The 71,515-nt window shown below is 38.8% G+C and overlaps 4 protein-coding genes and 2 non-coding genes across 7 annotated transcripts in view; 3 read left to right on the forward strand and 3 right to left on the reverse strand.

Annotated features, from left to right (window-relative positions):
- The first annotated feature begins 17,888 nt into the window (after window positions 1-17,888).
- On the forward strand, window positions 17,889-18,040 carry LOC142172293 (U4 spliceosomal RNA). Its single transcript, XR_012701663.1, has one exon. It is a non-coding gene; the product is annotated as a U4 spliceosomal RNA (small nuclear RNA).
- A 1,241-nt stretch (window positions 18,041-19,281) lies between these two features.
- On the reverse strand, window positions 19,282-22,608 carry LOC107770222 (GPI mannosyltransferase 1). The gene is made up of 4 exons (XM_016589500.2): window positions 22,225-22,608; window positions 21,465-21,647; window positions 20,141-20,688; window positions 19,282-20,045 (listed from the first exon to the last, which is right to left on the reverse strand). The coding sequence occupies exons 1-4, from the start codon at window positions 22,493-22,495 to the stop codon at window positions 19,731-19,733; spliced, it is 1,317 nt and encodes a 438-aa protein (XP_016444986.1). The 5' UTR covers window positions 22,496-22,608; the 3' UTR covers window positions 19,282-19,730.
- A 920-nt stretch (window positions 22,609-23,528) lies between these two features.
- On the reverse strand, window positions 23,529-27,681 carry LOC107794467 (thiol-disulfide oxidoreductase LTO1). The gene is made up of 7 exons (XM_075235189.1): window positions 27,378-27,681; window positions 27,013-27,298; window positions 25,935-26,191; window positions 25,736-25,848; window positions 24,834-24,981; window positions 23,972-24,109; window positions 23,529-23,830 (listed from the first exon to the last, which is right to left on the reverse strand). Exons 1-7 carry the CDS (start codon window positions 27,477-27,479, stop codon window positions 23,750-23,752), a joined length of 1,125 nt encoding a protein of 374 aa, XP_075091290.1. The 5' UTR covers window positions 27,480-27,681; the 3' UTR covers window positions 23,529-23,749.
- A 1,027-nt stretch (window positions 27,682-28,708) lies between these two features.
- LOC142172261 (U2 spliceosomal RNA) lies at window positions 28,709-28,904 on the forward strand. The gene has a single exon (XR_012701635.1). It is a non-coding gene; the product is annotated as a U2 spliceosomal RNA (small nuclear RNA).
- A 1,370-nt stretch (window positions 28,905-30,274) lies between these two features.
- LOC107794468 (thiosulfate sulfurtransferase 16, chloroplastic) lies at window positions 30,275-32,173 on the forward strand. Its single transcript, XM_016616954.2, has 6 exons — window positions 30,275-30,560; window positions 30,649-30,759; window positions 30,865-30,938; window positions 31,085-31,155; window positions 31,266-31,319; window positions 31,843-32,173. Exons 1-6 carry the CDS (start codon window positions 30,388-30,390, stop codon window positions 31,915-31,917), a joined length of 558 nt encoding a protein of 185 aa, XP_016472440.1. The 5' UTR covers window positions 30,275-30,387; the 3' UTR covers window positions 31,918-32,173.
- Window positions 32,174-60,345: 28,172 nt separating this feature from the next.
- LOC107794469 (serine/threonine-protein kinase STY46) overlaps window positions 60,346-71,515 on the reverse strand; it is an 18,347-nt gene continuing 7,177 nt past the window's right edge. Inside the window, exons 6-16 of one of the 2 annotated variants that reach the window (XM_075235190.1) lie at window positions 67,637-67,747; window positions 66,866-66,916; window positions 64,226-64,389; window positions 64,042-64,149; window positions 63,432-63,505; window positions 62,987-63,162; window positions 62,125-62,220; window positions 61,170-61,250; window positions 61,003-61,056; window positions 60,780-60,914; window positions 60,346-60,695 (exon numbers count right to left, since the gene is read on the reverse strand). In XM_075235190.1, the coding sequence (XP_075091291.1) occupies window positions 60,615-60,695; window positions 60,780-60,914; window positions 61,003-61,056; window positions 61,170-61,250; window positions 62,125-62,220; window positions 62,987-63,162; window positions 63,432-63,505; window positions 64,042-64,149; window positions 64,226-64,389; window positions 66,866-66,916; window positions 67,637-67,747 (1,131 nt within the window). In that variant the 3' untranslated portion in view covers window positions 60,346-60,614. The remainder of the gene's footprint in view (window positions 60,696-60,779; window positions 60,915-61,002; window positions 61,057-61,169; window positions 61,251-62,124; window positions 62,221-62,986; window positions 63,163-63,431; window positions 63,506-64,041; window positions 64,150-64,225; window positions 64,390-66,865; window positions 66,917-67,636; window positions 67,748-71,515) is intronic. The other variant, XM_075235191.1, reaches the window with a different exon arrangement.

Genomic DNA, 71,515 nt, shown 5'->3' on the forward strand with positions numbered 1-71,515 from the left:
TTGAGCTTGATCTTGAATTTGAATTTAATTTATCCGTCGCGAACATTTTGATTGTTGCCTCGAATTTTATCACAAACAAGTAGCTTTGATTTTGAACGCCTTGTATTTGATTTGACTTCGTTCTTGATCTTGAATACTTGAAATTTGTGTTGAAGTGCATGAATGCTTGAACACTTGCAGTTTACAGAGAATTGTGGTCTTTGATCCACGAGCTCCCTTGTGTCTTCTTGTTATAATTTCTAATGTCTTTTCTAGGTTATGAAGACCCCTATTTATAGTTGTGGGAGGAAAGAGTTATGATAAGAACAAACTCTTTCCGACCAATCAAATTGAAGTGTGACAATGCCCATTTGATTGGCCAGGATATGTTACTTGTACATGTGCGCGATTCACTGGGCTTTTAATTTGACTTGGCATGCCTTGTCATTTTGACACGTGGCACGATCCTATTGGCTCTTCCGTTTGACTTGGCACGCCACGTCATTTGATACGTGACACCAAATTGGGCCTCTAGGGAGATGACATCTTGGGCTTAATAAAGTGGGCTCATCATTTGTAGCACAATAAATTTGGACTTATTTATTTAACCCATACGTATTGGAACTATATAATTAATTCAATTATATTAGCCCATAATATTTTAGTTGGACTAGAATATCTTGAATTTAAAATACAGTCCAAAATATTTTATGGATTTAAATTCAATAAATTTTGCATACCTACAAATGCCCTATACTTCAAAACTTGTCAGAGTGTAAACTTTAAAGACTAGACTTGAAGTATTGGTAAAAAAAATAATTCATAATTTTGTCATTTCCAAATACTCTCATAGATTTACTCATGCGTGTATCTTCCAAATGTAGCTTAAGGTAACTCATTCTGTCCAATTAAGAAAAGAACTTATGAATGGACCATAAGTAATTGCTATAACTTTAGAAGTAGCACCTTGAATAAAATAATTTAATTGCCATGATACTTTTTGCTGTTGAATCTAATGACCAAACGTAACCGCCTTCTCTGCTCTTGAAATTGTCACGTATTAATTCCTTTGAAGAATCACACGTAAGCATTATGCTCTAGCCAATTTGTACAGACTTTATCACATAGATTGATATTGATTTTTTTTCAATTCCCACTCGGCATCAAATTGGTTCAGTTGGCTTCTATTTGGATACGGTAAAGTCAAGCTACCAAGTCCATATTGGAAACAGATAGAAGTTGCCGCCTTTAACCTGATCCCACACTGAGAATCTGTTCTCAACAACTGTCTCGGAGAATCTATATAAGCCTCACGCTTACATATTTGTTAAGTATCAATCTGCAATTCCCACGCTTGCTTGAATCCATATTTGTCAGGTAAAGCCTTTCTTCCTCCTTCTTCTGCGTCATTACTACTTTTTTTGTAGTCTTTCTTTTGTAGGCAACGTAAGCGACTTCTCCAGGATACCAAGAAATGAAGAACACCTTTAAAATATCTAGCGAAGACCCTTAAAAGTTCGCGGCAAAGACCCTTAAAAGCTTGCAGTCTTTAAAAGTTCACAGTGACGACCTTTAAAAGTTTATGGTGAAGACCTTTAAAATTTATGGCGAAAACTCATAAAAGTTCGCGCAAATACCCTTAAAACTTGTGGTCAAAATCTTTAAAAGTTCACAGTGACGACCTTTAAAAGTTCGCAGTAAAGACCTTTAAAATTTATGGCGAAAACCCATAAAAGTTCGCATAAAGATCCTTAAATGCTCGTGGTAGGAATCTTTAAAAGTTGCTAGTGAGAACCTTTAAAAGTTTTCCACGAACACCTTTAAAAGTTCAAGACATACACCTTTTAAAGGTTCGGAACAAAAACCTTAAAAATCGGATGCCTTTAAAATTTAGAGACAAACACCTTTAAAAGTTCGCAACGAAAACCTTTTTTAAAAGGTCTGACACGAACATACTTTTTTTTTATATCTTTTGAACTCATGCGACTGAACTTAGAATAAAACTCTAAGCTGCCTACGTACCTCGGTGAAGAGGATCAAGTCATACCGTAGTTCATAATGAGTGATTTTTTTTAATTGTCCTAACTTTTGCCTAGGCCGCCTCTTTCGAGGTTTTCAACCCAGGGGACCTTTTTTCTTGTGGGCCATACATAGTTTGTACTCTTGTAGGCCAGGAGTATAGGAACATACAATTTAGGCTCGTGCGTCAAAGAGCGTAGCGACTTACAATTTAAGCTCGTGTTTTGAGGAGCTTTGCAACTTGAAGATTTTGCTCGAATTTGAAGAGCTTTATAACTTGAAGATCTAGCTCAAAATTGAAGAGCTTTGCAACTTGAACACTTTGCTCGAATTTGAAGAGCTTTACAACTTGAAGACTTTTTCGAATTTGACGAGTTTTACGTCTTGAGGTTTGGCTCGAATTTGAAAAACTTTGCGATTTGAAGTCCTTGCTCGACTTTGAAGAGCTTTCGACTTGAGTCTTTTGCTTGTATTTGAAGAGCTTTGCAACTTGAAAACTTTGCCTAAATTTGAATAGCTTTACAACTTGAAGACTTTGCTCGAATTCGAAAAGTTTTACGCCTTAAAGATTTAGTTTAAAATTGGGGAGTTTCATGACATACAATATATACTCATGTACCAAGAAGCATTATAACTTGCAGTTTAGGCTCGTGTGTTGAGGAGCATTATAATATGCATGGACTCTTCAGTTTATCTTCGGATGAATACTTTCCCCCATTCTCAGCATCTTCTACTTCTATTTCATCATGAGACTCAAAGCTAGGAAGCCTTTGATCTCCACTTGTAGCCATACTCAATTCCATATCATGTGCACGAGTTGCTAGTTTTTCAAATGTTTGGGGGTTTATGCCTTGTAAAATATAGCGAAGACTCCAATACATGCCTTGAATGCACATTTCGATGCCAGAAGTTTTGCTAAGGCGATCTTTGCAGTTGAGACATAAGCTCCTCCAGCGGTTGATGAAATCAATAACTGGCTCATCCTTTCCTTGTTGAGTGTTTGTATGTTCGATCATGCTTACGATGCGTCTTGTGCTATAGAAACGATTGAAAAACTCTTGCTCCAACTGCTCCCAACTATTGATAGAACCAGGTTCGAGATATGTGTACCAATCGAATGCATTACCTTTGAGAGAACGAACAAATTACCTTTTCCATCAAATTGTTGAAGCTTTGGAGGTTGATATCCAGTAGGCATCTTCAAGTTATCAATCTGTTGTGTGTATGACTTTGCGTATGTGAGAGAAGATTTAATCGGATGATCAATTTTATCTTCAATTGTCCCCGTGATGAAGTCCTTCAATTGATCAGCATGAATTAGACCTTCTAAAGAAACTTGGATCTCTCTGACCACGATCGTTCACCTCGCAGAGGATTCTCCCTCTTCTTTATCTTCAAAAAGCTCCATAGGTGCTTGAATTGATTTTGCTTCTGCTAAGCTCTCGATCTCACTTGCTAACTTTTCGAGGCGAGTATCTCGATCCTCCATATACTTGGTCAACTTCTCAAGTGCTTTGGTCAAATTTGCAAGTTGTTCTTACATGGTCGAATTGTTAGATCTTGTTCTTGAACTTGGAAAAAAAATGAGAGGTAGAGATGGTCCCACTGGGCGTGCCAGAATTTGTAGACAATAAATTTACGTCGAAAAAATAAAATCAAGACCGAAAGATATTGCGACAATCGTAGTATTTTATTTCAAATATTTGAGTGTTACAATCTCTATGGTTCCTCTAATTCTACTTTTCCAATATAAATTTAAGGGCCTTTTTAGCTTGATCTTGAATTTAAATTTAATTTATCCATCGCGAACAATTTAATTATTGCCATGAATTTTATCACAAACAAGTAGCTTTGATTTTGAACTCCTTGTATTTGATTTGACTTCGTTCTTGATCTTGAATACTTGAAATTTGTGTTGAAGTGCCTGAATGCTTGAACACTTGCAGTTTACTGAGAATTGTGGCCTTTGATCCACGAGCTCCCTTGTGTCTTCTTGTTATAACTTTTGATGTCTTTTGTAGGTTATGAAGACCCCTATTTATAGTTGTGGGAGGGAGAGTTATGATAAGAACAAACTCTTTCCGACCAATCAAATTGAAGTGTGACAATGCCCATTTGATTGGCCAGGATATGTCACTTGTACATGTGGCGCGATTTCACTGGCCTTTTATAACAACCTTGCCGGTCGTTTTTAGCATTATAACCCTATTCCCCCATTTACTGCTTAATTTATACTTTACAATTATTCTATGACTTACCGAGTTAGTTGGTTCGGGTCCGAAAGGAATTCGGAGTGAAACGAGACACTTAGTTTCATAATTAAAAATTTAAGTTAGAAAAGTTGACCGGATGTAAACTTATGTGTAAACAACCTTGAAATTGAATTTTGATAATTTCAATAGCTCTGTATGGTGATTTTGGACTTAGGAGCGTATCCAAAAAATTATTTGGAGGTCGGTAAAGGAATTAAGTTTGAAATGGCGAAAGTTGAATTTTCGGAAAGTTTGACCAGGGAGTTGACTTTTTGATATCGGGGTCGGAATCTGATTCTAACAATTGGAATATCTCCGTTATATCATTTATGACTTATGTGCAAAATTTAAGGTCAATCAAACGTGATTTGATAGGTTCCGGCGTTGTTTTTATAAATTGGAAGTTTCAAAGTTCATTAGACTTGAATATATGCGGGATTTTGTGTTTTTAGTGTTGTTGGATGTGATTTGAAGACTCGACTAAGTTCATATGATGTTTTAGAACTTGTTGCTATATTTGGTTGAGCCCCGGAGGCCTCGGGCGAGTTTCAGATGGTTAACAGATCAAATTCGGACTTAAAACCACTACTGGAATTTTTTGCTTCTGGTATTTTCGCACCTGCGGAGGTTCGATCGCAGGTGCGAAGCCGCATGTGCGCACAGCCATCGCAGAAGAGAGCTTTCCGCAGAAGCGGCTCCAGTGGAGGCTTAGCGAAATCGCAGAAGCGGTTGAATTCTCGCACCTGCGAGACTGCAAAAGGGGCTAAGTGAGTCGCATGTGCGGAACCCCTGGACAGTAAACATTTCGAAGGGGTTCTGAGTTTTGCCATTTTTGGACCTTCAAGCACGGTTTTTGGGGCGATTTTGAGAGAGAATTCGAGGAAAACTTGAGGTAAGTCCCTTGTGATCATTTCTACTCCATAATATTGAATTATCATCGAATAATCCGACTAGATTATATGTTTTTGAGGTGTAAATCGGGGGTTTGAACTTAGGGATTTGGAAATAAGATTTGATGATTTGGAGGTCGAGTTGATGTCGGATTTTGGTAAAATTAGTATGGTTAGACTCGTGGATAAATGAGCTTTCAGATTTTGTAACTTTTGTCGGGTTCCCAGATGTGGGACCCACGACGATTTTTGAGCTAAATTTCGAATTTTTATGGAAAACTTGCATTTTCTTATGGAAGTAATTCCAATAAATTTTATTGACTGAATCGAATTATTTGTGACTAGATTCGAGGCGTTTGGAGGCCAATTCGCGAGGCAAAGGCTTAGAAGAATAAGAATTTCACGGTTTAAGGTAAGTAACAGTTATAAATCTGGTCCTGAGGGTATGAAACCCCGGGTTTTGTGTCATGTGATTATTTTGGAGGTAACGCACATACTACGTGACAGGCGTGCGGGCATGCACCGAGGGGATTGTAACTTGGTCCGTCCCGTGAAACTGTAAAGTTGAATAACTTGTTATTAGCTATATGCCCTCTATGCGTTGAAGAAATTTGACTGTAAATCATGTTATAAATCATGATTAGGCTATGTGATAGTACTGTTGGGACCCGCAGAGGTCTCGTACTTGTTGAATTATTTGCTAATTATTGTCTTGTACTCAGTCATGATTTTACTTGCGTATCATACCTTAGTCTTTCTTGATTTTGTTGATACACTATGTTATCTTTTTTGGGGATGATCTTTGTAATTTTCGAGAGCCGAGAGACTAGAGAGGTTGATGACTTATTAAGGCCGAGGGTCTGTCGGTGAGGTATGGATATTATAGCACGTGAGTTGTCCGTGCAGGATATTATAGCACGTGAGTTGTCCGTGCGGATTATAGCGCTTGGGCTGTAGGAACCCCTCTGGAGTCTGTACACCCCCAGTGAGTGCGGGTACCCATTAAGTGTGAGTTCGGAGGGCTGAGAGCCGAGTGGTTGAGTTGTTGTGACGAGTGGAGTGACTGTTGCCCTAAAAGGTTGTACTTGCTTTTCATTTATTGTTGCACTTAGTTGCTATTTGTCATTGTTGTGAAATTCTGTGAAAGATTTTATATTCGGATTACATGAACTTGAAATGTATAAATTGATTTGACTTGAACTGCTGGATTTGAAAGCATGTTTACTCTCTGTTGAAATTACTCAAAATGAACTATAACTGTATAGCTCGCCACTATCTTCAGTTCCTTATTTATTATTATTACTTACTGAGTTGGTTGTACTCATACTACACCCTGTACTTCGTGTGCAGATCCAGGTATTCCCGGACATAGCGGGTGTTGATTCTTTCGCGCAGTTGATTTTTCGGAGATTCTGAGGCAGCTATCGTTTTCGCAGACCTTGCCTCTCTTCCCTATCTTCTTATTTACTGCATTTGGTCTCAAACTATTATGGACCATTTTTTCCAGACTTATATTCATATTAGATGCTCATGTACTCAATGACACCGGATTTTGGAAGTGTTTATATATGTATTTGTGAATTTTCTTCTGCTGAATTTATTCATTATGTTTTTAAACTTAAAAGATATGGGAGTTTTATTGAGATTGTCGGCTTGCCTAGTATTGAGATAGGCGCCATCACGACATGTGAGATTTTCGGGTCATAATAAGTGAGCAAGGATACATGGAACACTGGATGAATACCTAATAGACTAGGTGGCAAAGTAAGTTTATAAGCCACCTCTCCAATTTTCTTAAGTATCTCAAAAGGCCCAATATACCGAGGGCTCAACTTGCCTTTCTTCCCGAACCTTAACACGCCCTTCATGGGTGAAATCTTGAGTAGATCCTTCTCCCCAACCATGTAAACGACATTACGAACCTTCATGTCGGCATAACTCTTCTGTCTAGACTGTGCCGTGCGAAGCCGTTCCTGAATCACTTTGACCTTCTCTAAAGCATCCTGAACCAAGTCAGTACCCAATAGCCTAGCCTCACTCGGCTCAAACCAACCCACCGGAGACCGGCACCGTCTCCTATACAAAGCCTCATACGGAGCCATCTGAATGCTTGACTGGTAACTATTATTATAAGCAAACTCCGCGAGTGGCAGAAATTGGTCTTAAGAACCCCCAAAATCGATGTCATAAGCGCACATCATATCCTCTAATATCTGAATAGTACGCTCGGACTGTCCGTCCGTCTGAGGGTGAAATGTTGTACTCAACTAAACATGTGTGCCCAATTCTCGCTGCACTGCTCTCCAAAACTGTGATGTAAACTGCGTGCCCCGGTCTGAAATGATGGACACTGGCACACCGTGTAGGCAAACAATCTCGTGAATATAAATCCCAGCCAACCGCTCCGAAGAATAATTAGTACCAACTAGAATAAAATGCGCAGATTTGGTCAACCGATCTACAATCACCCAAACATCATCAAACTTCCTCAAGGTTCGTGGAAGCCCAACTACGAAATCCATGATAATACGGTCCCATTTCCACTCCGGAATTTCAAGTCTCTGAAACAATCCTCCCGGCCTCTGATGTTCATACTTCACCTGTTGACAATTTAAACACTGAGTACAAACCCAATTATATCTTTCTTCATTCGCCTCCACCAATAGTGCTGCCTCAAATCCTGACACATCTTCGCGGCACCTGGATGAATAGAGTACCGCGAACTGTGAGCTTCCTGGAGAATCAACTCACGTAAACCATCTACATTGGGCACACATAGCCTGCCCTGTATCCGTAATACACCGTCATCTCCAATAGTAACTTCCTTGGCATCATCGTGATGAACCGTGTCCTTAAGGATAAGCAGATGTGGATCATTATACTGGCGCTCTCTGATGCGATCATATAAAGAAGACCGAGAAACCATACAAGCCAAAACTCGATTTGGCTCGAAAACATCCAATCTAACAAACTGGTTGGCCAAGGCCTGAACATCTAAGGCTAAAGGACCCTCCGTTACCGGTAAGTATGCTAAGCTGCCCAAACTTTCCGCCTTACGACTCAAGGCATCGGCCACTACATTGGCCTTTCCGAGATGATAGAGAATGGTGATATCATAATCCTTAAGCAACTCTAACCACCTCCGCTACCGCAAATTAAGATCTTTCTGTTTGAACAGATGTTGTAGACTACGATGATCGGTATATACCTCACACTGGACACTGTACAAGTAATGCCGCCAAATTTTCAAAGCATGAACAATAGCAGCTAACTCAAGGTCGTGGACCAGATAATTCTTCTCATGTACCTTTAATTGTCTGGATGCATAGGCAATCACCCTACCGTCTTGCATAAGCACTGCGCCGAGACCAATACGCGACGCGTCATAATACACAGTATAAAACTCTGAACCTGTAGGCAACACCAATACTGGAGCTGTAGTCAAAGCTGTCTTGAGCTTCTGAAAGCTCTCTTCACACTCATTCGACCGCCTGAACGGAGCACCTTTCTAGGTCAATTTAGTCATAGGCGATGCAATAGACGAGAATCCCTCCACAAAGCGACGATAATAACCGGCCAAGCCGAGAAAACTCCGAATCTCAGTAACTGAAGATGGCCCGGGCCAACTCTGAACTTCCTCTATTTTCTTCGGATCCACTTTAATCCTTCACTGGACACTATATGTCCCAAGAATGCCACTGAATTAAGCCAGAACTCACACTTAGAGAATTTGGCATAAAGTCTCTCATCTCTCAGCCTCTGTAATACAATACCCAAGTGTTGTGCATGCTCCTCCTGGCTACGTGAGTACACCAGAATATCATCAATAAATACCACTACAAATAAATCAAGATATGGCTGGAATATACTATTCATCAAATGCATAAATGCTGCTGGGGCATTGGTTAGCCCAAAAGACATCACAAGAAATTCATATTGGCCATAACGAGTTCCGAATTTCGTCTTTAGAATATCCGAATCCCGAATTTTTAACTGGTGATACCCAGATCTCAAATCAATTTTGGAGAACACCCTCGCTCCCTGAAGTTGGTCAAATAAGTCATCAATACACGTCAAGGGATATTTATTCTTGATTGTAACGTTGTTCAACTGCCTATAATCGATGCATATACGCATAGTACCATATTTCCTTTTCACAAACAGAACTGGTGTACTACAAGATGACACACTAGGCCTAATAAACCCCTTTTCAAGGAGTTACTGAAGTTGCTCTTTCAATTCTTTTAACTCAACTAGTGCCATACGATACAGAGGAATAGAAATGGGTTGAGTGCCCTGCACCAAGTCAATACCAAAATCAATATTCCTGTCGGGTAGCATACCCGGCAGGTCTGCAGAAAATATATCCGAAAAATCTCGCACGACCGGTACTGAATCAATAATAGGAGTATCTATATCAATATCTCTCACAAAGGCCAAATATGACAAACACCCCTTTCCAACCATATGTTGGGCTTTCAAATAAGAAATTACTCTGCTTGGAACAAAATCTAGAGAACCTCTCCATTCAACCTTTGGCAACCCCGGCATCGTCAACGTCACGATTTTCGCGTGACACTCCAGAATAGCATGACATGGGGACAACCAATCCATACCAGTATTACATCGAAATCAACCATACCGAGTAATAAGAGATCAACTCTACTCTCCAGTTTCCCAATAGTTACCACACACGATCGATACACACGGTCCACAGTAATAATATCGCCCACCGGTGTAGACACACAAACAGGTAAAAATAAGGACTCACGGGGCATATCCAGATAATGAGCAAAATACGATAATACATATGAATAAATGGAACCAGGGTCAAATAATATAGAAGCCTCCCTGTGGCACACTGAAACAATACCTGTGATCACTGCATCTGAAGCAACAACATCTGGCCTGGCAGGAAAAGCATAGAATCGGGCCTGACTGCCATCTGACCGGCCTTCCCCTCTTGTGAGACCCCTAGCTGCCTGACCCCCACCCCGAGCTGGGTGAGCAGGTTTAATAGAGTCCTGCGGATCGGTACGGAAATGTCTGTACTTATCTTCGAGAGTCTGTAGAACCCTTAGGAAAATTTCACTTTCTTGTATTCTGTCGTGCGAAATTGTTGATTCCGGAAACTAAATTTTTGTTATTCTATTCTCTCACAAATGGTGAGAACACGTACTACCGGATCGGACGGTCAGCAACCAGTGCCACCAGTTAGGGCCGCGAGAGGCCGGGGTCGTGGTAGAGGCCGGTGCTGAGGTTGAGGTGTAGCTCGTACCACAGTTGGACCAGCACCTGTAGTACCACCAGTTGCTCCAGCTCAGGAGCAGATTCCAGATATAGCTGAGCCGATAGGACCAGCTCAGGCACCAGCTGTGCCCATTGAGATTCCAGGCCTTCAGTAGACTTTGGCCCAGATATTGAAAGTTTGCACTGGTCTTGCTCAGGTGGTTTCGGCTCATGTCACACCGGCCACTTCTCAGGCCGATGAGGTACTCATACCCCTGTTGCCCGTACTTCAGACCAGGTAGTGCAGGGACTTCATATACCGGGGGAAATACCAGCCCAGCCAGTTGTAGCTGCTTAGGCCCCGGTAGTTCCTGTTGTGGAAGACGATGAGCTGAGGAGACTTGAGAGATTTGAGAGGCTTATACCTCCACCATTCAGCGGTACTGAGTTAGAGGATGCTCAGGGTTTTTTGGATAAGTGCCAACGGATGCTTCTGACAACGGGTATTCTAGAGACCAGTGGGGTCTCATTCACTACTTTTTAGTTTTCTGGGGCTTTTCAGATGGTGGGAGGCTTACGAGAGGTGTAGGCCGGTCGGCGCAACACCCCTTACCTGGCAGTAGTTCTCCGATCTATTCCTGGAGAAGTTCGTGCCTCAGTCCCGCAGAGAGGAGCTGTGCAGGCAGTTCGAGTAACTTCGTTAGGGTGATATGTCTGTGACGCAGTATGAGATGAGATTTTCAGAGTTGGCCCGCCATGCTATCTCGTTGATTCCCACAGACAGGGAGAGGATCAGGAGGTTTATAGATGGCCTCACTTTTCAGCTGCAATTACTCATGACTAAAGAGAGAGTGTCTGGTGCTACTTTCGACGAGGTTGTCGACATTGCTCGTCAGATTGAGATGGTTCGTAGTCAGGAACGGGTTGAGAGAGAGGCTACGAGGCCTCGTGGTTCAGGTGATTTCAGCGGTGTTCCTTCAAGTGGTCAGTTTTATCGCGGTAGGGGTCGTTCTGAGTGAAGGTACAGTGGAGAGGCTAGCCAGTTGGATAAGCTACTTGGGAGATTGAGCAGGAGATGCGGTACAAATATCCATACCTATTTGAGACTCCATGTATGATTCTAAACTCGTTCGAGGACGAACGTTTGTTTAAGATGGGGAGAATGTACGACCATGCCGGTTGTTTTTAGTATTATAACCCCGTTCCCTCATTTACTGCTCAATTTATATTTTATAGTTGTTATATGACTTATCGGGTTAGTTGGTTCGGGTCCAGAAGGAATTCGGAGTGAAACGAGTCACTTAGTCTCATAATTAAAAATTTAAGTTAGAAAAGTTGATCGGATGTAGACTTATGTGTAAACGACCTCACAATTGAATTTTGATGATTTCAATAGCTCCGTATAGTGATTTTGGACTTAGGAGCATGTCCGAAAAATTATTTAGAGGTCGGTAGAGGAATTAGGCTTGAAATGACGAAAGTTGAATTTTCGGGAAGTTTGACCAGGGGGTTGACTTTTTGATATCGGGGTCGGAATCCGATTCTAAAAATTGAATACCTCTATTATTTCATTTATGACTTATGTGCAAAGTTTGAGGCCAATCACATGTGATTTGATAGGTTTCGGCATCGTTTGTAGAAATTGGATGTTTCAAAGTTCATTAGGCTTGAATATATGTGGGATTCGTGTTTTTAGTATTGTTGGATGTGATTTGAAGACTCGAATAAGTTCGTATGATGTTTTAGGACTTGTTGGTATATTTGGTTGAGATCCCGGGGGCCTCAGGTGAGTTTCAGATGGTTAACAGATCAATTTCGGACTTAAAACCACAGCTGGAATTTTTGCTTTTGGTATTTTCGCACCTGCGGAGGTTTGATCGCAGGTGCGAAGCCGCATGTGTGCACCAGTCATCGCAGAAGCGAGCTTTCCGCAAAAGCGGAGCTAGCCTCGCAAATGCGAGCCCGCAGAAGCGGTTCCAGTTAAGGCTTGGCAAAATCGGAGAAGCGGTTGAATTCTCGCATCTACGAGACTGCAGAAGTGGCTAAGTGAGTCGCAGGTTCGGAACCCCTGGACAATATACATTTCGAATGGGTTCCGAGTTTTGCCCTTTTTGGACCTTCAAACACGGATTTTGGGGCGATTTTTGGGAGAGAATTCGAGGAAAACTTGAGGTAAGTCCCTTGTGATCGTTTCTACTCCATAATATTGAATTATCATCGAATAATCCGACTAGATTACATATTTTTTAGGTGTAAATCGGGGGTTTGAACTTAGGGATTTGAAAATAAGATTTGATGATTTGGAGGTCGAGTTGATGTCGGATTTTGGTAAAATTAGTATGGTTAGACTCGTGATAGAATGGGCTTTCGTATTTTATAACTTTTGTCGGGTTCCGATACGTGGGCCCCACAGACGATTTTTGAGCTAAATTTCGAATTTTTATGGAAAACTTGCATTTTCTTATGGAATTAATTTTAATAAATTTTATTGACTGAATCGAATTATTTATGACTAGATTCGAGGTGTTTGGAGGCCAATTCGCGAGGCAAAGGCTTAGCGGAATAAGAATTTCACTGTTTGAGGTAAGTAACAGTTATAAATCTGGTCTTGAGAGTATAAAACCCCGGATTTTGTGTCATGTGACTATTTTGGAGGTGACGCACATGCTAGGCGACAGGCGTATGGGCGTGCACCGAGGGGATTGTGACTTGGTCCATCCCGTGAAACTATAAAGTTGAATAACTTGTTGTTAGCTATATACTCTCTATGTGTTTAAGAAATTTGACGGTAAATCGTGTTAGAAATCATGTTTAGGCTATGTGATAGTATTGTTGGGACCCGCAGAGATCTCGCACTTATTGAATTATTTGCTAATTGCTGTCTTGAACTCAGTCATGATTTTACTTATGTATCATACGTCAGTCTTTCTTGATTTTGTTGATACACTATGTTATCTTTGTTTGGGATGATCTTTGTTATTTTCGAGAACCGAGAGACTAGAGAGGTTGATGACCGATTAAGGCCGAGGGCCTGTCGGTGAGGTATGGATATTACAGCACGTGAGTTATTCGTGCAAGATATTATAGCATGTGAGTTGTCCGTGCAGCACGTGAATTGTCCGTGCAGATTATAACGCTTGAGCTATAGGAGCCCCTCCAGAGTCTGTACACCCCTAGTGAGTGCGGGTACCCATTGAGTGTGAGTGGTGAGGGCTGAGAGCCGAGTGGTTGAGTTGTTGTGACGAGTGGAGTGACTGTTGCCCTAAGAGGCCGTACTTGCTTTTCATTTACTATTTGTCATTGTTGTGAAATTATCTGAAAGATTTTATATTCGGATTACATGAACTTGAACTGTATAAATTGGTTTGACTTAAATTGCTGGATTTGAAAGCATGTTTACTCTCTGTTAAAATTAATGAAAATGAAATATAATTGTGTAGCTCATCACTATCTTCAGTTCCTTATTTATTATTGTTACTTACTGAGTTGGTTGTACTCATACTATACTCTGCACTTCGTGTGCAGATCCAGGTATTCCCGGACGTAGCGGGTGTTGATTCTTTCACGCAATTGATTTTTTGGAGATTCTGAGGTAGCTGCCGTGTTTTCAGACCTTGCCTCTCCTTCCCTATCTTTTTATTTATTGCATTTGGTCTCAGACTATTATGGACCATATTTTTCAGACTTGTATTCATATTAGATGCTCATGGACTTAGTGACACCGGATTTTGGGAGTGTTTATATATGTATTTGTGATTTTTCTTCCGCTGAATTTAATCATTATGTTTTTAAACTTAAGAGATATGAGAGTTTTATTGAGATTGTCGGCTTGCCTAGTATTGAGATAGGCGCCATCACGACGGGTGGAATTTTTGGGTCGTGACACCTTTTAATTTGACTTGGCATGCCTTGTCATTTTGACACGTGGCACGATCCTATTGGCTCTTCCGTTTAATTTGGCATGCCACGTTATTTGACACGTGAGACCAAACTGGACCTCTAGGAAGATGACATCTTGAACTTAATGAAGTGAGCTCATCATTTGTAGCCCAACTAAATGGGCTAGCACAATAAATTTGGACTTATTTATTTAACCCATACATAATGGAACTATATAATTAATTCAATTATATTAGCCCATAATATTTTATTTGGACTAGAATATCTTGAATTTAAAATAAGGTCTAAATTATTTTATGGATTTAAATCCAATAAATTTTGCATGCCTACAGAGCTACTCCCTCCGGTCCACTTAAATGTTTTGGCTCTTTTCACATATATTAAGGAATTCACCTTTTATCATAATTAATAATGAAATTGATCATATTAACCTTAATTTGCTCAGTGTAAATATAACAAACAACTCCTAGGCTTTTTACTCCAAGGGCAACTTTAGAAAGAAGACGTTAATTTCTTCTTGATATTTGAAAAAATCAAATATTTTGGGTCATAAAAAAAAAGCCAAAAAGTCACTTAAAATGGACTGGAGAGAGTGTTTTTTTAAAAGCCAATCCAAACACTATCTAAGTCTGGTTCAATTTATTTCGTAAATCGTTGGAATAAAATCCAGACGATTAACTAGGTTGAGTAATTATTTACATCTCCTAGTATGTATGCATATCTTTTCGAGTATGTTTATGATTTATTAATATTAACAAATGACAGTAACCCACATTATGCTAATCTTATAAATGACTGCAGGTCAATGCTCTAGTTGTTGGGTGATAGGCACACATCATACTTACAAGGAGACAAATATGGTGGCAGATAGGCTCGAGGTTTTAATTCTCATATTAGGGGTGTCAAACGGTCGGGTCGGGTTGAATATGGGAGGTCGAAAATGAATAATGTAAAAACAGATAAAGTATCTAACGCGACCCATATTTAATACGAATAAAAAATGGGTTAATCGATGGATAATATGGTTAATCATATTATCCATGACTTTTTGAATATGATCATTTTTGGGAGAATTTTTAGCCTCCCACGCTTGAGGAACCCCCATTTGAGTATTTACAAATATAAAAGTTAAACCTATTAGTTATCTATTGGTTATCCATTTTCTAAGTGTATAATATGGTTCTTATCCATATTTGACCCGTTTTTAAAAAATTCATTGTCCAACCCATTTTTAGTAAATAATATAGATAGATAAATATTTATTTTATCCATTTTGCCACCACTAATTGCCACTACTAGTGTTATATGCATCGGGCCTTTGTAACCTTTGCTACTTAGTAGTAATATACTACTAACTACATAGTCTTTGATGACCAAAAAAAAAATGACAACATTTGATTTCTATTATTGATGGCTTATATACATTTTCTTTTAAAAGGAGATAAGTTTATTACGTTTTGTTATTTTACATTTGTATTTTGTCAAATGCATTTTCACATACAATATGTTCGTTTCTTTCGGGGGCAGCTTAATACATCGAGGCCTAAAGCCAAACATTATTCAGAGGCCTTATATCTTTCTTATATTTAAGAATAATTTTTTTTATAAAGTTTATTTTCTTAACTTGTTTGAGATGCAAAGTGGTTAATAATTTTATTATAATCAATTTTTTCTAATATATTTTTATCAATTGACAATACAATCAATCTATTTAGTCTTTTTGAAACATTGTTTAAAGAGCTCTATTTTGAGGTTGCATTAACTTTTTTCATCAATCTTTCTCTTTTTGTTAATTGTGTGATCAAGTAATCTCATTGATATTTTTTAGTTGAAAAAGTTAAATCCTAAAGAAATATATATAATATAAAAATAATATCTATATTAGGTAAAAATAACAAATGTCAAATTAAAAGAAAAAGACAATAGACAATGAAAATAATAAAGCATGATTCTAGAAGCTGAATTACTTGATATTAAAATAAAATTTCATTGCTCTAACGCTTAAAAACTTGAGAAAGAATAAAAAAATATGTGCAATTTAGTCTATTCAATGTTCTTTGTGCTAATTTTGAGAGAATAGGTAGATCAATATGAAAAAGAAAAGAATACACAAAGACAAAGTATAAATTTTAATATGAGGCTGGAGAAAAAATAAAAGTATATTGATGGTAAAATATAAATTACTAAATAATCACTTTTTACATAAAGATCTTATATTTTTTATTTTAAAACATTCATTATTTTTTAAAAAAAATTAATAATAAAGTTCATTTTTAAAAAAGGAGCCTCACTGATTTCGGGGCCTAAGGCCATGCCTTAGTGGCTTAGGCCTTGAGCCGGCCCTGGGTTTCTTTGTAGCATAAGTTCATAACAGTGGCATATCTAATTATTATTATTATTATTAATTTTTTTTTTTGTGGAAAAATTTCATGTCATGTGTCCAAGTTTTATCGAGCTCGAGTTGATATCTTTGCCTATGTAACATAGAAAGAGATTTACTACAGTCAAATCTCTCTATAACATCATTGTATGCTCCAATATTTTTAGTTTTTTATAGTGAATGTCTATTATACACCTATAACAACATTTGCTGTTTAAATATTTTTTGGTTATTATAGATAAAAATTATCAAAAAATAATAATTTTTTTCCTTTTGTAATATTTCATATTAAATTATAAGAAATTATTCAAATTTAAAATGTCAAAAGATATGCATATTTTATTAATTAAATATTAAAGATAACTAATACATTATTAATAAATTCATAACTAAATGTACAGAGATTTAAACTCTAGGACACACATTTTAAAGCAACTAGAAAAAAAATTCTTTCAAAATTGATGAAAGAACTCTTAAAAAGATATGTGCGAATCTTCAAATCTTAAACATTTTACAAGATGGAAACTTTGTCCAATAATAAAAAAGATTGAATGTGCATGCAGATGTTCAAATATTGGACATTATGTATGATAAAACCTTTTGTGCATTGGACTAAAAATATACAAACCTATCTTTTAATCGAATTAAATGATATCTTTAATTATAAAAGTATGTACTAACATATTATTTTTTATTATAAATGGTGCATTATCGTATTACAAAATTTGATCAAATTAAAATCTTTAGGCTTATTATTGATAGTCTTAGAAATTCTATATGCCTGTTATAAATGAGTAATTTTATAAAGAGTGTAGTGCTAAAGACGGATGTTATTGTTACAGGTAAAAAATAATCATAAAGAAGTAAAATATAACATATAAAATTGATTCCGAAAAAAATATGATTTTTATAGCGAAAGACTGTATATAAGGATGTATGACTTGTATTGCTAACTTTAGAGTTTCAGAAATAAATTCGGTTATTGGGATATAGTAATTGATTATCCTTTTTTTTTTTTACTTCAGATTTACCATCAAGATAAAATAACTTACCGTTTAGTTTCAGCTTTGCATTACAAAAAGGATCATTTTACTGCAATAGTCATGAGTTACTAGACCTTTTCTATTAACTTTGGTACGCACAAGTCGGTTATTTTACTTCTTTCCCACATCGAAGATATGAAGATAACATTCCAGGAAAGAGGTGTATAAAAAGGGAAGGCATATGTAAGTAGAAGGCATCTTTGCGCTTGGGGCAATGACGCAGCTAGTGAGGTTCTAACCGAGGCGCGTCTATTGCTGGTTGAAAACTATTTCCAAACCCCCTCTTCGGCCTGGGTTCTGCCTTGGCCGTTGAGAATTTTTGAAAGGGCTTCCCTTCTGGGTAAAGCCCTACAATTCTCAGTCTTAATGCTTTTCTTTTTTAAGGCTAGACAAATAAATGAATCTCTTCTCGTTTAAGGCTGTTTGGCTCTTTATCTCTAGTTTCAGTTTTTATCTCTTCTCGTCTACGGAACATGTGGTATACATACAAAGAGAATGAAAGGAGTTAAAAAGTTATACATACAAAGAGAATGAAAGGAGTTAAAAAGTTTTACTATTAGACAATTGTAATGTATATATGCTTTTGTGGTGAACATTAATAATTTGTCAAAATGAGCTAAGGAACTGGAAAATTAAGAGGAAATAAAATAATTGGTAAATCAGACGAGCGAAAGAGATGTCTTCATTCATAACTGATACTCCTATAATATAGGAAAGCCACGCGGATGAAAATAATACGACGTCGTCACTCCTCAGCTGGCTAACCAACTGTAGCAAGGGTGGGAAATAGAAATCAAACTAAGTGGACCATTTCAACCATAGGGCAAATATCAAGGACACCAATATCAGAAGAATAGCTAATGCTACCACTGCCAACCACCATTGTAGTAGGTACCCAAGTAACAGTAATCATTATAGCTATTCACTAACTTGCTTGAACAAGGACAGTTGAGAGTATTGGAAACAAGCACAAAGGTATTATCGTTTGTCAAGGGCATTGACTTTCAGTATCAACATCCTCTTCACTACACCATTTTTTTTGTGTCCCAACTAAACAAATTTACTCTTTGAAAGGCTCACTGGTAGGAACTAGAGAGCATAACAAAGAGAAATCTCGTGGCATATACAATTGCCTAGCTCTGTCCCTCTAGACATGTCTTGACAATTTCACTCGTTTGTAATGTAATACCAGAATGGAATTCACCTTTTATAGCTTGCCATTTAACAGTATTTTCTTCTTTGAGGATGTTTTCCTTCTCAAGAGTAATACATTCTAAGGGGTAGCAGTGCACCTATATGCCACAGTTACTGCTTTTTCCACCTTTGCCCAACCAATATCCAAAATTTAAAAGGTAAAACATCTATTTGCTCATACCTGAAATATTCAAAATGATGTTGTAAATTTATATAGCATGAATAATCCAGTGAAAAAATGCTGACACAAGCCATTTATCGACTCATCCAGTGGCATTGCACTTCAACAACCTAAGGATCTTCATTTCTTATCACATGGAAATTCAATAATTCAATGAGCTACAAGGAAATACAGTAGAAAACGAGGCAACAAGAACTGAAAGAACAATGACACGGAACAACAAAAAGAGATATCTTTATTCATACCAATCATATTGGTTTTACAAAGATATACAGGCAAGCAACGCACATGAAAAGGATGTGACGTCACTCCTCTAGCTGCCTAACGAACTCTAGCAAGGGTGGGAAATGAATATCAAACTAAATGAGAAGTAAACTGTAATCAAGAAAACTCCAACCATCCCGCGTACAAAAAAATTGCAGTAGACAATTGTATATTGCTTTTGTGGTGAAGTATCCACTAAAGCAAAATGGACAAGAGGCCAAGAATAAAGTCATTACAATCTCTTGGTACATCTTCAGTGCTGGCATTTTTGTGTTAGCTATGAAAATGTCAAGTGCTTTGCTTGATGATGAAAAGCTCGACAAGTCCTGAACATGGCTAAATACTCTTTTAGCTCTAAAATGTTCCCCCATTGAGTTAGGAGGTATCTGATATGATTCCTCATCCCTGTTTGACACGTTTCTTTGAAGCGGCAGGAGATGACTGTTGGAAGACTGGACTGTATGTGTGTTGCTGGATAATATTGATAAGAACGAAAGTATTTGCAGCCAAAAATAGCAAACCTGCCACCCAGAGTTGAAGAAAGACATTCTTTCCTTTAAATTCAAGCAAATATCCCCACATCAACCAATGACCCTGAGCTGCAATCCACAACAAGATGCAGACCAATCCTTTTCCTTTGAGTTTCATGTTGGTCCATGGCAGGATTAGCGGCAAGAGACAGAAGAACCAAACAAAGTATTGAGCTGTCATAACCTGCAGAGGAAAAGAACATTATATTTGCTAAAGGAAAGTCAAGCTATTATTAGCTGATTCTCAACCCAAAAAGAAGTCAAGGATTGCTGACAAACCTTGTTAAATGCTACAAATGCCACAGTCTGCACAAAGAAACAAAATGGAAAATCCTGTGCAAAACGGAAAACAAGAACCAGCTGCACCATAATCTGAGGCAGAAATGAGACGAGCTTTTCCAAGCTTGAAAACTCATGTTCATAGTGCAGATATATGTGGTAGAAATAGATTGAAAAATTGTGCCTTGGGTCAGTACGTGTAAGATGATAGAGAAGTGCTTCATGCAAGAACTCCCATCCATATAAATAGAAGAAAAAACCAGTAAGGAGAAAGAACATAGCTCCAGAAATAAGCCCAAACGTTATCCTTCTCCAGGTTAAAAGGCTTGTCAAAAAGTTCCATATACAATAAGGATCCATAAGCTTTTTACAGCTGGAAGTCTGATGTGACTTGCTTTTTCTAGAACTCCAATTCACAAGAGCAGGTTTTGTACCATACTGGAAGAACAGAGGATCAAGAACTAAAATGATTGGAAGAGCATAAATTATTGGATAGATTCTCATGTGGACGACAAGCCCATACCAAAATGCAGCTTGTACTAAACGACCTGATCAGGGAAAACCACCAAAGTCAAGAGAGCGTGATGACTTTCACTTACAAAGAAAAATATGAAGCTACAGTTTCAGTGGCACTAACCCAAGTGAGAATACAGTTATCTGACCCAAAATATCGGAGGATTCCTAAAAAGACTCTCAATTAAAATAGTTTTCTGTTTAATCCTAAAAATTTCCAGAGTTAACATTCTTGGTTTCTACTTTTCTTTTAAACTAGAGGCTCACTATAGTTTCAAATCGTATAAGAGCTATGAAAAGAAACAGTGGCAGATTCAGGACAAGTCTTGTTTCATCTCTTTATCAGATATACCCAAGTTCTAACGGTAAAAAAATAAGTATTCAGGACAAGTCTTGTTGCTCGCTAAAACCTCATTCAGTGGCTGATAATATTAGGTTGGGCATTATACACCTAACGCTAGGGTGGAGTGGGAGAAGAGAAAGACTCAATCTTGACCGGTATTTGATGACAATACCTTCTTTTCTACCAGTGTCATCACTTAAAGAATGATGATCATAGTCTAAATATTTCCCCTCCCGTATGTCCCCTCCTTACTGTCATTTACATTGCCCCATGATAATTAAAGCAGGTTAAGAAGGAGACAAAGACCATTATGAAAGACAATAACTGAGAAAGCAACAGTAGAGGAGTAAACTAACAATGAAAAATAAAAATACGAGAGCTAATTCTCAACATAATCATATTAGAAGTAAGCAAAAGGTACTGGAAATTTACTTACTTCACCAAAAAAATAGGTACAACAAATTTTACCTTTCATTAGACATATAATAATCCAAAGGATTATGGCGCAGATGATAGGCTCACAGTTCCCGCGGGTTCCAATGGTAAAGGTAAATGGATTCAAAAGCCATACCATCACCGAATAGGTGCACAATTTTTCAGGCACCCCTCTTAGCTTTAGAATGGTGTTGATAAGAAATCCCACGAGAAGATCTGCCGCACGAACTCAATTGTAAGTTTCAGTAAGCACATCTGTTTTGGAAACATAATTAAGGTAACGTTTCTAAGAATCCAATTATGCATTGTTTGCAATAAGAAGAAACAATCAACTCAGATACAAAGGTGCAAGGGCAAGTGATTATCACATTTAACAATTCACCCATTCTTAGTTATATAACCACAACAATGTCAAAGATTGCCAATGACACCTAAGCTTATAAACATAAACAATGAGAATTGAAATCTCTTGATCTCCACATGCAAGAAGCACTTGTATGAGGCAAAACAAGAATACCAAATGAGAAAATAAAAATGGAAACTTCGCACTGTCCTGAAATCAGAACCCTTTTTACAGAAAATTCAATAAGAGCTAAATTCAAAAATTGACTAAAAGAATAAACCACAAATCTTAAATCATCAAAAGATTATAGCTTTCATGCATCTGGCATTTCCAACAAATAATAAACAGAAAACTTAACTCAACCATGAATAATTAATCATATTAAAATTGTAAAGCTCAGACCTTTTAAGTATATGAAGGCAGTAAAAAGAACCCCAAAACGGCATATACCTGAAGCGGAGAAGATGAATTTTCCCCAAGAAGGATGAATGAAAGAATTGGGTACAAGAATAAAGGCAATTAAGGGTGAGTAGCGATACGTAGATCTTTGATAAGGGGATTTTCCAGCAGCGACTAAAGCAGCTGCATCTGAGAAAACAAGATAGTCTACATCTGTGTATCTAACTTCCATATGCCTATCTTGCCATTCTCCGTAAACTATCAAAAATACCCTAAGGAATGCTGAGAATATGAGCAGGGACTTGAGATTTACTGCCACCATTGTTATGTCCGTTACAGGAAGTGATCGCTCGAGAGGAAGAGACTGAAAATGGTTACCCCCTGAGGATTGCCAAAACAAGAGAGGAACTAGTTATAAGCGATACTCAGCTTTTGATTTTTTTTCCTTCTTAAAAAGCAAAAAATATGACTTTCCACAATATTTGACCTCAATTTTTGCACAGTAATTTTTATTAATTACCAAGAATTAAAATTCAATAAAATATTAAAAATTTACACTTTGGTATAACGTTCTTTCTATCAAGCAATATATTATTATGTTACTCTTATCACTACAAAATATTCAAGTCAAATAAGCATATTAAACTCAATACTCAGTCGATAATGAGTAAAATGGAAGTGAAATTCTAATGGTCAGCTCTCTTTTTTTAGTAATTATTAAGCAAGGTCAGATGTTAAATTGGAAATAGAGTTAGTTCTCTAAATACAAAGAGCAATGACATATAAAACTAAACATAGCTAGTTCCGCAATGTTTACATTTTCCAAATTAATTTTTATTATGTTTTGTGACTAGATTCTTAATTCGACACAGAGTTTTATTAAACTTATTGACTTGGGTTTTAAACTCAAACATTCAATTGTGTACAAGTTGCTGGTAAAACATAAGTACTATCTTTCCGTCCAAACTTAAGTGTCCTATTTGGTTTTGACACGATTATTGAGATTTTAAAATATTCCGGTATAATGGACAAGTAAAAGTAATCCAAAAAGGAAAACAAAATTGACTTGTTGATGGATTTGAACATTACTTAGAATAAAAGTAGGTCCCTGTTGGCGTTCTTGATAACAAAATAATGAATATTATTGATAAGTTTAGAGAAAAGATTTCCAAATTAGGAAAGTCTTTTACTCCTATAATATATAGTAATAGAATTTTAAGTTATATACACTGTTCAATTTATAAGATAAAGAATGTGCTAAATAATTTTCAAAAGTTTCTGTCACAAAAAGATATTCAGAAGTAACCACTTAACTAGATAACTAAATTTCAGGGGTAAGTTGGACAGGTACAACATTAGCAGAAAACAGGACCACAAAATTCAAATATTTGCGGGTAATAGAGTTTGATATACATACTCAGAAGAAAATCCACTCGGATTCATTTATGACGCTATCTATTCAGTTTACAATATACTAAGATAATTACAGTATGAAACAAAATAAATACCATCGGGCAATAATAAAGTCATAAACTTTGATACCCTAAGAATATGTGGTTGTGTTGGTCAAGAAAGCTCATTTAGCCTCAGTGATTTCTTTCATAGTGAAACCAGACAGTTCAGCCAGCTCCGAAAGCTTCTTCTCTCCGCTCAGCACCTGCCACAATATATAGTTTTAACTATCAAGGTCCCGCAATGTACAGAAAAGACTCGAACAGCATCCAGCGTGCGAATGATTGATGCCTTTATATATATAGGGTATACAAGATTTTCCAGCAGAAAGAAGGTTCTTGCTCACCTCCCCATTGATAACCCATGTAGGGAACCCTTCAAGTTTTGCTTCTTGACATGCATTGGCCATATAAATTCCTTTCTTGACTCCATCAGGAAAGCATTCCACGTAGTCTAGTAGCTTTGATGCTTCTCGTCCAAACATCTTGTTGCAGTGACACCAGAAATAAACTAATTTAGTACAAACATCTCTTATACATGCTGTTAAGTGCATGATGCAAATCAGAGTATCTAGTGCAACAGCAAGGTTGAAAAGGAAGCTTTTGATGAGAAGAGTAAAGAAGCAAAGACACTGAATTATTTTGTCAACAATACTTTGTTTCCATATTTCAGTGGGATCTTTAAGGCACTTTTTAACATTTTTAAAGATTAAATGCAATACACAAAAATAGTTTTGGTCACAACTCTGAGAATCTGCTTCTGAGCTCTAGAGATAAATACATTGAAGCTCTTAGCCCAAATTCCAGCACCAGCAAATAGACATAACATATATGAAAGAAATAAAGATAAGGCTCCCTCTTTTTCCCCCTTTAGTCACGCTATTATTACAAATTTATGGGAGACGTTAACTTTCCATCCAAGTAATTTGATGGGCATTCTTCGTATTCTTCCCTACCCATATCATGTTTTCTTTTGACTCTTAACCAGAGTCTTATCCATGTTTTCTTCTGGTCACAACTCTGAGAATCATGCTCTTTTTTTGCCTAATGAAAAAATGTCACTGTGCCATTGAGGCAACCAAAATGGGAATAATTCATCAATTAGAAAAACAATCATTTTCATATTCTACATAAATACAAGCAGAGGATGATATGGTTTCTATACCCATTGCAATTTTAAGAAAGCACAACTGCAAAAAGAAGGAGAACCTCTTTTTGTTCCTGGCAGTGAGAACACCAGAAAGCCCCATACATTTTTGCTCCAATTGAACGCAGGTGCTTCGCTAGGGAAATAGCAAAAGGTGTCGACGGTGATGTTATCTCAGTTGTGAAATATTCCAGCTCAGTCATAGCAGAACTGCAAAAGATGGGAAAAGGAATTTGAGTAATTGTTCTCTTGAATGATGTGCAGGATCTTTTCACCAACTCATAGATTTCAGACGATCTAGAGTATTAAGTGTGACTATACATCAAAAGCTTTTCTATATTAAAATGACCAAGATATCTTGCTATTGATAAAGCTACAAACTGAACAAGCTTCTCTACTTGCTTAAGATTATAGCTTAAATAATGCATGAAAGTGATTACATAAGTTATGTGATTATCGGTGTAATCTATGCCAAGCAAAAATCGACTTTTTAATTCTAAGCAATTTCAACCCAATAAGCTCATTGAATTCAGCCCGAGAAGAAAGGTCCATAATGTTGCAAACCTACTTCATTGAAAATCAGAAGGAACCATGATAAGGTATTGCGATTGCCTACTTACCCGAAAGAAATAGTTGAGAAATGTATGTTGAGCCTAATTCAACCTAAAGCTAACTCAAGTGATGAGAATCATCTACAATCATATAAGGAGATTACAGCGTCTGTACTTAACCTAGGAGAATCTAACTCCTCATGAAGAGGTTAGAGTTGAATTTATAGCTCCGAGCAATCCAACACCTACTCTGGGAAGAATAGACAAGGAAATATAAAACAGAAGAGCTCCTGTTTTCTTTTCCTTAAACCTTCCTTATATAATGCAAGAAAAGGGTGCCTATTGTCCTTTAAATCCAAAGACACTTTGACTAATATTAACCTACAAGGTGTAAAGGCGTACGGATTTTTTACCTGGTAGTTGTCGGCTGAGAGGCACTGTATGAATTGTTTAGGGTGGAAACCACCAAGAGAACTATAAGTAACTGTAAACCCACCTCTTTTTGCACCTCTTGAGACCCCAAACCCTGTAAACGAAAGCCACACCTTTGTCATTAGCACTGCATATAGCCATAGAAGCTAAACAAACAATATTATCTGTGGTGGAGATAACCTTTATACTGCTGATGAACAAACCAAACGACAATAAGGCAGAAGCTAAACAGTACAGGCAAAATTCTCCAGAGAATTGTGTGCTTAGGATGTATAAGAAGTATGCACTGGCAGCTGCCATGGAAGTACTTGTTCCAAGTAAAAGCAAACGCCCATTAGCTTCACCAATTCCAAGAGGCATCCTTTTCTGGCCCAATTGTATCCCAAGTACTGCAACTACTCCATAAGCAATCACACCAATCAATGGAAGAGGAACACCTGGCAAATGCAAAAGGGTGAAAACTGAATCTCTTTCCAACACATATTACCTGCAGTTTAAGTGACATACTGCTTTCAATTTGATGATTGTTCAATCTATGTCATTCAGATCAAAATAGAACAAAGTCATTTTATGACGAATGCTAACAATATGAAAAATTTACCATCTCCATCTGTAAATGGAAGTTTCACCTTTCACTTCTTAGTCTGTCTATTTTATTACGTTTTCAGAGATATAATACCACATAAATAGTTGTATTCCTCCTTTTATTCTCTCAAAAACAATTTTATCTCCAAATGGTAAAGGGATCCTATTGCACTACATGGTCTTCAATAAATACTAAAAAGTGTTCCTTCTACTCTTTAGTCAAAATAAGACATTTTCAATTGGGGAAATAGAGAGCAAATATTCTTAATTCTGGTACATTTAATAACTCATATAGAGAATCAAACAAGAGGCTAATCATCAAAGAGAAGCGCGAAGTTTTTTACATTCTGGTGCCGACCCCAACTTGTTTGTGACTGAGGCCTAGTTGTTGTTTGTCCGGTGAAAAAAATAAATGTATCCAACCACCTTTTCAGGTTCCCACCAATTTTGCTTGTCCAAAAGTGTTAATATTCCCACTAAAATTTGTTTATTTTAACAAAACTTTAAGACATTTATAGATTACTTTAAAAGTTTGTTTCTTTTAACAAAACTTTAAGACATTTATAGATTACTTTAAAAGTTTGTTTCTTTTAACAAAACTGTAGATGTTTATACAAGGTTACAAAGATACTTCTAAAGCAGAAAGTTTCTGAAAATAGCAAAAGGATATTACCAAACACAGCTGAGTAGCTGCTATTGAGGATGTTGCTGCAGCTGCTACCATCACCAACAGGACAAAATGCTTCAGAGTTAGTGAGTTTGAGGTACGTCAAGTAAGAAGTTTCCAGAAACCCAACCCCGCCAAGTGCTGCACACCAATTGTATGCTGAAATGCTTGTGTCAGCAGAAGTATTTGACACCACCACCTTAGATTCCGACTCTGACTCTGTCTCTGCATCTTCGACCTTTCTCGATGAGCAGCTCACTCGAAGAAACAATAATCGCCGTACTGAATCTCTCTTTAGGAAATGAAGCAATAAAAATGTTAATATTGGCAAGAAAAAAAATGAATCTTGAAGAGATGAAGAGTAAGTGTACCTTGAGTTGAAGGAGGGAAGATATAGAAGTAGAGCGAGATGGGACGAGATGAGAGGTTTGGGTGGGAAAAGGGGAAGATGATACGCCGATGAGACTGGCCATCAGCTCACAATTGGGTGCCACCCGCCGTGGTAGTGGTGGTTTGACTAGTTTGTCCGGTGGCGGTGGTTGGTCCGTTAATTGAGTGTGCAGAAAATATGCCCGTTAATGAAATTGGGCCACTTCAGCTTTTGGACCAACACTTCGGCTCTGGCTCGCTTGCTCAATATTAGCAAGGCTTTGGACAATATTTGAGTTGAAGTTAACAAAAGAATTGAGGAACTAATGTGCTAAAGCTAGTTAAAAAAGAAGTGAGGAGTACTTTACTTCCAAAATGTTATAATGTTGAGGATTCTTCTAAACAACTATCTTTGTGGATGGTTATTTTTTTTAATTATTACTATATTTCATTTCTCTAATTCAATTCAATAAATTACTTTTCTTTATATATTATTAGTGAAAACGTAAAGATAAAAGGAAATAAGTAGCAATACAAATGTATGCGTAAGGAGAAGGGAGCGGGTTTGGATGTTTTCTTTAGTAAGAAGTTCTACACCAACACGAGTTTTTTAATTAATTTTTTACCTCCATATTTCTAGCTAATTTAGAAGAAAATCTATGAGTGGATCAATATATATATATATATATATATATATATATATATATATATATATATATATATATATATATATATATATATATATATTCATAAAAGTGGTATTTGATCGATATACATAATATAACTTTTTGGTTAAAGATGTTCGACTATCACCCTTGCTCCTACATAACTCCGCTATTGATTACATTGTCTAATTATCCAAGTATATAAACGTGACTATTCTAATTCATGTCACTCACACCAAGCATATTCTTAAATCTTGTCAATTAACTTTAAATGCAACTTTTAAATTTTTGTAGCTTTGATATAAAGGAGCACTATAATGAAAATAGCCTAAGAGGGATATTAGGATAGAATGCAGATGACCCATTTCCTGCTCAACTTGGAGGAATTCAATATTAAGTGCTAGTACAATTATTTAGTCAATACTCATGTCTTAATATATATTAATTTCCATTTTAAAGTTTTTTGTACATTTATTTTACACGTTAATCTTTTCATCAAGTGCATCTCATATATTTCTTTACAACGGTCATGGTACAAAAGCAGAAGCTTAAGTTTCTATTCTTCTTGGAGTTCAGTCTGTCCACACTGCTCTCCCACATCGCTGGCCAAAGTAGGACTTCAATGCAAGTGCTTGTAATAAAAGCCAGCTGCTTGGAATGGATCAAGCATACCTTTCTCGGCCTTTTGGCTAAGATCAAGTGTAGTATCTGTTCTTATCAGTTTAATATCTGATATGTGGGCTATTGGCTCACACGATATTAACTTAATTTTTTAAGGGGAAGAGTCCATTAAAGTAGTTTGCTACTTGGGCTCTTGCGTGTCGCCCATGTGTTGCACTACTGCACGGGCTTGGCGCACCCTACCAAGTCCAGCCCAAATTATTTTTTGTGTTCTATCTTTATCTATGAGTACATGGTTATTTTTTGTGTTCTATCTTTATCTATGAGTACATGGTTCTTATAAATGTTGTGTGCTAGTGATGGTCTAGATAGATAAGTGTAAGAGATGCGTTTAATATATGACAAAAATTAATTGAATTTGAATTGTATGAAAATTGAGTTAAATGTCAATGGAGTTCCTGTAACCTATAAAATGTGGGATTGAGTAGGCATCCAATTTGCTAGTATTAATACCATAGTAAGTTGTGGAGAGTCAACACCAACATACTGGGGTGGGTGACATTACTTTTCAAGCCCAAAACTTATAACCTTGAGCCAAGAATTACACCACTTTATGGAATAATATTTCCCTAATATTTAACAAAACTATTTATTCATGAAATTGACTCAGGCACTGGATATTCATTTACCCGACCATCAGTTTTTTATTATTATTCGTAGAAAAGGAAAAAGTTCCATCTCTCAAGAAACGAGTCCCCATTAAATAAAGAAAAAATTTACGTAATCTCATGAAAACGTTTTATATTTTCATCAAATATTGCGACATATAACACAGTAAAAACTAAAAAAAATTTGTCAATTCTTTTACTTCTTTGAAGCTCATTGATAAGTATCATTTAATAACTTAAAACTGCAACAGAAATTAATTTGTTAGGAACTTTTATCTTCATGTTCGATTAATTTGTTATAAGCTTTTATCTTCGTGTTTGTTTTCTGAATTACAATACAGATATGTAAGCATGTACTACTTACATGTCGTTACCATGAAAGTAATTAAATGCATGAGATTTTTCATTCTTAATTAGAAATCTCAAGTTCGATTTTAACTTATAATAAAAAATCTTCTTCTAATTGAGTTGTCTGACATATAAAACAAGGAGAGGGGAAAAGATGGGTGGGGTTTTGTTCTGGGGGGCCGCCGAAAGTAGTTCCATCTTTTCGGGTCTTATTTCAAATCTTGCATATCTAGCTAAGTATATACCTGCCTCCACAGGTTGACATCCGATCCAACCTATACGAATCAGAATTAATAAAAACCTCGAACTTCAACTATTAATTATCGGAAAAATAAAAATCTCCATAGTCATATGTAGGATAATGAAAACTTGTAACGGGGTGAGAGGGCATTGAAAAGTGTGCGAGTGGATAAAAGAAGGGTAAGGCCATTTGGAACTTATCCAACCACAGGTTATCCAAATTCCAAGTCACTGTCTAATAATTCCCAATCCAGTCCATGCTATATTTCCTTTACGTGTCTATCTATTCAAAGACTTAACACCCATGTGGCCATGCTGCTTACACTAGTCTACTCCATCCCTTGGCTTCTTCCTTAAATATCCCTCTCCATTTCAATTCTTACCATTAACACAATTCAACAAAGAGCTGATCATCTTTTCAAAATCTCACTCATTCTATTGAATTTCAATCACAAATTAGAATTGCAATCATGAGAATTCTTTCCCTTCCCTCCACCTTATTTTCACTTGTTGACTGCCAAGTTCCCAAGAATTTGACGTATGGGAATGTATCATCAGTGACATTGATTCCAATGGCGAGGTCTCAATTTCAGCCTCAAAAGAGACGTAACTTTGGCACTAGCAATACAACTCCGGGCTTTAGGTGGGTTCGAATTGACTACTTTAATTCTCTGTTTTATTTATACCAAGCTAAGATATATTTTTGACTTCAAAATGACTGAATTCTGCAGTTGGATGGCAACAGTGGGAGAGAAAGTGCAGGTCTCAACCGTTCCTACTTCAGTTCCAGTTCGTGTGGCACTTGAATTACTCCAAGCTGGTCATCGTTATTTAGATGTCAGGTACGTACTGTGCCAATTTATGCACTTTACTTCAATGAGTTTGCCAAACAGATTGAGCTATTTTAGTATGAAAAATTCAATGTTTAACCTTATAATTTTGCGCAGAACTGCTGAAGAATTTAGTGATGGGCATGCTCCTGGGGCCATAAACATTCCGTACATGTTTAGAATTGGCTCAGGTTCGGTTACATATATATTCAACACTCCCCATTTTTGAGTACCAGAAATATGAACTAATTTTAATTGCACTCATCCCTTGGAAATATTTCATTATATCAAGAATATATGTCCAATCAGTTTAATTACTTCTTTATACTTGGTGCAGGTATGACAAAGAACCCCAACTTCTTGGAAGAAGTGTTAGAACGTTTCGGGAAGGATGATGAAATTATAGTTGTAAGTCCACAAAGCTATATGATGTTAATAAGCTTTAATTTCACGACTTAATGATTTGTCAATTTGCTTTTGCTTATTTAATATCTTTGGTTTGACTTTGCATTGTATAGGGGTGCCAGTTGGGGAAGAGATCATTTATGGCTACGAGTGATCTTCTTGCTGCTGTAAGTCCCTTTTACATACTGCGTCATAAGTAAAGAAAAATATTTGTAAAAGAGAATTTTGGATGAACATATAGAGAAAATTAGCAATACTAGTAATCTGTTTGTCTATGCAGTGGCCCAGACACTTAGCCATAAAAAATATTCACAAATATAAATGATCCTGCTTTAAAATAATCCAAAATAAATACTGTTGAACTTATTTTTTTTTTAATCTGTGCCAAAAAGAATAATCACTTTTCATATTTAAAAATAATTTACCTTTATACAATGATTTATAACCACACGAAATATATGTACCTCATTCTATACCATAAGTTCAAAAGTTTTCTTTTAAACTTCGAGTTCAATAAAAATTGGAAGTGATTATTAATTTGCGACAAGAAGTAAAATCTTAGAGCCTCTGCACCTCCACACCTAAATCAACATACAAATTAAGATCCATACACAAAATTGAGTTGTAATAATATGTCTGACATAAAATTCTATGTACCCTAATTGATTATGTGCACCAATTATTTTGTAGGGGTTTACTGGGGTGACTGACATTGCTGGAGGATATGCTGCTTGGACAGAGAATGGTCTTCCTACTGACTCTTGATGTACAACATTAATAAGCACAATAACACCATCTTAATTACTATGAACAGTAGTCAAAACGAAGTCAATTCCCTTAAGCACATCAAAATGCGGACAAGTGTGGTGGAAGTTATAAAGAAGCAACTTGAAAATACTTGTACAGTAATTTTTAGGCGATATCCTATATATGTGGTGAATCTGATAAGATTACTGAATTTTATTTACCATATGTGTAAATGTTCTCCTCATTCTGATGAAATAAATATTATTGCCTGAAAGTGCTCTCATCTGCTGACTTGCCCTCCCTCAAAATGGTTGTCATGTTTTGCTTTCAGAATGTTAGTGTTAGACTAGAATTTTTAAATACAATTTTTCTCATTTTGATATGTAGTAAGAAATTGCAACTTGTACTACTCTTTCTTATCGTTATTGAATATCTAATTTGAAAGATGAATTAGTCAAATTAATATTCAAAAGAAGCAAAAAGTGATTAAATTTTTTTGGAACAGAGGTACTGATATAATATATGCACTTGTACAATTGTATGTGTTCGACCAAAAAAATATAAATTTTGGTTCGAATAATTAAATTTATATAAATAATGGTTAATTTTAGCTAACAATAATATCCCTAGATAGAGTTCTTGAAGAAACAAAAAATACTATGTAAATATAGTCGGACAGTGGTGGTATCATACATTAACTATTCTAGAAATCAGAGGCAATAATGTAGCATTCAATATCAATGAATAAGTCACCCAAGAAATGATGGAATAAATGAATGTTTTTTCTCACAATGATGAAAGATAGACAATCCCTTGAATTTTTGAGTTACTCTCGGATCTAGTGGAAAAATATAGACAAGAATCTCAGTGAAAATGTGATGTTTGTATCTTAGCAATGAGATCCGATTCCCTTTCAAGTCAAAGTGTGTTTTTATAAATGAATCTCATATGTCCCCTATCATAGTGTCTTTTTCTATTTATAGGGAACATGCTCCCAAAAAATCCTAATAGTACAAGTGCACAGAATATCTACTAGAATATTCTCTATAATATTTTATCTTGAAACTAGCAGTTATAACTCCGTCAAAAGTACTCGACCTTGGCCTCGACCCTTGTTGACTCTTTGACTTCGTCCCTTGTTGACTCTTCGACCACTGACTTTGCCGCTTTTTGGGCCATTTCGACAAACGACGACTTGAGAACTCTTCCCCTAGTACTATCAACCTTTGGACTTGCTTTTTGGTGGTTAAGAGTTCTGGTATCCCCTCGATAGCTTTGATTTGGTCTGGGTTGACCTCGATCCCTCACTGCGACATCAGGAAACCCAAGAACTTTCCCGAGGCTACGCCAAACGCGCATTTCTCCGGGTTCATTCCGTATCATTTGAGTATGTCTAAAGTTTTTTTCAAATGATCGATGTGATCCTCTGCCCTTTTGGACTTGACCAACATATCATTTATATATACCTCTATGGTCTTACCGAGCTGGTTTTTGAACATCTTGGTTACCAAACTTTGATAAGTAGCCCCCACATTTTTTAGTCCGAACGACATGACCCTATAGCAATACGTTCCTGGGTGGGCGATGAACGTGGTCTTCTCCTAGTCTTCTTCCTCCATGAGAATTTGATTATAGCCTAAGCGTCCAAGATACTCAATAGTTCGTGCCCGGTTGTTGCGTCGATGAGCTGGTCGATGTGGGGTAACGGGAACGAGTCCTTCAGACATGCTTTGTTCAAGTCTTAAAATCCACGCACATTCGCCATTTTTCATTTTTCTTTTTGACCATCACTAAGTTGGCAATCCACTTGGGGTACTTCGACTCCCTGATGGAGTTGTTTTCTAATAGTTTTTTCACCTCCTCGCGGACTGCATCGTTGATAGCGACATTGAATTTACGTCTGACTTGACTTACTGGGGGGTGGAATGGGTCGATGTTTAACTTGTGTGTGGCGATTTCCTTTGGGATGCCCGACATATATGCATGGATGAAAGCAAAGAAATTTGCATTAGCTATTAAGAATTGACAGAATTTAATTGGTTCCTAGAGTTTGTAGCCGATATAGGCCTTCTTGCTATGATCTTTGAGGTCTAATTGAATGGGATCGGGGTCTTATATAGTCGAACTTGCAGCCTCGACCATGTCGGGATCCATGATGACATCCCTGGTTTCTTCTTGCTTCCACCTCGACCTTGTTGATTGCTATGCCTCTTTTTCTTTATCTCTTTTATGTTGGATGATCCTTCTGTCCAAGGAAATGCGGTAGCATTCCCGGGACGTGCGTTGTTCTCCGCGAATGCTGAATATCCCCCACGTTGTGGGGAACTTAATTACTTGGTATAGGATGGATGGGATAGCTCTCATGGGGTGTATCCATGGCGGTCCCACTATGGCGTTGTTCGTAGTGGCCTGGTCCATGATGTGGAATGTCATCTCCAGAGTCACGCTGCCGGCCAAGACGGGGAGTAATTTCCTCGAATGTTCGCTCAAATGCATTATTAAAACATGTTAGCGTGATGCAGCGCGACACTATCTTATCCTCGAGCGTCATTTGGGTTAGGACTCGGGGATGGATAATGCATGCACCACTTCCATCGTCCACCATTATGCGTTTGACATCGGTATCTAAAATGCGTAAAGTAATAACGAGGGCATCATTATGAGGGAAAGTCAAACCGTCGGCATCCGACTCGTCTAAGATGATACTTTCTTCGAGTCCGTCATACCGTTTGCGGGTGATAGACTGCTTGAGTTTGTGAGTGGTGGTGAACATCTTGTTGTTGATAGAGTCGTCGTCGCTGCAGCCGATGATCATGTTAATGGAACGAGCTAGCGATGGCGGCTTCGGCGGGCCTTGATGTTCACGTCCTTTGGCGAAGTTGGTCCTCCCCTTATTGCTTAACAACTCTTTGAGGTGCCCTTGTCGTAACATGTTTACGACTTCCTGTCTGAGGACGATGCAATCTTCTGTTTTGTGCCCGCGTTCCTGGTGGAACTCACAGAGGGCGTCAGACTTTCTAGTGTTCGGATCTGATCTCATCTTCGGCGGTCACTTCACTTTTGTTCCGAGTTTCTCAAGAGCGTAGACTATTTCTGTAGGCGACATACAAAAATTGTGAGTAGATAATAAAAGAGGCATAACCTCTTTCGTTCTGACGAGTCCCAGTCCTTGGTCAGGACGAGCCTTTTTCATAGCGGAAGGAGGGTGCGGCGACCTCCCTGACATATGGTTGGTGCCGTTCCTTGTGAGGCCGCAGAATCGGATGATCTCTTCTGGTACTGCCTCTTCGTTCCTTTCTGGATTCGGCTTATATCAAGGTTAGCTGGTGAGTTGGTCCATTGAGATCGTCCTTGTCTGCTCGGACCTCGGCACAATAAGCATTGTGGATTTCGTCCCAAGGGGTTGGAGGACACTTCATCAATCGGCTCAACAGTTTTCTACTTGCTATTGAACCCTCTCTATTCAGCCCGTTCTGAAAAGTTGTGACTGCATCACTTAGTCCCTCTCCCAGGGATTGCTTAATAGCAAATATGTCGTTTAATCTCGCCTCGGCCTTCTTGGCTCTGGCATGGGCGGTTACGAACTTATCGGCCATTTCTTCGAAAGTTTCTATGGAGCGTGTTGGTAGCTACGAATACCATGTTAATGCCCCTCCCGTAAGGGTCTCTCCAAACTTCTTCAGCAAAATGGAGGACATTTGTTCTTGACGAGATGGTTGCCTTTCACGGCGGTGACATAGTGAGTCATATAATCTTCAGGATCAGTCATTCCGTCGTATTTTTCGAGGAAGGGCAACATTTTGAAGGTATTTGGTGTGGCTTACGGGGCTGAATCATCACTGTACGACTGCTCTACGAACCTGCCGACGTTTCTTTTCGGCAGCAACTTAAGAGCACCCGGTATCTTGTCAACTCGTTCTTGGTGTTCTTTCATATGATCTCGGAGTGCCTTGTTTTTATTCTCCATTTCTTCCATCCTCTTTAGAATGGTAGCGAGGGCGTTGTCACCTGCGCTATCAGTAACATTGTTAGTCATACCTGTCGTTAGAGGGAGGGGTCGGGTGCACTGCTCATCTATTTGTTGTATCTTGCAAGCCCTTGTGGTTTCTACAGCCAGGCCTGGGGCGGGTTTGTTAAGGACGCTTGATAGCGTGTCGGTCAACCATGCCTCGAGGGCTTTTTTCACAGCTGGTGACATCCCTTTCTCTATAGACGCGGGGACCTATTTTCCGTTGGGTTTCTTTATGCTGCAGTGTGGGGGTGGCAACCTCTCTCGCCTAGGGACGCGTTGGGCATCGTGTCCTCACCTACTGTTTCACAGCTTTCGTTGATGACATTCATGAGGTTGGTTGGGCAGTCACATGTTATTTTTGTCCTTTCTCCTTGGTTACCTACCATGTAGGGTTTTGTATACACAAAGAAAGGAGATCTCGAGATTTTTGACGTTAGTGACTTGCGTTAATTGTAGATCTAGAGGAAACTAAAAATTTAACCAAAACATCCCCACAGACGGCGTCAAATTGTTCGACCAAAAAATATAAATCTTGGTTCAAATAATTAAATTTATATAAATAATGATAAATTAATACTGTAGTAACTACTATGTTTCAAGAGTCAATCAATGTTAAGGATGAATTTTAATACTTACGTATCAAAGTAGCTGGAAAAATGTCTATAAAGGCACTCAAAGAATTAAGAAACATTGTTCTAAACTAACATCGTAAGAAGATCGATTTAAGTTGGGACAAATAAAAGACAATAAACAACTAGTAACTACAATTTAAGATGCGTAAAACTTTTAGCTATAACTATTTTAACCGAATGATTTAAAAATTCTACCAATAGCACATAATTATTAAATATCATATAGATTTAATACCCTAAAATCCCCCTAAACTATCATGTTTTTGTAAGTTTCTACTTAAACTATTCGGTGTCCCCAAAACCCTCCTGAAATATATTGCCCTTCATATTAAAAATCCCTCATTGCATTCTTAGAGGTGCGTTTCTAATTATTTAAAAAACGTGTCACATAGCACTACATGTGGCTATTTAACTCAGCCTAAAATCCGCCTAAACTATCATTTTTTGTCAGTTACCTACTTAAATTATCTGGTATCCTCAAAGCCCCCCGAACTATATTCCCCTATATATTAAAATCTCATGTTGGACTTTTAAAGGTACGTCTGTCTAACTATATTAACTTATGGTTTGTAAATTTATTTTTTACATAGTTTACTCATGATGTATTACTCTCGAATGATTGATTAATTTTAGGAGTTTTGGCCAAAATAATATTTAATGTACTGTATTAATTTTAGGTATAATTGTGATTGTATTTTATGCTAAACTCTAATTGAATAAGTCCTTATTTATATTCACTTTGTAGCACATTAAAAATATAAATAAAGGCATATAGTATTGCATTTTCTAAAAATTATCTTATATTACATTAAAAAGATTGCACAAAATAAAATTTCGCCAATAAAAAATTAATTGGCCAACAATTATATTCTCTAATTTCAAATGACATAAAGAAGGTTCAAGATATTCAACTTTATTCTCTACAAGGTGTTGTATTTAATAAGAAGATTTAAATTGGTATTCTTTCAACAATATGCGTAAGACATGAAAGAAGACTAAAACAAGAAAGAGAATAAATCATTTCAAAGGAAACAAGAGAGGGAGAAATTTTTCGAGAGAAAACCCATATGGAGAACTGAAGAATAAAGGTTAAAAAATGAAAGAGAAGGTGAAAAAAAAGGAGAAAAGTAAAAAATAAAGAAGAACGGTGAAAAAAATGAGGAAGAAATGTGGATATAACTGAAATAAGGAGAATATTTATTAAAAAAAATGTGAAAGAGGGTTAGGCTAATTAGCCATTATTTTCTATCATATGAGCCATTTTGATGGCTTTTTCGTTGACACGCACTCCCAAGCGAATATTTACACACGTTATGCCAGGTCAGCAACGAGGGAGTTTTAATATGAAGGGCAATATAGTTGAGGGGAGGGAATTTTGGGGACACCGAATAGTTTAAGTAGGAAACTGACAAAAATATAATAGTTTAAGTGGGTTTTAGGGTATTAACTCTATTATATATACTTATTATTTACAGATTTTGGGGCCCTAAGTATTTTGGGGGCCTAAGGCCATTGCCTTAGTGGCCTTAGGCTCCGGCCGGCCCTGCTCACATATCTCCTATCATAATGTCTTTTTCTATTTATAAGAAATATGCTTCCAAAAAATCCTAATAGTATAAGTGTAGAGAATATTTACTAGAATATTCTCTGTAATATCCTATTTTGAAACTAGCCGTTATAACTCTGTCAAAAGTACTCGACCTCGGCCCCGACCCTTGTTGACTCTTCGACTTCGTCCCTTGTTGACTCTTCGACCACCGACTTCACCGCTTCTTGGGCCATTTCGACAAATGACGATTTGTGAACTCTTTCCATAGTACTATCGTGGATTAAATATTCTAAAGATAGGTATGTCCTTCGGATTATAAACAAGGGAAACTGACAAGCAGCTTTAGTTTACAACTTTGCGCTGCTTGAAAGCAAAGATATATAATAAGATGGTAGGTACAAATAGGTTGGGCGATATAATACAAAGGAAACTCAATAATCTCATTCTTAAATTAAACGAATCATAACGGAAAACAACGTGAGGGTAATATTATAAAAATACTTTAGGAGAGCAATGCATAGGTCGATATAGAAAAACACATAAAAATTGACCAGCCAACTTCTAGGGAATAGCGTTGGTTTGAATGTAAAGGATGGTACGCATTGGCAGAAGCAGAACAAGCGGCTGGACCCAAACCGGTACTATACAAGTTGAATCTTTTTAAATTGATTTAAGTTGAATGTACTAAAGGTACGAAAAATATTCACACAGCTTATTTATAAAATAATTACAGGAAAAGGATATGGTAAATGTATTAATTAGTAACTTAATAAAAGTAATAATTAACCACCACTATTGCATGCATGTTAAATTATATAAATAAGGTAAATCATATGGCGTATATAACTTAAATCTATTTAATTTTAAAATTTCTTTCTTTTGACTTTAATCTATTATGGGTTGGTATTCCACTACTTCAAAAGTCCCCAGGCCGGCCATGTCCTAACATCAGTGGTCCCTGGTGCTGGAATGGTCTTTTGAAATACTTAAAAGTTACTACTACACAAAATCAATTTCATCTTGCCACGTTCTAAGTATACCCATTGCCCCATTCTCTTATTTCCTAACAAACATGTTGCCCACGTACGCTTCCTTATTTTCCCTGAATGAATAACACACATAAAAATCTATCCATTCATAAGCTCTACCAAAATTGAAACTAACCAAAACTAGAAGCTAACATTTATCAAACATGAGGATGTCCAAGAAGAATTGGTTTGGCAGTGTCCGTAAGAAACTATTCAGGTCATCTCCTCCACATAAAACAATCATTGTTCTACATAACAACACCATTACAACTAGAACAAGCAGTGCAAATGGGCAATCTACAAAGCACAATGGCCGCACCTATTTTCTGTCTAAAGAGGATATGGCTGCTATTACTATCCAATCTCACTTTAGGGGTCATCTTGTAAGTTTTACTTAACCATCTTCTTAATTTTCCTTTTGACGTTAAGTAATATTTGCTATGTATATATACATGTTCTTGATTCTGGCAATGAAAATTATATATAGGCGAGACGGGCGTTTAAGGCATTGAAAAGCCTTGTGAGGCTTCAAGCAGTGGTACGTGGGGCATGTGTGAGAAGACAAGCTAGAATAGCTCTCCATTGCATGCACGCCCATGCACGCCTGCAAGTAACTGTCCGAGCTCGCCAACTCCTCAGCAAATGCGATAATTCTCGATAATTCATATACTATCTTCTTCAGTATCTCCCTCCATCTAGTGACGTACACAGGATTTTGCGCTTATTATAACAATTCGGGTAGTATACGGATTTGAGTCCGGAATTGTGGGGAGTTTTACCTTAATTAGTACTCCCTCCATCTAAAGGGCACTACGTTTTTTTGCTTCTCTATAAAGAAAAATATATGCAGATTACAGTTTTCTTATAAATATACTTTTCAAGATTTCAGGATATGAAAGTTTGAGACTTTGTGGTCTATTATTATAAGTGGTAACTAGTTTCAAAATGTTTGAAAGTTGTTTTGGAGGACGAATTAATTTTTCGTTGATGTCAAACCAATTAAACTAACAATTGGAACGTAAATAGGGCAATCCGATAGGATGGAGGGAGTACGGAATGCCTGAACATGAGTTTAGTCTCTTATTCCTCAGAACTTGCAGTTCAACTAACAAATATTTTGTACTGTATGTTTTCATGTATTTGCGCGTCTTCAATCTTTTAAGATTATTAATTAGTTGTGAATTCTGGTAAGCTTCTGGAGAATGTCACTATTCAGATCTGACTACACACATGAATTATTTTGTAAAGCATATACTATGTACATTTGGATTTGTAAGAAAATATAAATTTCTTCTACTTGTGTATGTATCACTGCTGAAAATCTCGACAAAATGAAATTGTTAGTTAAGGATTCTAGGTCCAAATTGGGGCAAGCGGAACTGCATATTCTTCTACTAGATTTGTTTTTCAAACTAACTTATGCTTTTCTCCCCCTTTCCTAATTCCTACCAAAGCTTTACTGGAGTATATATATTTTGGTCCCTTTTTCATATAAATAAGTAAATAACCTAGATTCCATGAACCACAACTTTTCACTTTTGAGGCACAATTCAATGGGGAGGTGTCTATACATTGTGAGCTTCAAATAGCCAAGGGGATGATAATTAGTACTACGAATAGTTTAAACGTGCACCAAATAAACGATGCAAAGTTTAGGGGTTAATTAGGTATTCTGCTTTTATAATATCAGTTCGTCCCTCTTTATAGGGATCAATAAAATGACAGAGGTGTTCAACTTTTCTCAAATTGTTGCTGATCGCAAAAGAAGTCTGTTTACCCTCAAAATCGGATAATGATTTAATTTATTAGTAGTTTAAAGGATATGCGGATTAACTTGATACTGAACGATAAATTAGATTGCAACTAAAATAAATAACGATAAATAAACTGCAAACCACACGAATCAGATGATTTCAGCCTAGGCAAGCTGACCACCCTCAAGTTGAATGTACTTTGATTGACACCAAGATACCAAAGAATAAGAATTTAGAGGATAACGATAATGTATTGTTTATGAGTGTATGTTACAATGTGTTTCATGAATAGTGAGGCCCCTTTATATATTAGAGGAACCTACTTTTAAGGCATTAACCTATTATTCCATAAAAGGTAAAACAATCCTTGATTTGTTGACCGTTGGTCCCTTTTTTGGTATGTTCCGTGATTTTCGCCGTAATGCTCGGTTAGTTGCGGGAATTTCGGACCCCTGTCGGATAAGCTGGCGATATATTTCTTGAAACCGTTATGACCGGGACCGATTATGACCTCGATAAACTCGAAGGCAAGTCTGGTGGTTTCGTTGGCTAATTTTGGTAAGGCAGGGACCGATCTCTAGGATTTTATCACCATCTCTTGATCCCAAATTGTCGTGTTGGATGCTCGGTCAAATCCTGAGTTCGATTTTACCCGTATATAGATAGTCCTCTCGTTTTTCGGAGAGTAAATGACAAGAAACCATGTGAGCTCCCGATTTCCTCTTCGATAAATCATGAAGTAAGCGGCAAAATCATGACGTAAGTGATAAGAATAGTTGAAACGTCCGATTGGTCCAGTCTTCTAGGTATTAAATATGTGTCAGTTAACGGTCGGCCACTCCAAGACGTGTACCGTCGTTTGGAAAATTATAAATACCCTCTCACTTATCCATTTGAACTTTACATTCAAACTTTTTGTTCTTGTGCTTTAAGAAACTTCATCACTCTCACTCTCTGGTTTTCTGGCTTATATTCAAACTTCTTCCGTTCTGGTTTTCTGGAAACTTCCGTAAAAGTGGCTCATGTGTCAATCATACCTTCTCTTTCATTAACATCTCCCTTTCTCCACCCTTTTCACTAAAAGCAATGGCAAAGACTTCAAAATCTGTTCCCCAAAAAGAAACTCCCTCTGCTTCATAATCGGTTATTGAGAAAAATATTTCATCTGCCGCTGCCGAGGAGCCGACACCGGAATCTCCTCTGCAAATGTTTGTCCCTACGGGGTGCCCAACCAGAGCCGATTTCAAGGTCGAAAAAACCTCCTTGGTATCGGTCCGGTGTGAGACAGTCTCGAGATATATATGCTCGATCACCGATAGTGTCCTTGTCAAGGTCAAGGAAGATTGCAACTGGGCTGATAAACACGTAGTGATCCCCACGCCTGAGGAAGCGATTACTACCCACGTGGAGGGTGTTTTAAGTATTTACACTTACCCTTTCACGTTGGGCCCCTTAGATCTGGTCATCATTGCCTTCTGTAAGAGGTACGAGGTGACCCTCGGTCAAATACATTCTTCATTCTAGAGAATAGTAATTCTCCTCCGCTTCTTCGTGAGCAAAATCGAGGGGTATCCCTTCACCATCGATCATCTTATGCGCTTGTATAGCCCCTAACTTTATCGAGGTGGCCTGATTAAACTGTCCCGTCAGGCCAGTAAGGCTCCATTTTCCAGCATCGATGAAGATTGGGACCGAGGCTGGTTAGGTCATTTTTTCTGAATGAAGACCTCGGATTCTATCCCAGCCGAGCATATGCCATTTCTTGAAAAGTAGAATATGAAACGTAAGTATAATCTCGCTTTTAAGATTTCGTTCGTTGCTCTTTTCTTTTTCTCCCCTCTTATCTATATTTTGTGGTGGAGCAGTTGTTGCTCGGATGCCGAACGCGGTTCCCCGACTCAAGGAATGGGTCGAGGGTATTGTAAAATAAAGGCTTTATTCCGAGCATTCATGGCGCGAGCTCTTGAAGGGCCGATGGGAAGCTCGTTCCCATGGTAAGAGTTTTCTCAAGTGACTTTGATTTCCCTTTCGCGCTATCGATTTCTAACTCGCTTTTACTTCTTTTTTGCAGGTTTACCAAAAGATGTCGAGATGAGGCCTCCATCTGGTGATGACGCTATCTTCACTGAGCCCCCTGCTTCGGGGTAGGATAAAGAGAAGAAAAGGAAAAAAGGCTCCGAGTTCTCCGGGCCCTGATAAGAAGAGGCCAAGGAAAAGATTGGCGCATAAACCCAAGGGAAGCACCAGTGGTCGAGCACTGTCCCCAGACTCACTCTATCAATTGAGGGATGATTTATAGGGGGAAGGAGAAGCCTTTGATATGATGGCCAATATGTCGATGTAGCTCGAAGGGCAAGGGGCCTCCGAACCAGGGGGAGGCGAGGCCGATTTTCATCATGTCGGGGAGGCCGAGGTGGAGGCATGAACTGAGGCTTCCTGAGATATGGGCAAAGCCCTGCAGGAAGCACTCGGCCCAATAGAGATTGCCGAGTCGCCCTATTTCACAAAGTCTATGTTTAACGAGGCCCAAGTTGCAAAAGAACGCCCCATCGATGGGGCCCATAGATCGAACGACCCATTCCGTGGTTTTTTTGACGGTGTTGATTGGATGGCCACGGAGGATGCCATTGGATTTGGAAATTTAGAGATACCGAGGAAGAGCTCACCCTATGAGGCAAGTGGGCCTTCTTCGAGCCCGAAATTGATCAATCGATTCCCAGCCCCGAGTACATATCCTGGTCGGAAACACACCATTGTTTTTTCCCTTCCGGAGGATGCCCAAGTGTTTTTTGACCCCGTAGGGGTGGCCAGCTATCTTCGGTGCCTGGTGACCGAGGATGATCAAGCTAAGATGAACTAGGTGGATGCACCCTTCCTTTTCAATAAAGCGGAATAGGTGCTGAACTGGGTAACTTCATGATTTCCTAAGTGAATTTTTGATTTATACTTAGATTATTTCGCAGATGGCTTAGAGTTTCTTGTTCGTAGGCTTCGGTGCTTCATCACGAGGCTTTTTTGAGGTACCGGGATGACCTAAAACAACTCGAAGCCGAAGCTCAAGAGCTTAATGAGAAGAGAGATGCCTTTAAACTTCTTAGTGAGTAGCTCAAAGGGGAGACTAAGAACCTCCGTGATGAGCTGGAAGTGGCTCGGAAGGATCATGCAGATTTGGTTGAGCAGTTAAAAGTTTTCAAAGTAAGTGATGATGAATTTGATTCGGTGACTGATGGTCAAAATCCACAGGTCCAACAAAAAATCGGCCAAAATCCAGCTAAGAACGATAAAGGAAAGGGCCGAGTTTCAGACAAAAAAGGTTGAGGAGCTCCAATCTCGGCTCCGTTCGGCCTTCTCAGATCGAGATAATTTGGCCAAGGAGCTTAAAATGGCCAAGTCAGAAGTCGTCGTGGCCAAGGTCAAAGTTGCTGAAATGGTGGCCCAGTACAAGGCCGATGCCGAAGCTGCTCAAGATCAATCGAAAAATATAACCGAGCATATGAAGTGGCAATATCGAAGGCAGGCCCTCGAGAAAGTTCACGCTCGGGGTTTTGACTTATCGACCGAGATCAAGGATGCTGGGGTGCTCGAAGCTAAGGCCAAGAAGTTGGCCTATCCCGAAGAGGAAGATTCCGAGGACTCAAGCAGGTCCAAGGCTGGAGAAGACCCCGAAAATCTCAATGACGAGGCGGGCTCCGGGCAAGATTAGGCTGCCACTGTTTGACTTTGTTTCTTTTTTTGTACTTAGTACTCTGTGTCGAGGATGCTCGGCCTTTGTAAAGAAAATACTTCGTAAATACAAGTTTTCTATGTTTTGATAATTTTCGAGTTCTTCCTTTGCTTTTCTTTTTATGTTTTGCAAAGATTGAAATGCCTTAGCATTAAATAGTCATGTTCATCATTCCGAACATGCTTTGACTTTGATTTCATTATCTCTAAGGCATCATGGGATCCGGTGTGTCCGGGAACTCTTCCCCGAATATTTATAATTTTTAGAATATGACTTGCCGAGAGTGTGTTTTGCTCAGGTTTTTGTAAGCTTTTGTAACCTCGGGTTTTGTTAACCCGGAAATGGACTTAGCCTTTAGTTCGGGCAATGCCAAATAATCTTCATTCCCTCATGTTTTGTTAACTCAGAACGACCTTAGACTTTTAATTCAGGCAATGCCAAATAAGCTTCATGCCCTCAGGTTTTGTTAACCCGGAACAGACTTAGCCTTTTCATTCGGGCAATGCCAAATAAGCTTCATGCTCTCGGGTTATATTAACCCGGAACGACCTTAATCTTTTAATTCGGGCAATGCCAAATACGCTTCATGCCCTCGAGTTTTGTTAATCCGGAACGGCCTTAGCCTTTTAATTCGGACAATGCCAAATAAGCTTCATACCCTCAGGTTTTGTTAACCCGGAATAACCTTAGCCTTTTAATTTAGGCAATGCCTAATTAGGAGTCCCCGAGTGAAGTTAACCCGGAATGACCTTAGCCTTTTAATTCGGGGCAATGCCAAATAAGCTTCATGCCCTCGAGTTTTGTTAACCCGGAACGACCTTAGCCTTTTAATTCGGGCAATGCCAAATAAGCTTCATGCCCTTGGGTTTTGTTAACCCGGAAAGACCTTAGCCTTTTTTCATTCGGGCAATGTCAAATAATTTTCATGCCCTCAGGTTTTGTTAACCCGGAATGACCTTAGTCTTTTCATTCGGGAAATGCCAAATAAGCTTCATGCCCTCGGGTTTTGTTAACCCGGAATGACCTTAGCCTTTTCATTGGGGCAATGCCCAATAAGATTCATGCCCTCAGGTTTTGTTAACCCGGAACGACCTTTTCCTTTTATTTCGGGCAATTCCAAATAAACTTTATGCCCTCGGGTTTTGTTAACCCGGAATGGCCTTAGCCTTTTAATTTAGGCAATGCCTAAATGGCAGTCCCTGAGTTAAGTGGCTCTCGGTCTTGGTGTCTTCGGGGAATCAAACGAAAAAAATCTTTGAAAAGACAAGAACTTTTATCCAAAAGGCAAAACTTTTCTTTCAATTTTGTGCATAGTATACAAAGTTAAACTTGTATTTTGTGTTCGGACTCGTGTGATCTACGTGGGCACGGTTCAATCGACCGTTTAGACTTTACATAGAATCTTATTGAACGAATCTTATTGGTCGAGCCTAGATTGTTAGCGCACAAGAATCGAAAAATTATTCCCTCCGGATTATGCCCCTCATTGTTCGGGGTTTGTTGTAGATGAGCCTCGAATACCGTTGACTTCGATTCTAAGTTAGCACGATTTCACTGTTGCCTCGTCAAAAATCTTGCCAAAAAACCCATTTGGGACAAAATCAGATCAAGGTAAAAAGAGTGCAACGCATGTTTTCAGGTCTGAAAAATTGTGCTGGGTACCTGCAAGTGTTAGTTAAAAATATAGAAGGTGGTCGGGGTCGTACCTTAGCAATAATATCGATTCAAGTGGGTTATGTTCCAGTTATTCGATAATTGTTCATCGTTAATTGTTTCGAGTTTGTATTACCCTTTTCTGGCGATCTCAAAAATTTGATACGGACCTTCCAAGTTTGGTCCTAGTTTTCCTTCGTTCAGATTCCGAATGTTTAACGTGACCTTCCTCAATACCAAGTCCTCGATATTGAAATGTCAAAGGTTGGGTCTTCAATTATAATATCTCTCGATTCGTTATTTCTGGGCTGCCATTCGAATGAGGACGGCATCACATTTCTCGTCTAGTAGTTCCAGACTTTTGTTCAGGATCTCGTTATTTGCTTCTTCGGTAGCATATCAAAATCTGAGACTCGGTTCTCCGACTTTGACCAGCATCAGAGCTTTGGCATCGTAAACCAGCGAGAACGGGGTGGCCCCGATACTAGATTTCAAAGTTGTACGATATGCCCAAAGGACTTCAGGCAAGATGTTCTTCCATTTTCCTTTGGCGTCGATCAATCTCTTTTTGAGGTTTTGGATTATAGTTTTATTGGTGGATTCTACTTGTCCATTCCTACTAGGGTGGTAGGGAGTAGATAAGATCCTTTTGATCTTATGGTCTTTGAGAAACTTGCTTAATTTGCTGCCAATAAATTGTTTCCCGTTGTCCATACGATCTTGGACGGTATTCCAAACCGACATATGATATGGTCCCAGATAAAATCGATGACTTATTTTTCTCAAACCTTCTCATATGCATGTGCTTCCACCCATTTAGAAAAATAGTGAGTCATAAATAAAATAAATTGAGCCTTACCAGGTGCCCGTGGAAGGAGGCCAACGATGTCCATCTCCCATTTCATGAATGGCCATGGTGACAAGACCGAATGTAGCAGCTTTTCGGCTCGATGAATCATCGGAGCATGCCTTTGGAATTCATCACATCTTCGTATGAATTCCTTCACATCCTTTTCCATGTCAATCCAGTAGTAACCGACCCTGATTATTTTACGGACCAATGCTTCGGTACCTGAATGATTTCAGTAGGTGCCTTCGTGAATTTCCCTTAGAACATACTCGGTATCTCCTGGTCCAAAAAATATCGCGATCGAGCCATCAAATATTCTTCTGACTAAGATTCCATCCTCAGACAAACTAAATTGTGCCGCCTTCGTACGTAGGGTCCTCAATTCCTTGGGATCTGAGGGCAATTTTCCGGTTTTCAGGTATTCTATGTATTTGTTTCTCTAATCCCACGTTAGGCTCGTTTAGTTTATCTCGGCACTTCGACTACCGACCTCATTAGTTGTACGACTGTCCCTGAATTGAGCTCATCGTCTTCTACCGACGACCCCAAATTAGCGAGGGCATCAGCCTCGTTGTTCTGATCACGAGGCACGTGTTGTAGAATCCATTATTTGAACCAGTGTAATATTACCTATAATTTATCCAAGTATCTCTGCATTTGTTATTCTCTTACCTCGAACGTCCCATTAACTTGATTTACCACAATGAGGGAATCACACTTAGCCTCGATTACCTCTGCCCCTAAGCTTTTGGCTAGTTCAAGACATGTAATCATGGCCTCATATTCGGCCTCTTTGTTAGTCAATTTTATGGTTCTAATAGGTTGTCTAACTACATTGCCCTTTGGTGGCTTTAAAATGATGCCAAGTCCGGATCCTTCGTGTTCAAGGCACCGTCTGTAAAGATGGCCCAGATTCCCGAAGAAGTACCCGAGATCAATAATAACTCTCTTTTGACTTCGGGTACCAGCGCCGGCAAACAATCGGCCACAAAGTCTGCCAAAAGTAGAGATTTAATGGTGGTTCGAGGCTGATACTCAATATCGTACCCGCTGACCTCAACGACCCATTTGGCCAATTTTCCCTAGAGTTCGGGTTTATGCATTACACTCCTCAATGGGTAAGTAGTCACAACACGTATGGGGTGACATTGAAAATACGGTTTTAACTTCCTAGAGACGCTTATCAATGCAAGCACCTATTTCTCTAGGTGAGGGTATCTAGTTTCGGCCTCACCTAAAGTTCTGCTAACATAGTAAATTGGAAATTACGTACCTTTTTTATCCCGGACCAGGGCTCCATTTACCGCTATCTTCGAGACCGCTAAGTAAAGGTGTAGTTGTTCGTCAATCTTTGTCGTGTGGAGCAGCGGTCGGCTCGATAGATATCGCTTGAGCTCTTCCAAGGCCCGTTGGCATTCCGGAGTCCATGAGAAGTTACTCTTTTTCTTCAATAATGAGAAGAATCGGTGACTCTTATCGGACGACTTCGAAATGAATCGTCCCAGAGTGGCAATGCGCCCAGTTAGCCTTTGCACGACCTTTACGTTATCTACGACCGTGATATCTTCGATGGCTTTGATCTTATCGGGATTAATCTCGATTCCCCGATTGGATACCATGAATCCGAGGAATTTACCTGATCCAACTCCGAACGCACACTTCTTCGGGTTCACCTTCATGTTGTATTTTTTCAACACGTCGAAGGTTTCCTGCAAGTGTTTTAAATGGTCCTATGCTCGTAGGGACTTAACTAACATATTGTCAATGTAAAGCTCCATTGATTTTCCTATTTATTCTTCGAACATACGGTTTACTAGGCGTTGGTAAGTGGCACCAGTGTTTTTTAACCCGAATGGCATTATGTTATAGCAGAATGTGCTGTATTTAGTGATAAAAGAGGTTTTTTCCACATCATTCGGGTTCATCCGTATTTGGTTATACACGGAGTAAGCATCGAGAAAACTGAGTATCTCGTGGCCGGCCGTGGCATCGATCATGCGATCGATGTTGGGCAAAGGGAAGGAGTCTTTGGCACATGCCTTATTCAAATCCTTATAGTCTACACACATTCGTAATTTATCCCCTTTCTTAGGAACTACCACTACATTTGCTAACTAATTCAGGTATTTAACTTCCCGAACAGACCCTATTTTAAGGAGGTTAGATACCTCGTCCTTGATGAAAGCATGTTTGACCTCGGACCGGGGCCTCCTCTTCTGCTTGACTGGCTGGTACTTTGGATCCAAGATTAGTTTGTGAGTGGTTATTTCTGGTGGTATCCGTGTCATACCGTTATGGGACCAAGCAAAATAATATTTGTTAGCTATAAGAAATTGAATGAGTTTATTCCTGAGCTGGGGGTTTAACCCCATGCCCAGGTATACCTTTTGATCGGGCAAGTGTTCACTTAGTATGACTTGCTCCAAGTCCTCGACCGCTGATTTTATAGCTTCAGAATCATCGGGGGCTATGAAAGACCTGGGGACTCCGTAGTCGTTACCCTCATCTATCCCCCGCTCCTCCAATTCTGTCGAGGTTGGTATCGGTGATTGCTATTTGGCCCCAATTTCTACCACTGGATTCGGACCCTTCGGTACCGAGAGTGTGGATGCCGATATCACCTCATCGACTGCGAATATTTCCCTTGCGATCGGTTATTCCTTGCAAACTATTTTGATTCCTTCGGGCGTCAGAAATTTTAGCACCTGGTGTAATGTAGATGGTATTGCCCTTATGTTGTGAATCCACAGCCTTCCGAGCAGAGCGTTGTATCTCATATCCCCTTCGATTACATAAAACTTGGCTTCACATACAGTTCCGGTGACGTTCACCGTTAATGTTTTTTCCCCTTTAGTGGTGTCACAGGCCATATTGAACCCGTTTAGGACTCGGACAACAGGTACGATATGATCTTGTAGGCCGAGTTGTTCCACAACCCTCGATCTGATGATATTGGCCGAGCTACCTGGATTAATCAACACACGTTTAACTTAATATTTATTTATGAGTACCGATATTACTAGTGCATCATTATGGGGCTGTGCGATCCCTTCTGCGTCTTTGTCGTTGAATGACAAGGTTCCTTCCTGTGGTAATCTCGAGTTTGTTTCTCCCTTGTGATGAAAAGTTTGGTACGCTTCAGCATTAGTCCCTGGGGGATGTCGACCCCGCCGATGATCATGTTTATGACGTGCTGAGGTTCCTCTAGTTCGATTCGTTTATTAGAATCCCTGTTCCAAAAATGGTTCTTGGCCCGATCACTGAGGAATTCTCGGAGATGCCCGTTGCTGAACAGCCATGCTACTTTTTCCCTTAATTGTTGACAATCTCCCGTTCTGTGTCTATGAGTACCATAATATTTGCACATAAGGTTAGGATCCCTTTGGGCTAGATCGGATTGCAAAGGTCGAGGCCATTTGGTATATTTGATGTGTCCGATGGCGGACACGATAGCAGAGGCATCGATGCCGAAATTATACTCTGAGAGCCTCAGTGCTTCTTTAGGCCCGATGGGTCTATCGAAATTATTTTTGCTTATGAGTCCTCAGTTGTTCTGTTCTCGGTCATTCCTTCTTTCATTTCTCATAGGGTTTCGCCCGTACCCACTGATTTTCCGATCCCTATTGTACGATTGATACCGATCTCGGTTTGATCTAGGTTCCTGATCGATGTCTCTCTTTGTTACACCATGTGCGTCCCAAGGTGATGTAATGAATATGAGACTTGTTAATCATTATTTAAATGAGTTTAAAGTCATAATATGGCTATATATGATGTTTGGATAGAAAATATAAAGTTTGGGAAAAATCGGATTAAAGTTGCGGAAAAACCGACTAAGGATTTTCCTTGTAACAGAGCTTTTTGAGAAATATATTTCATGTGCTTATATGGGGTATTTTTGGGACATATTATATACCAAATTTAAGGTCTACGAGTTTCATTTCTAACGAATTAAACCGTTCATTAATTCGATGTCGGAGTAGAGAGATATTCATATTTTTGCGAGACTGCGCAAGCAGCTCGGTTGGGACCCACTTGAGACGACCTCCGACCTTACATTTTTTTAAAGGTGTTTCAGATTCATTTCGGGTCATTTCTCACCCAAATTTCATCTAACAGCTCTCCAAAACCCTCCCTAATATATACCAATATCCCAAGAACCAAACTCAAGGGAAATCAACTCAAACCATCATCTAAGATGTTAAAGACTACAAGAGAATGTTTCTATGATATTGTGGCGTGATTGAGGGTTATTGTGAGCTAAGTTGAGATAGGGTTTCGAGTTGTAGATGCTGTCCAAGGTATGTATAACATCTTATTGATTGTGCTTAAGGTTAATCTTGTGTTGGCTGTGTTGTTTGAGTGAGAAACCATAAGATAGCACTTGAAAGAACATGGGATGTAGTTGCCTTTTTGGTTGGACTGTTTTGTAGCTAAATAGATGGTTTGTGGTGGCTGGAAATTGTAAGAACTAATTTGATAATGTTGTGGCTACTGTTGTTAAGCTTTTCTAGGTGTTAATTAAGTTTATTGAATAAGAAAAGATTAAAAACAAGTGATTGACGATAAACATTAAGGTGCTAGACGTATGGGACTGTTTTGGAAGGCATTTGTGGATGTTTTGAACTAGAAATAATATAGTACATATAAGTATGATGTTCTTAATGTTATAAACTAATTTATGGAATAAGAGTTAGATTCAATTTATATCTTGTTGTGAGTAAAAACGAGCTTGCCGCTCAATTTAGTTGTTAAGATAATCGGAGAAACTTATATTGGATTATATTGTTGTTATTGCTATTGTTGGTTATAGTTGTTGTTGTTGTTGTTTGGTTGTTGATGACCCTTAGTGATCTTTGGGATGTATTAAAAATAGGGGAGTTGCTGCCCGATTTTCCTTAAGACATACGACTAGCCAAATACGATGGTACGACATTATATGTTAACGGCAATATCATTTCACTTGTTGTAGATGAAAGAAGTTGTGTTGAGCTTGTTGAGTAATAAGGAAGAGATCATACTGGTATATTAATGCTATCCCTTCTTTCCTTTTGGCATGATCCATATGATGCAATAAAACGAGCAAGCACACAACTTTCACAAATGATTCTATTCCTAAAAGTACTAGGGTTGCCTATGTTCTTGATTCCCCATATGTCCTACTATCATATTGTCTGCTCATGGGTCTTATGATATTCCGAGAGATCTTATAGACTTACTTCCTTATGCATTGCATTCACTTATACATGTACATTGACCCATGACCAGATGATGTCATATACGCGTATATTATATGCATATGAGATATGAGGAAAGGTTATGGCATTATATACGCATCACCACCTGATTAGCTGGTATACGTTGATGATTTCGGCCACAGTGGCTGAGATAATATGATGAGATGCCCTCAGAATCTTGATGATGTTATGTACATATATACCCATGCATGGTATGACATTTATACGCACATGCATAACATTATAAAATTTTCATGATTCACAGAGCTATTCAGAATTATAGGTTGAGTTCTTTACTCCATATTTCTTTTATGTCTTTTATATACTATTTTCATGCCTTACATACTCGGTACTTTATTTGTACAGGCATCCATTTTGCCTGGGGATGCTACGTTTCATGCCCGCAGGTCCCGATAGATAGGTTGAGAGTTCTCCTAGTAGGCTATCAGCTCAACAGAAGGTGTTTGTGCACTCCACTTGCTCCGAAGTTGCCTATTTGATCAGTATGATTTGGACATTTATTGATTGGTATGGCGGGGCCCCGTCCCGACCTTTATGACATTTATGTACTCTTAGAGGCTTGCAGACAGATGTCATGTATATGGATACTTGTATGGACTTATCGGTCTATGTTTTGAGTAGAGAAATGATGATATCGGCCTTATAGGCCCGTATGTCATATGTATAAGTTTCTATATCATGTTGGGTCATCCTATGTCTAGTATTCCCTTATGTTTTATTCTCGTTATCTCATTACAGCCCTTCTGGCCCACTTACTCATAACGGTATGATAAGAAAGATATGTTACGTTGGTACTCGGTTGTGTAAGGCACCGGGTGCCCGTCACGGCCCTGCGGTTTGGGTCGTGACACTCTTGACTCAGTCGGTGATCCACACGGGGTGTACGGATCCGGAAAGGGGTCCCGAGTTAGTCATCCTCGACCTTATTTTTGATTGATACCGGTTATAGACGTCGGTCCAAGAGATGGCTGAATATTCTACCAAGTTCTGTTTCAACTACTGTGAAGCCAATGAGCTTCGAATGTTGAGTCCTTGGGTGAAAGCCTGAACGGCCAAATCGTTCGCGATAGAGGGCAATCCATCTGTTCCATCTAGAATCGAGAAACGAACTCTCTGAGCATCTCGTTATCCCTCTGCTTTACTTTGAAAAGGTATGACTTCCTGGTCTCGACCTTTATATCATCGGCATGTGCTTTTATGAAGGAATCTGCAAGCATAGCAAAAGAGTCAACAAAATTAGGAGGAAGGTTGTGGTACCATATCATAGCTCCCTTTGACAGGTCTCTCAGAATATTTTCAACAAGACAGACTCGGTCTCATTATCTTCCAAGTCGTTCCCTTTGATGGCGCATATATAAGAGGTTACATGCTCATTTGGGTTGGTCGTTCCATTGTACTTAGGGATTTCGGGCATGTGAAACTTTTTGGGGATCGACTTCGGAGTCGCGCTCGGGGGAAAAGACCTTTGAATAAATTTCTTGGAATCCAGGACCTTCAATATCGGGGGTGCTCCTGGGATTTGGTCGACCCTAGAATTGTTGGTTTTAACCTTTTTATCATTGGCTTCGATTTTCTTTTCCCCTGTTTCTATACGTTTCGTCAATTCTTCGAGCAATTTCAGGATTTCGGGGTTAGTACCCGATTCACTCTCGCTCATTTTTTTTGAGTTTGGTTCGTTTCTGCGGATGTCTTCCCGAGGGAGCTCGGGTTTATTCCTGCTCAGTGTTGGTTCTGCAATTGAGCTATCGCCGTCTGTTGAGTCTATAGCATTTTGAAGATCATACGCAGGTTGATCCCATTATTTTCACCGTCGTGAGTGTTTTGGGAAATCGAATGCACTTCCCTGCGCACGCTATTTTTGGGGTCGATTGGCTGGTTTGTGTCGATGGACGTATGCAAACAAGCGTCGATGGGAACCACCACCGAGATTCTACCAAGATCGACCGATGTCGCCTCGTTATCGAGCACTACATTGTTATTCCTGCCATGGTGGACGAATTCTATGTCTATGTTTAGAGGGAAAGACTGTGGGTTTGACATTTTGATCCTAACCTGAAATCAAAAACACTTCAAAGAACAAGTGTAAAATGGGGTGTGTTATGATGATTCGTATCAAATTGCCGCTATTATCCTTAGCCTCACGGTGGGCGTCAAACTGTTTACTCTTAAAATGGGATAACAATTGAATTTGTTAGTGGTTTAAAGGATATGCAAATTAACTTGATACTGAATGATAAATTAGATTGTAATTGAAATAAATAACGATAAATAAACTGTAAACCACACGAATAAGATGATTTCAGCCTAGGCAAGCTGACCACCCTCAAGTTGAATGTACTTTGATTGACACCAAGATACCAAAGAATACGAATTTAGAGGATAATGATAATGTATTGCTTATGAGTATATGTTACAATGTGTTTCATGAATTGTGAGGCCCGTTTATATATTAAAGGAACCTACTTTTAAGGCATTAACCTATTATTCCATAAAAGGTAAAAAGGTCCTTGATTTATTGACTGTTGGTCCCCTTTTTGGTATGTTTCGTGATTTCCGCCGTAATGCCTGGTTAGTTGCTGGAATTTCGGACCCCTGTATGATAAGCTGGCAATATATTCCTAGAAACCGTTATGACCGGGACTGGTTATGACCTCGATAAACCCGAAGGCAAGTCTGGTGGTTCCGATGGCTAATTTTGGTAAGGCAGGGACCGATCTCCAGGATTTTATCACCATCTCTCGATCCCAAATTGTCGTGTTGGATGCTCGATCAAATCCTGAGTTCGATTTTACTCGTATACAGGTTTCAACTTCTTACAGGCGCTTAGCAAGGCAAGGGCCAATTTTTCTAGGTGAAGGTATCTAGTTTCGGCCTCACCTAAAGTTCTGCTAATATAGTAAATTGGAAATTGCGTACTTTTTTCTTCTCGGACCAGGACTCCACTTACCGCTATCTCTGAGACCGCCAAGTAAAGGTATATATGTTCATCTATCTTTTACGTGTAGAGCAGCGGTGGTCTCGATAGATATCGCTTGAGCTCTTTCAAGGCCCGTTGGCATTCCGGAGTCCATGAGAAGTTACTCTTTTTCTTCAATAATGAGAAGAATCAGTGACTCTTATCGAAGGACCTCGAAATGAACCGTCCCAGAGCGGCAATGCGCCCGGTTAGCCTTTGCACGACCTTTATATTATCTAGGACCATGATATCTTCGATGGATTTGATCTTATCGGGATTTATCTCGATTCCCCGATTGGATACCATGGATACGAGGAATTTACCCAATCTAACTCCGAACGCACACTTCTCTAGGTTCACCTTCATGTTGTATTTTTTCAGCACGTCGAAGGTTTCTTGCAAGTGTTTTAAATGGCCCTCTGCTCGCAGGGACTTAACCAACATATCGTCAATGTAAACCTCCATTGATTTTTCTATTTGTTCTTTGAACATCCGGTTTACTAGGCGTTGGTAAGTGGCACCGGTGGGTTTTAACCCGAATGGAATTATGTTATAGCAGTATATGCCGTATTTAGTGATAAAGGAGGCTTTTTCCTCATCATCCATATTTGGTTATACCCGGAGTAAGCATCGAGAAAATTGAGGATCTCGTGGCCGGTAGTGGCATCGATCATGCGATCGATGTTGGGCAAAGGGAAGGAGTCTTTGAGACATGCCTTATTCAAATCCTTATAGTCTACACACATTCGTAATTTATCCCCTTTCTTAGGAACTACAACTAAGTTTGCTAACCAATTCAGGTATTTAACTTCCCGAACGGACCCTATTTTAAGGAGTTTAGATACCTCGTCCTTGATAAAAGCATGTTTGACCTCGGACAAGGGCCTCCTCTTCTGCTTGACCGTGTGGTACTTTGGATTCAAGCTTAGCTTGTGAGTGGTTATTTCTGGCAGTATCTCTTTCATATCGAGGTGGGACCAAGCAAAACAATCTTTGTTAGCTATAAGAAATTGAATGAGTTTTTTCCTGAGCTCGGGGTTTAACCCCGTAACTAGGTATATATTTCAATCGGGCAAGTTTTTAGTTAGTATGACTTGTTCTAATTCCTCGACCGTTGATTTTGTAGCGTCGGAATCATCGGGGGCTATGAAAGACCTAGGGATTCCGTAGTCATTACCCTCATCTATCCCCCGCTCCTCCGATTCTGGCGAGGTTGGTATCAGTGATTGTTATTTGGCCCCAATTTCTACCACTAGATTCGGACCCTTCGGTACCGAGAGTGTGGATGCCAATATCACCTCATCGGATGCGGACATTTCTCTTGCGGCTGGTTGTTCCCCGTAAACTGTTTTGATTCCTTCGGGCGTTAGGAATTTCAGCACCTGGTGTAATGTAGAGGGCATTGCCCTCATGCTGTGAATCCACGGCCTTCTGAGCAGAGCGTTGTATCTCATATCCCAATCGATTACATAAAACTTGTCTTCCTGAACAGTTCCGATGACGTTCACCGGTAATGTTATTTCCCCTTTAGTGGTCTCGCAGGCCATGTTGAACCCGTTTAGGACTCGGACATCAAGTACAATCTGATCTTGTAGGCCGAGTTGTTCCACGACCCTCGATCTGATGATGTTGGCCTAGCTACCTGGATCAATCAACACACATTTAAGTCAATATTTATTTATGAGTACCGATATTACAAGTGCATCATTGTGGGGATGTGCGATCCCCTCTGTGTCTTTGTCGTTGAACGACAAGGTTCCTTCCGGTAGGTAATCTCGAGTCCGTTTCTCCCTTGTGATGGAAAGTTAGGTACGCTTCATCATCAGTCCTTAGGGGATGTCGACCCCACTGATGATCATGTTTATGATGTGCTGAGGTTCCTCTGGTTCGGTTCTTTTATTAGAATCCATGTTCCGAAAATAGCTCTTGGCCCGATCACTGAGGAATTCTCGGAGATGCCCGTTGTTGAACAACCGGGCTACTTCTTCCCTTAATTGTCAACAATCTTCCATTCTATGTCCATGCATTTGCACATACGGTTAGGATCCCTTTGGGCTGGATCAGATTACAAAGGTTGAGGCCATTTGGTATCTTTGATGTCTCAGATGGCGGACACTATAGCAGAGGCATCGATGACGAAATTATACTCTGAGAGCCTCAATGCTTATTTAGTTCCGATGGGTCTGTCGAAGTTGTTTTTGCTCATGAGTCCTCAGTTGTTCTGTTCTCGGTCATTATTTATTTCATTTATCATAGGGTTTCGCCCGGACCCACTGCTTCTCCGATCCCTATTGTATGGTTGATATCGATCCCGGTTTGATTTAGGTTCCTGATCGGTGTCTCCCTTGACTCGGTCGGTGATCCTGACGGGGTGTACGGATACGTAAGGGGTCCTAAGTTGGTCATCCTCGACCCTGATTTTTGATTGATACCGGTTATGGACGTTGGTCCAAGAGATGGCTGAATATTCTACAAAGTTCTGTTTCAACTGCTGTAAAGCCAATGAGCTTCGAATGTTGAGTCCTTAGGTGAAAGCCTGAACGGCCCAATCGTCCGCGACCGAGGGCAAATCCATCCGTTCCATCTGGAATCAAGAAACGAAATCTGAGCATCTCATTATCCCTCTGCTTTACTTTGAAAAGTCTTGACTTCATGGTCTCGACCTTTATAGCACCGGCATGTGCTTTTACAAAGGAATCTACAAGCATAGCAAACGAGTCAACAGAATTAGGAGAAAAGTTGTGGTACCATAGCATAGCTCCCTTTGATAGGGTCTCTCCGAATTATTTCAACAAGACAGACTCGATCTCATCATCTTCCAAGTCGTTCCCTTTGATGGCGCATGTATAAGAGGTTACATGCTCGTTTGGGTCGGTCGTTTTGTTGTACTTAGGGATTTTGGGCATGCGAAACATTTTGGGGATCGGCTTCGGAGTCGCACTCGGGGGAAAAGGCCTTTGAATAAATTTCTTAGAATCCAGGCGCTTCAATATCGAGGGTGCTCCTGGGATTTGGTCGGCCCTGGAATTTTAGGTTTTCACCTTTTTATCATTGGCTTCGATTTTTTTCCCCCTGTTTCGTCAATTCTTCGAGCAATTTTCGGATTTCGGGGTTAGTCCCCAATTCACTCTCGCTCATTTTTTCCGAGATTGGTTCGTTTCTGCGGATGGCTTCCAGGGGAAGCTTAGGTTCATTCCTGCTCAGTGTTCGATGTTGGTTCTGCAATTGAGATATCGCCGTCTGTTGAGCATGTAGCATTTCGAAGATCATACTCAGGTTGATCCCATCATTTTTGCCGTCGTGAGTGTTTTGGGCAATCGAATGCACTTCCCTGCGCACGCTGTTTTTGGGGTCGGTGGGCTGGTTTGTGTCGATGGCCATATGCAAACATGCGTCGATGGGAACCACCACCGGGATTCTACCAAGACCGACCGGTGTTGCCTCGTTACCGAGCGCTGCATTATTGTTCCTGCCGTGGTGGCCGGATTCCGTGTCTATGTTTAGAGTGAAAGATTGTGGGTTTGACATTTCGATCCTGACGTGAAATCAGAAACACTTCAAAGAACAAGTGTAAAATGGGGTGTGTTATGATGATTCGTATCAAATTGCAACTATTATTCTTAGCCCCATGGTGGGCACCGAACTGTTTACTCTCAAAATCGGATAACAATTGAATTTGTTAGTGGTTTAAAGGATATGCAGATTAACTTTATACTTAACGATAAATTAGATTGTAATTGAAATAAATAACGATAAATAAACTGCAAATCACACGAATCAGATGATTTCAACCTAGGCAACCACCCTCAAGTTGAATGTACTTTGATTGATACCAAGATACCAAAAAATAAGAATTTAGAGGATAACGATAATGTATTTCTTATGAGTGTATGTTACAATATGTTTCATAAATTGTGTGGCCCCTTTATATAATAGAGGAACCTACTTTTAAGCCATTAACCTATTATTCCATAAAAGGTAAAAAAAATCCTTGATTTGTTGACCGTTGGTCCATTTTTTGGTATGTTCCCTGATTTCTGCCGTAATGCCTGGTTAGTTGCGGGAATTTTGGACCTCTGCCGGATAAGCTGGCAATATATTTCTTGAAACCGTTATGACCGGGACCGGTTATGACCTCGATAAACTCGAAGGCAAGTCTGGTGGTTCCGGTGGCTAATTTTGGTAAGGCAGAGACCGATCTCCGGGATTTTATCACCATCTCTCGATCCCAAATTATCGTGTTGGATGCTCGATCAAATCCTGAGTTCGATTTTACCCGTATACAATGTTCACTGCTATCCTAAACAATGTTGAAGCCGTACTGAACTGGACATTCTAGCTAATTAACAGCTTCCTATTTTTCATCATTCTCTGGTTGTCCCTATCCAACTGAACTGGACGTTCTAAAATTTATTGCAATCTGCTCTTGATATAATTTTCCGTATCCGTTTCAATTCAGATTATACATTTCGCTTATCAAAAGTCTAACTTTATGAATTTTGACCTAACATTTTAAAATATACTATATTTTATTTATATTGACATGAGAGAAATTATAACTTGTAGTCGTACTTTTCGTATAGTTGAACTAATCTACTTTAGTTTTAAAGTTTAGTTGAATTGACTTTCGATAAGCAAAATGTGTCATCAAAATTGAAAAAGAGGGAGTAATCGATCACCCTTTAACACCATAGATAAAATATCTTCTCCGTGAAATTCTTTCTACTGTTCATTTTAGCAGTCCAGTAAAACGATTTCCTGTAATGTAATTATCCTCATTCTTTCAGCTTCAGCCATGCCAGTCTGGACTTTTGCCTCCGAGGTATGGCAGGGCAGTAGATGTAATCATTTTTATATATAAATATTGGGTACTATTTTCATACTTTAAAAAAATGTCTTCTATTCCATAATAGTGTTCTATATATTTTACCAGTTTTCTTTACATCCCTGTAATCTGAGGCGGCATTGGTAGACATCTTGGTTAGCTTCAAAAGCATCAATTCAGAAGCAATCATGGTGCCTAGAACCAGTTGAAAAGATAGAAGTTCTCAATAGGAAACGTACAAAAAAGGATTAGCAATCAGAATTTGCGAATTCACAGGAATTCTGTACAGAGTTGCTAAAGCTTTCCTCACCAGCTTGCGCCCCTGACTAAATTAGGAATAGTAAATGAATGCCAAGCAACATTGGATAAAAACCATGATTTTCAAAGACTAATCGGATCAAGTCTGGTCATCTGAGAATCGGTTCACTGAAACAAAAACGGAAGGCCAAGCACCTTCCTCTCTTCACCAAAATCTCAGTGATGGCCCTTTCTAAGAGCTGAGAAAAAGCTACCAATTGATTTGTCCTTCTGTTTGTCCTCTCCATCACCCCCGACCTATTTTTTAAGCATAGAAAAACCAGGTTCAAAGGAATGAAAAAGCCTTAACAAAATGAAGCTTATATTATGCAAATGCCCAACCTCCCTAGTTAGATGCTGCAGAATATCCAAAATCTCCGAGAAATCAGGTCTTTGAGTTGGGTCTTGCTGCCAGCATTTCTCAAGAAGTTCAGCAAGCTTTGGATGAGTGTCCTTAGGAATTGTTGGCCGTAGACCCTGATAACCATGAGAAACCAAATGTGAGGTGTTAGTTAATGGGGAATATATCACTAGTACTAGAGACGTCAATGAACTATAATGCTACCTGTTGCACCACACCTATTGCTGCTTGTAATGGTGTTAAGTACGCATATGGAATCTGCTCCATCGCACGACATGAAAGTTATTTTGGTGTTAAAGAAATAATATGTGAGCATAAATAGATGCAAAGCAAAACTTACTTCAAAAAAAAAAAAAGAATGCGAAACTTACTTCTCCAGTCAGAAGTTCCCACAGCACTACACCAAAGCTGAAAACATCGGCCTTGTGGTCATATGGTTTGTGTTCAATTACCTTCAACGAATAAAAAACATTTTAAACATGAAACTTGGATGCTGCAGGATGGTTAAGCACAAAATTGGGCCAAACGCTTTGCTGAATAGAATGTTGGACTGGGATGACACGAGAATTCTGTAGTATTAAAGGGAAGAGAAGCAAAAAACCATTAAACCAAGAGTTCCCATTTAAATGCTTAATATTGCAGAAACCCGATCTATCTGCATGGTAAACCGTACACAGAATCCTGCGATGCATATTACTGATGACAACCTAAGTAAAATAACTCTCGTACAAGGTTATCAAAAGCGCCTTGTGCTTAAAGTGTCCAAGGTGCAGCAGGGTGCAGCAAACGAACACAAGGCCAAAGACACCACGAGGTCTTAGGTTCAAATCCCAGTGGAGACGAAAACGTTACGTTATTTCTTCCCACCGGTCTAAGCCTCGGTAGACAGAGTTACCTGGTACCTGTACTAGTGGGAGATAACAGGTATATGCTGGAATTAGTTAAGGTGCGCACAACCTGACCCCGACATCACCGTCATAGAAAAAAGAGAACACAAGTCCCAAGCACTGCCTGTAGATGACAACCAGACTTCACAGAGTGTGGAAACAAAATCTAAGGATAAAAGGCAAAATTCATAGAGCAACATATTAAAAGCTCCTCATGCTTGAAGCAAAGAAGCCTGAGGCGTTTCAAAGTAAAAGTCATATCAGCTTGAAGGGGACCATTACGCTTATTTTATTGTGGCGACAAATCTAAGCACGCGGATAAAAGCATAATTGATGGAGCAATCATGCATCTTGTCAGCAAGAAAACCAAAGAATTGGAATCATTAGTTTCAACTGAATTGAGGATGTACTGCATAAAATTAAATTCAGATCTCTGCACCTCAGGAGCCATCCATCTATATGTTCCAGTTTCTGCAGTCATCACCCCAGTTTGAACCTGCACTCTCGCAACCCCAAAATCACCAACCTTAACAACCTGTTCAGTAGAGGATGGATCTTAAAGTCAGAGTGAACATTCTGTGAACAAAGCAATTACGCAAAAGGCAACTCCTACCAGCAGCAATCTATAGGTGTTGCTGGGTTATTTTATCAAAGTTCATCAATAGATTTCCTTGGAAAGCAAAAACTGGTGATGTAGACATTAACAAGAAGGTTAACTCAATGTGCTATTCGCACATTCCCATCTTTCACAATATGAATCAACTTAAATTGCCACCGATCAAGCTTTAATGCTGTTAATATTATTCAACTAATATTTTTAAAGGACTCAATGAATAAGTGGACATTGCAATTTAACATTCCCATCATCTTTATTTGGTATTTCTTCTAAAGATTTAAATACACAAATTTTGATTCTTTAATTTGACATCAAATAGTTTTTAGATGTTTTCATCCACATCAATCAGGCATTTCAGAATAGAAATAGCCTCCTAAAAGGGTCCTGAGCACTGAAAAACATTGATGGACTTTTAACTCATACAAATCTCCATATTTGTTATATACTCTTGGACTCCCATAGCCTAATCATATGACACAGTTTTCCCCTGTATTTTGCCGGGCTAAATGCATGTTGACATTGATTTCCCTACAGGTTTTAATTGGGCATAAATTTTGCATGAAAATGGATATACTGGCCCGAAGATAGCTTAGTAACAAATGAAATAATACCCTAGACTCCAAAGAAAAAAACTTTACGACTACTGGACAAGCTTTTTAAGAGTCGAGATCCAGCTCGGACTTACTCCATGTTCATCCATCAAAAGATTAGCAGTCTTCAGATCCCGATGAATTATGTTATTCTGGTGCAGATAACTCATTCCCTTAGAAACATCAACTGCAACCTTCAGGAGAGTAGGAAGCTTAAATGCACCTCTTTGTTTGTGCAAAAAAGTATAGATGCTTCCTCTGGACATGAACTCTGATCAATAAAATTGTAAAAAGCACATAGTCAATTATGTGAAGCAGGATAGACACCCAAAAGTAATAACAATAAGCTTCCATTCAAGTGTAATAGTGTGAGTAGAAGATTAAAAATTTAGAAAATAAATAAAGCATGCCTTATAAAGCAATCAAATAATGTATCTTCAGGTGAACACTATGTAACATTAATCAACAGAGAACAAACAGTTCTCCAGGCTATTAACAACATAGTAATTCAGTTCAAATACATAAAATCTTGAAATATACCAGTCACGATGCACAGGTTCGGAGGTCGTGTGCATGCCCCTATAAATTGAACAACATGTTTGTGCCGAATTTTCCTAAAAGAGGCAAACAAACAAGATAAAATCTCGAGCAGTGGGAATACAAAAATTGATGAAAGAAACAGGAAATAGGAAGCTGGAAAGATAACATAATTATCAATAGTGAAAATTCAAATCTACATGCACATATCCACAACTTTTAAAGTTTGTTACTATTTCCAAGACTGAGTGTGTTTGGGAGAACTCAGCCCCTTGAATTATGTGACAGTTTTTTTTTTTATCTGAATAACTTAATGCCACTAAGAAACAAACAAATAGCTTAATGCCACTTATCGGAGAAATACCTAGTAACTCAATACAGAATAAAGGAAACAAGATCGAATTAGGCAGAGGGAGTAAAATATTGCAAAAAAATTCTCTAGTGGTAGAGAGCAAATTTTTCCACCAGAGTACAGCTATCTCTAGTAGCAGCAGAAAAGGCATCCTTCAAACACAGTCTTTAAAAGGATGGACAGGATTCTATCTGATACATGCAAACAACAGTGAGGTTGTCCTGAAAGGGATTCTCAACCATGATAGTACGACCGACGCACCTCATTATAAAGACCTCCTGCGAGAACTCTTTTACCATATCCATATTCAAATGTTCTGGCTTGAGAACTTTTATAGCCACTTCCTGGCTACAGTATGTGCCTTTGTACCTGCAAAAGACACAGTGTAAATCTACAGACTAAACAAACTCAACTAGAAAGCAAGATGTGGATTGTCGGATCATACAGATCTCCAAATGACCCAGATGCAACTTTGTTTTCAAATTTCAGCAGGCGGATATCAATTTCCCAGTCATCAGATCCATCATTAGGTATTTTTACACTTTCAGAACCTGATTCAGATGTTTGACCTTGCTCGTGGATTGCAAGCTGGATACATGGTGTTTGCTCCTGAAAAACATAACCAGAAGATCAAAACACTGAGACCATCTGATGTTCAGTATGATAATCAAAATCTAGAAGAATAAATGACAGAGAAAACTTGCTTCTGAATTAGAACCTGCCAGAGCATGGATTCTAAACAGGTTCATGCAGATATCAAATAAGAAAAAATAAATAGTATAATTTTAGCCCATCTTTTATTGCCTCCTTCTTTCAATCACATATTCCAAGAAAACAGTTTCTTCAAAGCTCCAACTAATGTTTCAAGCTGCTTAGAGCACTTCAGCTATTAGCAGACGCCAACGTGTAGATCAGTACAAATTTAGGAAGGTTTATCATCTTTACATTAAAAGAACGCAAGTATATCAAGGACACCACATAAAAGACTCAAAAACTGAAAAGCAAGAAAATGAGCTACCTAACAAATTTTCACATGTTACAGATCATTCTTTTTCTTTCTTATATCATATGGTATAAGAGAGCTGCGAGAGAAGCTAATACGGCTATTAGCAATGCTCAAGGGAAAACCCTAGATTGCTTACACCAAAAAGTAGGACATGAGAAAGGAAAAAGATAGGCTAAATACCTAGATAGCCGCTGAAACTTGGCACGTTTTGTAAGTTAGACACTCAAACTTAGCCAGTGACCAGATAGACACCTCTACTTGGAGGAGGTGCCTCTTGAACACTTGTGTCCGTAAGACCATCGGCGTGAAACTTACTCGCCGTTGACATGTCAAATGAACCAATTAGTGATTGGCTCCTTTCATTTTCAAAATTACAAATTATGATTTTTAAAAATTACAATTGAAGGAAAAAAAAAGAAAATCCCAAAATAACCCCCATTTGTTATTTTTTATCATCCAGACCTTCCCCATCCCCGCTTCTTCGTCCAAAACTAGAACCCCCTTACCCCATCCTAGGTTCTTCCTCATCGTCTTCTCCACCGTCCCCCTTTCTAAATCAATAGCGTTCTACCGGGCCATAGTTTCACCTCTTCAACTCCGTTCGTAAAATTTCCATAATTTCACCTCTTCAACTCCTTTCGTAATACTTCCAATTTCCAAACCATTCCCCTAACCTCAACGGTTAATCTCTATTTCCTCATCATAAATTCAACTTTTTTAGTTATTATTGGGTAGTAATCAAATTAATCCATTCTTTTTTTGACCTGGGAAATTTTGGCTTACTGGAGGTTCATTTAGAAAAGACCCAAGTTCGATTCAACGCGTTCCAAGAAAAGCCCTAAACTACCTTAAGCCTTGATATAGATTCTGTCGGAAGAAGAAACAAGAAGACAACTACGGCGGTAGAAAAGGAAATAGCATGAATTTAGATTGAAATGAAAAGAGAAACCTTATTTATTGGTGGTAAGCAAAGTGTTTCGCCTGTCTCTATTTAGAATGGCAAACGGTTTGAATATACACCAAAAGCTGAGCGAGTGATGGTGGTTTTCCATCGCTGCAGTGGTCTGCCAATTTATTGTGGTGGTTTACGACTGAGTTTAGATAAAAGAAACTAAGGATAGAAGTGTGGGGCCCACATAGAGAATATTGAAGGAGGAGGAAAGTGAAACTGAGGAAAATAAAAAGAAAAGCCTAAATTCAGTTATTCACATGCTCAAGTGTAAGCGCAAACACATGGTTTGCCATGTCAGTGAGGAGTTCAAGAGACACCTCCATGAAGTAGAAGTGTCTATCTGCTCACTGGCTAGTTTGAATGTCTAACTCCAGTGGTGGGCGGATCTATGACAGTGGCTGGATTTATGGTGGTGGCCAAATCTTTGGTGGTTAGATCAGTGATGGTTGTCTCATCGGATTTGAGAAGAACGAGGAGAAGAGTGGTGGTGGCTAGCCTTTAAAAGAAAGAGAGGGAATAGGTGGTGGTGGTTGGATTTGAGACAAAGGAGGGGAGAAGGTGGCGGTGGCTGGATCTGAAAAGACAAAGGAGGTGGTGGTGATCGTGGCTGGATCTGAGGAAGCGGAGATGGTGATTGTGATAGTGGCTGGATCTATGAAGAAGAATAGGAGGAGGTGCTGGTGGAAGCTGGATCTACGAATAAGGAGGAGGAGGTGATCGTGGTGGCGGGCGGAAGAGGAGAAAACGGTTGAAGAAAATTTTTAACCGAAAGATGGCCGGAATTGAGATATTTTCTGAAAACATGAAGTTTTCAAAAATTTGTCACCGAAAGAAAAACAAAGGCAAGACTTCATGTTCGACAAAGTCATTTTCTGATCCCATTACTTAAGAGGACATAAACCAATTTTAGGTGAGTGCAACAAATTCAGCTTAATGTGATGACACACAATGGAAACCAAATATTTCAGCTGTTTCTCCATAAGTTGCATAGCACCTTATGAAGAAAAACAGCAAAATCAGCATCTTACTTTTCCCAAAAGAACACAGCCATAATGCATATTAAGTATTAACAGAAGAAAATTTTGAGTGCCACTCTGTCCTCATTTAGCAGTCAGAAGAATATCTACCTTGCTCCTCATAATTTCCTTTTGCACCTCACTCTTAAGCAACTCTGTCTCCTAGAAATTCAAACCAAATAAGTAAGTATACAAGTAAATTACCACTCTTCATGAATCTAGTGAATATAAGAAGACAGAGGGGTTAATTTGCTAACTTTCATATTTAAAATACACTATATCCTAAATTTACCAAGTAACATCTCATAAGTGTCCTTTTAAGTGAAACCATATCTAGTTGAATAATATGAGACTTGAATGAAAAAGTTATCAGATATAAAGTCGTGCATTCTTTCTGTCTCATTTTATATGACGACATTGTTCTGGGGACAGAGCTTAAGATATTAAATTAACATATAAGAAAATACAAAAGTGATTGTTGAAATGTTGGTTTAAATGTCTGATAGAAAAAAAAAATCACATCACTAGTTTAAATGAGTCTGAATTCTTGAAAGTCAGACATGAATGAAGTGGTGCCAAAAATATCAGGATGTCCAAAATTGAAGGAGAGCCATATAAATTGGGAAAGGGCGGAACAAGCATAAAACTGACAAGTAATCTAGTAGATGAATAAGGAACACAGTTTCAAAACATACACATATTAACAAGAAAAGAGGAATTAAACGAGACTTGCAAAGGCAAAACTTTCATCTTTTAACTTATGTGGGTGCGAATAAAGAGTATGTCGATCATATAACTAGACTACAATTGTAGAACTAAGAGAAGACTTTTAATTGTCAGCAAGCATTTCGTTATATCTTGAAATAAACATTAATACTGTACCTCATATGGCCATCCATCAACCACAAAGACGTCCAAGGAGAAACCATCAGTAGTTGAAAAAACATGGGCCTCTTCAATGTTCAGACCAATCTCAGAAATTATGTTAGTCAACTGGAAATACAGGATTGATGTTAATATAATCGAACAAGATAAGAACAAAGTTAACATGATAAGATAGATATGTTTAATAGAACTCTGAAATCTGGCAGCTTCTGCAGATTAATGAAGTTATATAACTTTTAGGACTGCATAGATACGAACAATTCAATCGACAACATAACCTAAAAATCCATGAGACAAAGAGTAAATAAAAAATACAGATTTCAATCCAGGTACACTGTCACAATATTTTAACAGACTATTTGATTTTGTAGGAATAACTGGGGTCGCATTTTCACAGACACTGAAATCTGCCTAGAGAGCTTTGGGGTGAAGTCTTCAATGTGCATGTTGTGAGAAGGCACGGGAGAAAATATATTATTGATATTGGATAATAAATACAATACAAGAGGTCCCTATTTATAGCTATACACTACAAAGAGATATTACTCCTCTTCCAATGTGGGACAAGACTACACTATACATATCTGTAAACTAACAATATTGAAGGTATGCTTGTTGGCCGCGCCTTGTTACACATGTAGCTAATACGAGAACCAGTAAGAGACTTAGTGAGGATATCTGCTAGTTGATCATTCGACTTTACAAACTTGGTAACAATATCTCCTGAAAGTATTTTTTCTCTGACAAAGTGACAGTCGATCTCAATGTGTTTAGTCCTCTCATGAAACACCGGATTTGACGCAATATGAAGAGCAACTTAGTTATCACACACTAGTTCCATCTTACTGATTTCTCCGAACTTTAACTCCTTGAGCAACTGCTTGACCCAAACTAACTCACACGTCGCCATAGCCATGGGGCGCTAGATCGAGCAACTACATTCTGTTTCTTGCTCTTCCACGAGACCAAGTTACCTCCTACTAGAACACAATATCCAGACGTAAAACGTCTATCAAAAGGTGATCCTGCCCAATCAGCATCTGTGTACCCAACAATCTGCTCGTAGCCTTGATCCTCGAATAGTAATCCTTTGCCTGGAGCTGACTTTATATACCGAAGAATGCGAACAACTGTATCCCAGTGACTATCACAGGGAGAATCCATAAATTGACTTACAACACTCACTGGAAAAGAAATGTCAGGTCTAGTCACTGTGAGGTAATTCAATTTGTCAACTAACCTCCTATATCTCGTAGGGTCTCTAAGAGGCTCCCCTGTCCAGGCAGAAGCTTAGCATTCGGATTCATAGGAGAGTCAATAGGTCTGCAACCCATCATTCCAGTCTCCTCAAGAATGTCTAAGGCATACTTCCGCTGTGAAATAACAATACCTGAGCTAGACTGAGCGACCTCAATACCTAGAAAATATTTCAATCTACCTAGATCCTTAGTCTGGAAGTGCTGAAAGAGATGTTGCTTCAGATTAGTAATACCATCCTGATCATTGCTAGTAATAACAACATCATCAACATAAACCACTAGATAAATACACAGATTAGGAGCAGAATGCCGATAAAACACAGAGTGATCAGCCTCACTACGAGTCATGCCGAACTCCTGAATAATTGTGCTGAACTAACCAAACCAAGCTCGAGGGGACTGTTTCAAACCATATAGTGACCTGCGCAATCTGCACACACAACCATTAAACTCCCCCTGAGCAACAAAACCAGGTGGTTGCTCCATATAAACTTCTTCCTCAAGATCACCATGGAGAAAAGCATTCTTAATGTCTAACTGATAAAGAGGCCAATGACGTACAACAACCATGGACAAAAAGAGACGAACAAATGCTACTTTAGCCACGGGAGAGAAAGTATCACTATAATCAAGCCCAAAAATCTGAGTATATCCTTTTGCAACAAGACGAGCCTTAAGCCGATCAACCTGACTATCCGGGCCGACTTTGACTGCATAAACCCAACGACAACCAACAGTAGACTTACCTGCAGGAAGAGGAACAAGCTCCCAAGTGCCACTCGCATGTAAAGCAGACCATCTCGTCAATCATAGCATGTCGCCATCCTGGATGAGATAGTGCCTCACCTGTAGACTTAGGGATAGAAACAGTGGACAAAGAAGATATAAAAGCATAATGAGGTTAAACCGACATAGTGGGGATTAGGATTAAGTGTGGATCATACACCTTTGCGGAGTGTAATTGGTTGACTAAGAGGAGACAAGTCCGCAGTAGTTGCAGAATCTGATGTGGGGCGTGAATCACCTGGGCCCGATGCTGGATGTGAACGACGATGATAAGTCAAGAGTGGTGGAGCTGCAGAAGGTTGAACTGGATTATGTGGAGGAACTGGAGCTACAGGTGGTGGAGCTACAACTGGAGTTGTAGGTGGTGGAGCTGGAGTGACTGAATCTCCAAAAGATGAAACTAGTAGTACCTCAGAAATATCTAAGTGATGACCTGAACCTGTGAAGTATGATTGGGTTTCAAAGAAGGTAACATCAGCGGACATAAGGTACCGCTAGAGGTCAGGAGAGTAGCATCGATACCCTTTTTGTGTTCTCGAAAAACCCAGAAATATGCACTTAAGAGCACGATGAGCTAACTTATCTGTTCCTGGAATAAGCTTATGGACAAAACAAGTGCTTCCAAAGATACGAGGTGGAAGAGAGAACAAAGGTAAGTGGGAAAACATGACAGAGAATGGAACTTGGTTCTGGATAGCTGAAGATGACATACGATTAATAAGATAACAAGATGTAAGAACTGCATCTCCCCAAAAACGCAACGGAGCATGGGATTGTATGAGTAGGGTACGAACAGTTTCAATAAGATGCCTATTCTTTCTTTCAGCTACCCCATTTTGTTGAGATGTGTACGGACAAGATATTTGATGAATAATCCCATGAGATTTCATAAACTGCTGAAATGGGGAAGACAAATACTCTCGGGCATTATCACTACGAAATGTGCGAATAGAAACCCCAAATTGATTTTGAATTTCAGCGTGGAAGGTCTGGAAAATAGAAAACAGCTCAGATCGATTTTTTATCAAAAATATCCAAGTGCACCTGGAATAATCATCAATGAAACTGACAAAGTAGCGGAATCCCAAGGTGGAACTGACCCGACTAGGACCCCAAACATCTGAATGGACTAAAGTAAAAGGTGACTCTGCTCGATTATCAAGACGCCGAGGGAAATGGGAGCGAGTATGCTTACCGAGCTGACATGACTAACACTCTAGAGCTGACAAGTGAGATAAACCAGATACCATTTTCTGAAGTTTTGACAAACTGAGATGTCCCAATCGTTTATGTAATAAATCTGGTGAATCAGTAACAGGACAAGTTGTAGAAGGAAGACAAGATGTGAGTCCATGTAATTTAGCAAGGATAAGGTAATAAAATCCGTTTGATTCACGCCCGGTACCAATGATCCGCCCCGTACTGCGTTCCTATATAAAAACATGGTCATCAAGAAATAAAACAGCACATTTAAGTGATTTGGCTAAGCGACTAACAGTTATGAGATTAAAAGGACTATTGGAAACATAAAGGACTGAATCTAAAGGTAAGGAAGGAAGTGGACTTGCTTGACCTATTGCAGTTGCCATGGTTTGAGACTTATTGGTCATTGCGACTTTTGGAAGAGATTGATAATACGAAATAGTAGTGAAAAGAGATTTGTTACCAGAAATATAATCTGATGCACCTGAATCAATGTCCCAAGACTCAGAGGATGAAGATTGGGAGAAACAAGTCATGTTATTACCTGTTTGAACAACAGAAGCTATCTCAGAAGATGTCTGCTTACATGCTTTGTACTGAAGGAACTCAATATAATCTGCTAAAGAAA

Source organism: Nicotiana tabacum, chromosome 17 (genome assembly GCF_000715075.1).
Source record: "Nicotiana tabacum cultivar K326 chromosome 17, ASM71507v2, whole genome shotgun sequence".
NCBI classification, from domain to species: Eukaryota; Viridiplantae; Streptophyta; class Magnoliopsida; order Solanales; family Solanaceae; genus Nicotiana; species Nicotiana tabacum.

What these genes read in the sequence shown, in the direction of transcription:
- LOC107794467 (XM_075235189.1), bottom strand. Translation starts at nt 27,479, where the DNA reads ATGGCCAGTCTCATCGGCGTATCATCTTCCCCTTTTCCCACCCAAACC. An exon ending in ACTGCCAGGAACAAAAAGAG is followed by an intron (nt 24,110 to 24,833) that starts GTTCTCCTTCTT and finishes CACTGCAACAAG; the next exon opens with ATGTTTGGACGAGAAGCATC. An exon ending in CATGGGTTATCAATGGGGAG is followed by an intron (nt 23,831 to 23,971) that starts GTGAGCAAGAAC and finishes ATATTGTGGCAG; the next exon opens with GTGCTGAGCGGAGAGAAGAA.
- LOC107794468 (XM_016616954.2), top strand. Translation starts at nt 30,388, where the DNA reads ATGAGAATTCTTTCCCTTCCCTCCACCTTATTTTCACTTGTTGACTGC. An exon ending in AGGATGATGAAATTATAGTT is followed by an intron (nt 31,156 to 31,265) that starts GTAAGTCCACAA and finishes TGCATTGTATAG; the next exon opens with GGGTGCCAGTTGGGGAAGAG. An exon ending in CGAGTGATCTTCTTGCTGCT is followed by an intron (nt 31,320 to 31,842) that starts GTAAGTCCCTTT and finishes ATTATTTTGTAG; the next exon opens with GGGTTTACTGGGGTGACTGA.
- LOC107770222 (XM_016589500.2), bottom strand. Translation starts at nt 22,495, where the DNA reads ATGGTGGCAGTAAATCTCAAGTCCCTGCTCATATTCTCAGCATTCCTT. An exon ending in ATTCATCTTCTCCGCTTCAG is followed by an intron (nt 21,648 to 22,224) that starts GTATATGCCGTT and finishes TTCGTGCGGCAG; the next exon opens with ATCTTCTCGTGGGATTTCTT. An exon ending in TATTATATGTCTAATGAAAG is followed by an intron (nt 20,689 to 21,464) that starts GTAAAATTTGTT and finishes TTCCCTGATCAG; the next exon opens with GTCGTTTAGTACAAGCTGCA.